This window comes from Triturus cristatus, chromosome 4_1, assembly GCF_964204655.1.
Source record: "Triturus cristatus chromosome 4_1, aTriCri1.1, whole genome shotgun sequence".
Taxonomy (NCBI): domain Eukaryota; kingdom Metazoa; phylum Chordata; class Amphibia; order Caudata; family Salamandridae; genus Triturus; species Triturus cristatus.
The window spans coordinates 436,861,360-436,933,448 of NC_140585.1; the positions used below are offsets into that span (position 1 = coordinate 436,861,360).

Genomic DNA, 72,089 nt, shown 5'->3' on the forward strand with positions numbered 1-72,089 from the left:
AGGAACACCATTGAAGCTTTGCAGGAACATCAACAAGACCTCGAAATCTGATCTCATGTAAAGAGATACTCTGACCCTGTGATGCGGTAATGACACAGCAGCCATGGCAAAACCCAACTTCATGCAAGAAGATCTCCTGGCCTTTACTACTCTGCAGGCAAAGTTCAGATGCCCTACTAGGGGTTGCATCTCAAATAGAGTCTGTTTTTGTGACACCTTAGCATGATCCAGCAACTGTACAATTTCCTGCACTTTTACAATCGGTAACCTGGCTTCCATTTTAACTGTATCTATTTCTATACCTAGAAATATTAGACATGTCTCTGGCTCCTCTGCCTTCTCTGTTGCCAACGGCATGCCTAATTCTTGCATCACTGTTTGGAAAAATTGGAGTGCCTTGCTGCACTGCTGTGAGCCCTTTTTACAGACAAAAAAAAAATCGTCCAAATAATGAGACACTTGCATGTAACTGACCTGAATGAGAAAAGCCATTGTAAGAAACAGCTAAAATCTTCAAACAGTTGACAGGAGACTGCACACCACATAGGTAACACTTTGTCAAGAAATGCCCTTGGAAATGTATACCCAGTAACTCAAAGTCTTGGGGATGGACTGGGAGCAACCTAAAAGCTGATTTTATATCGCACTTGTCTAACGCTGCTCCTGAGCCGGCCTTTTTAACCAGATCCAGAGCTACGTCCACTGAAGCGAATTGCACTACAGTGTCTTCTTTGGCTATGAAATCGTTTACAGACAATCCTTGAGGCCAGGACAGGTGTTGAATCATAGAGAATTCTCCCTGCATCTTCTTGAGAACCACTCCTAAAGAAAAAAACAATAAGATTGGGAAGGGGCCAAGAAAAGAAAGGGCCGGCTATCCTACCTTCGGCAATTTCAGAGTTGAACTTGTTAGCAATTACTTGTGGGAATTGCTTGGCAGATTTTAAATTTTGCGCAAACCTGCGTTGCCTAGGACCTTGATAACCTAGTTTGGAACCCTCCTTAAACCCCCACTCCAATCTTAAAGCTTTCTCCCTGAGAGGGTAAAACCTGAGCCAATGACATAGGTTGGGAATATCAATTGGTGTAACCGTCTTTGAAAGGAGGCTGGAAAAGGGCGCCTCTTCCTTTGCCTTGACCGGTAGGAAAGCTGGAGGTTTGTTCGCTAAAACATTGCAACACTGCGTGTTTGCCACCACATTTTGAACATTCGTGCCTGTATTTGCATGCACAGATTTGACATAAACCCCTGTTAAAATTCCAACAGGCTCCTGTGGCAAAAGCTGCGGGTTTAGCCAATGAGCCCACCCCTCCCAGAGTGTGTTGGTTAAGAAAGGGCCAAGGGGTATCAGCCAGCCCTCTGGTGGTATGTAATGTAGGAGGTGGCCTCTGGGGATACATCCACTGTATCTATTACTTGTTGTTCACTTCACCCAAGGTTTTTTTGCAACTAACACCAGATGAGCTCTGAACTCCTTGTCGTAATGTAGCCATGCAAAACCTCCAAATTCTGCCTGAGCCTTTCTAATTGTAACCAAGTATTTGAAAATTGAGACCGAATGGTCCAGAAACGTTTCACAGTAAACGCTTGCAAAAATCAGAAAGGCTGAGGTCCAGGAATCAATGTTAGTGGGAACCCTGGGTCTTTTCGCTAGCTCCCATGCTTCCTCCCTGGAACCTTCCTTGGATTGGAGCTCTCTATGTAGCAACTTAAAAACATCTACAAATTCCCTGTTCCAAATCTTATCTTTAGTTTGCTTATTGAGATGTGAACCTAATTGCATGGACATCCCCGTACAGGTCAACCTTTTTAAACTTGTGGTTTTGTCCTTGATGTCATTTTCCCCCTGAGAAATTGAGCCAGGTGCCTTGTCTGGAACTGTATCTGTCTTAGGGGATACCCACTCCTGCAACCTTGTAGATGACACAATGACAACAAACCTTAGCATCCGTGGCTTTTCCAGGAACTGTGACCGCTTTACGTTTTCTAACATTGGATTGAGAATGAGTGTCAGTGACTTGCTCACCTGCTTGAAGGGGCTTGTCCAGTGCTGCACGTCTTCCTGTATTTACTCCGTCAGGTGCCTTGGAAAACCGCTCTAGCTGCTTCCAACTTCTCTCAGATTCTTGCATCTGCAAAACATTAGCTCGAGAAATCTGATTCACAAGCCCCACCTGTTTGGAAAGAAAACGGTTGTTAGAAAGGTTCTCTTGACTAGCAATCTCACCCTCCTTTAATTTGGATAAGTCATCTTCATTCTTATCATGCAACCCCTGTGCCGCCCCACTAGATGAAGGCTGAGCCCCATCCCCCACACCACCATCAAAACGCCTCCAGTTTACTGCTTTTTTGAACTGAGGTAGCCTATAATCAGGTAATGGAGTTGGGAAAATTGCTTCAGCAATTTTTACTTGAGTGTGAAAAGGTGAGCAAGCTGCTGGAAACCTGCTCAATGGCAGTGCGCTGCACCTGATGCCCTTCTGCAGCTTTGACATAGCGCTGGCCTGCAAGTTGCCACTACTTGCAGACATGTGGGGTTATTGAAATTTGCCAGGTACTGCAAGACTGCCTTTATCCTTCCCTTCAGTTCAAACCCACCTACCCGCTCCAGGAGGCTCACTAGCTGCCCTAACAGAGCTAACATCTGTGCCACCAACATCAGAGGTTGAACCACTAGCCCTATTCATCTCACTAACAGGGAAGTTCAAGGATCCTAAACCAGAAAAAACAACAGGAACGCTACTTGTACCAACCTTTGAAGGGACAACTTTTGGTAAACATTAACCATTCGCCGATGAAATTACCAGTATCAGAAGAGATGACAGGGGAAAGCAGCCTCTCGCAAGAAGCGGAGACCCCAACCTTAGATAATAACAGTATTGTCCCAAAGATAGGAATGTCACGACTAGTAGACACTTCTTCAGAAAATTAATTCATAACATCACCAGAATTGCTTAACTGAATTTCGCCATTAGATGGCGTCAACGCCTCACTGTTAGCGAAGTCAACACCTTCAGAAATCTTGGATATCCCTTTAAGAGAGGTTGGCTTCGTAGCTCCTCTGCCTCTGACTGAGCGTGTGCGAGCCCTCGCTCTACATTTCACCACAACAGGAGGAGCTGGCTGCTGTATAGAATAAGCAAGGGAGTCTCTCTAGACATTTTACTTAGTGAATTATTAATCCTCTCAGGCACCACCTCAGGGGAACTGTCTGACAATTTTCAGACAATCACTGCAGCAGACACCCCTTCCGAGGAAGCCCTCTTTTTAAGAGGTAAACAGGTCCAAGCTTGACTTAAAACACCAGGGGCCAATAAACCTTCCCTCCCTGCCTGGCACAACACTCTCAGTACCTCCCTCACTTTATCAGCAGCTTCTGACATGCTTAACCCCTTCGCTGCGGCGGGAATTCCGCCGCAGCGCTGGGGGGTGCGGGGGGGCAGCGCGGTGGCGCTGTGCTCATGACGGAGCCACTCCGTCATGAGCCACGGTTGAGCTGTGCTCATGACGGAGCGGTTCCGTCATGACTCCGCCCAGTTGCGTTGTCCCCCCGCACAGGCGGGGAAAAACAGCGCCGCGTAGGCGGAGCGGCCGCCAACGGCCGCGGCATGATGGAACCGCTCCGTCATGAGCACACGGCAACCGTGGCTCATGACGGAGCGGCTCCGTCATGAGCGGGGAAGGGGTTAATTAAACAAGAAAACCTCCCAAAGCAAAATAAATACCACAGGAGGGGCAAAAAATGAGCGTGCTGTCTACCTACCTCACTTCAGGACCCCCAACTGGCATCAATTAGAACGCGGCATTTGAAAACGCCCCCTACTAAAGCAGGCGCCTTGCCTGCACGTGCCTGCTCTGGGCACAACCAAATGCCCGAAGCTGCCCGGTGGCGGACATTTTTTGAATGCCACCCCCAAGCCCCCCATTGCGGCTCTTCCGCTTTGATGGACGCACTGATGGCAGCCGCCCAGCCTTTTTTGCTTTGGGTGAGTCTGCGGGTGCCTGTCTGTGTGGCTGAATGACATTTCAGGTGCTTCTTGGTCTTGTAAGGGATGTTACCTCCAAAGTTTCCGGGTCACTGTGATTTCTGCAGGCCTGTGCTCACCTAGCTGGGCACGGCCCGCGGAATGGATTTCCAACTCGGAAGAATGACTGACGTTCTTTTCGGGAGAGCTGTGTTTTCGCCGGTGTTTAACTGAACAGAGTCCTGTCTGACATTCTCATCTCTTAAGTAACGCCCTCTCCAAGCCTGCAGAGATATAAACTCTACCCCGGTGGTGCTGCCCTTTTAACTTGAACTGTCGTTAGATATTTATGCTACCAGAATAGTGTATCACGGTCCATCGAAGTGTGTGCCAGCTTTCCGGGAAAAAACCACGACAAACCTATGAAATAAGGATTAAAACCCACATCAAGGAGCATAGATTGGAGGGTGAATAATAAAATCGATTCCATTTTGCAAGAGCATTTCAGATTGTAAATGCTTTTTTTAGAACAATATACGGCGGTGTTACTGTATCGACGCCATCCCAAAAGCGTCGGCCGTGGAAAGCACCGACAACTTCCTGAAACACAGACGGCTTTTAGAAAAGTTTTTTTTTTTTTCACTGTCACCTGTTCACAGAGAACCCCAAAAATAATCTCATGCGGAAATGTATAATTTAGAACATTTTCGATATACAGTGCGGAAATCTAGATCTATATTGTAGGTGAGGCAATGGACATTTCGTTAAAAAAGACAGCCCTAACACTAATGTTATTTTTTTCCATTATTTCGGAACTTTCTAAATATGTCCGAATTCTTCTACTATCATGGAATGGTCTAAAAAAACACAATTTCCAAAATGCACTATTTTAAATCTGTTTATTTGCGGCGTTTCGAAGCATAAACGGTGATACCTTTGTAAGCTCCGCCACTGCCTCCGAATTGATGAATTATATATTTTGCTATTGTTTCGAGTGTTGGGGGGAACACACTGCTTCTCGTCCCGGTCACTTTGGTATTTCATCCAAATGCACGTTTGTCTGGGGCCTTAGCCAGTTAATGGGTGTATCATTAAAAAAATAAAAATAAACGACGGTGACCACGACATCAAAAATCCAAAGCACCAAGAAAATATTCAATAGCACAATTCAGATATATTTCAATAAAAATGTATTGAAACTCAGCGACGTTGACGAAAAAAATATATATACATGAAAATGAGATTTTTCAACATTTTTTAAAACATAACATATACCTTCATGTTGCATTTATTTTTTGCCAGCTCAAACCTCCTGCCTCACCCGGTTATGATCCTCTGCAACAACTCAAAACAGAAAACAACACAAAGAACAACACCAGAAAGACTCATTTCCCAAAAAGGGAGCAGCCCACTTTTCTTCCTGTCCCTTGTCTCGTTGCTGTTTCATAATTCCAGATGGACGGGGGCCCTGTTGACTTAGCCAGACAGCCACGGGTGGCGCTGGTCGGCAGGGTTTTCTTTCTGCAGTGACTTAACTGTTGGGTTGTGGGGACTGAACACACACTAGAATCAGCCCCGCCCCCGACAAGCAAGTGGTGGCCTCCCTTCCCTGCAGCGGTCTACGATGAATGCGTTGGAAATGAAAATGACTGAGGGGAAAGAAACAGCAGGAACCTCATTTACAGATATTTACAAGATCAATAAATGAAAGTGTATGTCCAAGTGTTAATAATTCACGTATTTACAGTAGACATCAAATAATTACAATAAATACGTTGTTTTTATTAGAACCGCTGTTTTCGTGCGTGTTTTAAAATCTTGTTCTTGCAATACACTAAGAGAAATGTGGAAAAAATGAAAAGCTTCTGCAAATATACCAGGGTGCCGCCCCAAAAAGACTCTTCACTTTTTGTTTTCAACATTTCTAATGTCACTTGTTGGGTGAAGCTGGAAACTGAGAAAAAGTTGATGAGAAGAGAGTAGAAACGGGACAGGGAGTATGTTCCCAGGGCCTGAGACAAGTACTGAGAAAAGAAATCAGCCACCCTGCAACATGCATAGGCCACACAGAGGCTCTCAGAACATCACCATGCTATAGAAAGACAAAGCGTCTCTTAAACTAGGCTCAAGAGTGGGGTTCGTAGCGCGCCCAAATTAATTATATGCACCGTTTCTCTTCTAGGAGCTATATGGGCTGTTTCAGCGCCTTCATACGTCGAACACCAGTAAATGGTGAATAAATTGCCTGCTATTTGTATTTTATTTTCATGCAGGTGTCCCATGACTTAACATATTCTGCACATATGCGTAGGCATAAATTAGGTTTGTTGAAAGAGAATGGAGTTAGCAGCTTTGAAAAGAAAAGTGTTTCTCGAAGTCACCCGTGTCTGTTGTATACCTTGCTGAAGGTGTGGCTTTAAAGGTGTACAGGCGCACACCCATTAATTTATGCTCAAATCGATGACCACTAAGATGAATATTTTATAATATCCGGTCAGTGGCGTGACACATGCCTCGTTGCACCAGGCCCCATGCGCCAGCAGTGCAACACGGGTGTTTACATGGTCTACTGCGGCCTCCGCCATGTCTGTGGCAGTAATTGTACACGTACTGTGTGCTTCAAGAACTCCAGCAGACACATCGGAGTGAACAGAAGGGACCTCACAAAGGGGCACGGGAAGGCTGTGTAATACCATCCTGGGTCAGAGGCGTGTATTCTTCACAACATGGAAGGTGTGTGTGTGTTTCATGAGGTATGTGGTTTAAGCTGCCTGGCAGGTAGAAAAGTGGTACGTCAATTTGAAGTGATCAGTGGAAACTGAACACCACAGAGTGTATCTTTACATCCTTTTCTGGCCTCAGAAGGGCACCCAGGTAGCCTGCTATATTTTAGTGGCCCCCCCTTGGTGAGTAGTTGAAGTGTGTGTGCGTGCGTGAGCGTGTGTGTGTGTTCACATGTTGCCAAGGCACCTATCTGCACCACACGGTTAATATGACCCAGACCTACTCCACAGCACAGGCCGCTCCACATCCCCAGCATCACGGCCCTTGTGGCCTCTCATGTGGGAGGGCGGGGATGGCTTCCTTTCCACTCAGGGACTACTGACATTAGCTCTGTGGCATCAGCATACCTCTAAACAGACACAGACACATTTTTGGGGTAAGAGAAGTGAGCCAAGCTCTTAATACAGGGGAAACAAAGTGCTTCTGGAAAGAGGGCTCGCTGCTCGTGTCCACTTATTTGAACTCTGGGCTTCAATTGGTCCGGGGTGACCTGTTCTTAGTGTGAGGTTGACAGTGAGGCCCGTACGCAGCTCTGCCAGGGTGAGAGGTTGGAATTAAGCGGTAGAGTCGACAACAGTTTTCCAGGTGTCTCTCCCTGTGCGAGAGCTTGGCACGGAGGAGTAATGCAAGCACACTTGCCCAGGTGCCCACCTTCCAGGATGATAGATTGGCATGGAGGAGTAATGCAAACACAGTTGCCCATGTGCCCCTCTTCCTGGGTGAAGGAGCTTGGTTGGGAGTTAGAATTGGGCGACACTGTTCCCATTACATCTCCTCTTTGTAGGTAATACCTCTTCCTGGATGAGTGGTTGGCACGGAGGGCTGATGCGAGCACAGTTGCCCAGGAGGCCCGTCGTCCTGGGTGGATGGTGGGCATGGAGGGGTGACACAGCAGAGTTTCCCGCGAGCCTCTCTTCCCGGGTGAGAGGTTGGCACAGACTGGCTGCTCAGAGGGAGCTGCTGTGGGCTCTGTCCTTGGGCTCCAGCACGCTCACCAGGCGCTGGATGCTCTGGAGCTCGATGTTCACATCCTTGCCGGGCCCCAGTTTGGGCGACAAGGACACCGAGCCCGAGGACAGCATGGATGACCTGCTGGTCAGTTCAGAGCCCGAGTCCAGAGTGCCCGAGTGTTATATCCTGACTTTAGTAAATGCAATGCTATTTACCACCAATGGAATGTTACTTTGATAATGCTGTTTAGAATGTTATGATTCAGTCTGAGAAGACACAGTTGAGTGGGCTGAGCAGCTTGATGTCTGCTCCTGGTGGGGTCTCTTTATCATCTTGTAACAATCCTGAATAAAACTTCTCTGAACTACAACTACCTGCGTGACTTGATCACTACCATTTTTGGCGACGATCTTCATAAGAACCTGCGTATGTCACCCTTTAAAACTTCAAGCAACTTCATGTACGGACTCTTCAGTTCCTCAAACTAAGCTTCTACCTTCAACTGGCATCCTTGAGCCCACCAGTGACCTCCCATTGGTCACCCACAGCGGTCTACCAGTTGTTTGTGTTCCTGGGGAAGTCCTACTTAAAGAGCTATTCATCTACTTAAGGCTGTCTACTCTCCTGAGTCCATCTCTAAGTTTCGGAGAAAGCCTACTTCTATTTGTGCTGTGCCTTCAGTGAGGGTAAGCCTACTGACGTCTGGGGAAGTGCTGTGCCTTCAGTGAGGGTAAGCCTGATGATTTTCAAGCCTCCCAATGCTGTGTCCTGTGCTGTTCCGCTCTTTAAGCCTGCTTACTAACGTCTACGATTTGTACTGTAAGCCTGGCATTCACCAACGTCAGCACTCTTCTAGTCCTGTCTTGTGCCTTCAGCTTCTGTTCACCTGCTACATATCTACGTAGGCACATTGTCTGGGGAAGAAGTGCGCTACTATATGTGCTTCAGACAAGACAGTTTCTACTATCTGGATGTCTGTTCTCTTAAGGAGCCTTGTGTACTGCCTGCCTCAGTTGTTTTGAGAGCCTCTGCCTGGAGAGTGCCTGGGTAGTCTCCAAGAAAGATTTCTGCTAATTGAACTGGTCTGCTGTCCCTACAGCATCTCAACTATTTCTACTAGAGCCCAAAGTATTGCGTGTTGCAACTGCAGCTCCACCAAGAAAAACTTCTGCTGTTTAACTGTTTACCCGCATCTAGTTTTTCTCAACTAATTGTGCATTTTCTGAAGCGTGAACAGCACCACCATTCTTGTTGTGCCAGTGTATACTCTTGGTGCTGCATCGACTAGACTCGTGGACTGACATCTGGGGTCATCTCACAACTTTCCGTGAGACCGTCACCCTGCTGCTGCTATGAAAAGGCATTATTGTTTTTCTATTGACAGCTGTCAACCCGCTTCTGTGAGGACAGTGCCTGTTCACACGTCAGGTATTTTTCTGTGCACATTTCAGAAAGTCAAGGTGAGACACATTTTTATTTTATTGTTGGGCTCCTGTCTGCAGCGTTTTCCAACCAACACTTCTCTGTTCAAATTTAAACACAACTCGTGACAATGTGTTCACGCTCTTACCTCTGTGCAGATTCCTGATCGCGTGCGGTTTCTCCAGTTCTGCCTCCCATGACGTCCTTCACAGAGTCATCAGTGTGACGCACAAGTTCCCTCATTCACGCTGATTCTCGCACTTTGTGCGTTCTGCCAGTCAGTGTTCCTGCAAGCACGGACGTGCTGTGAGCCATCCGGGGCGACGTGGGATACGTCCCGCCACCTTGCGGTTGGTAGCATGTTCTTCCGGCTTCTCTCTGTACTCCCGCTTTATTGACCAACAAAGTCAGGAACCAAGTCGCACCATCTTGAGGCACTCGTGATGCATGGTGTGAGTAAACCGTTACCGGTAATGAGGGTGCACCTCAGGTATTGTCATTGTCGAGGGATTCCCTGGTTCGTGGATCTAAGGTACTTTATCTGGCACTCTGCATTACAACCTGTACTTGAAGTCAACTGTATGCCAGCACCGAAGACAATCATGGTGTGTTTTCTTCTGGTTTTATTTTCCAGACTTCCGATACTCGGGTGACATATCGGTCACTACATGTCTCTTAGAAAAGTGTTTTTCCTGTAATATGTTTGAGAGTTTTGCACGTATATCGGACTCCTGTGTGCCTTCACTCATGTCTCATTGAAAAGTGTTTTTGCTGTAACATAATTGAGAGTTTTGCACGTATATCGGACTCTTTTATGCCTTTGCTTCTGCCAATTTCACAGTCTCCCGTGAGTGTTTCTGCATTTCTGGGGGTGGAGAATTTTAACATGCTATTTATTTTACCTAACTGTTTTAATGGCATTAGCGAATCCAAGCTCCGTTTACAATGTTCTATGTTTGGAGTTTCCCTTCACATTGCAGTGGAAAGTTTGCAATGGGTTTGTAGTCCCATTTGCCAGCAGTGGGTTTTAGTTGTAGTCCTTTTTGCCAGCAGTGGGTTTTAGTCCCATCTGCTCATTTTACAGCTACAGTTCTTTGTTTTACGTTGTGTTGCTACGCTCAAAGCAATCATGCATTAGGTTTTAGTCCTTTTGCATCTCTTTACACTCAGGGCAACTATGCAACGGTTTTAGTCCGTTTAGCATTTTTTTTAGCTTCTCTATCCATAGAGATTTGTCACAGGTTCCTGCCCACATTATGTCACAGGTTCCTACCCGTGTTTTCGGGTTCCTACCCGAAAAAGCTAACATTTATGTTGCTTTAGTGCACAGTGTGGAAGCTCCACACTAGTTGTCTATACACGGACACCTCTAGTCTTATTTGTTTACCCTACATAGGGTGTGTTCTAACTCCCTCCAGTGAGCTATGCTTGGGTGTTAGTCCCTTTGCATTAAATATATGGGTTCTCACCCATATCTGTTTGCTCACATTACTCAACCCCTTTTCGTTTTCCCTGTGTCTTCACCACTAGGGGTATTAACGCTATGTTTGTTCTGATTTTATTTCCCATCTCTTTACACTCAGAGCGACTATGCATAGGTTATTGTCCCTTTGCATCTTATGTATTTTACTGTCACTAGAGATATGTTTTGGGTATACAGCATACAGTCCAGTTTACTCCACACAGGTTGTACGTTATGGGCGTTAGTCCCATCTGATTATTTATGCATGAATCAATCAATCTGACACACTGTCTGGTGAAGAAGTATGTTTGCTCATGTGTGTACCAGTCAACTAGATTTCATCGTATGCAGAGGTTATTTCCTCATATCAAGCATTCTTGGCATTGTTTTTTTTATTGCCTGCTTGATTTTGTGTTCCTTGTCGAGTGAAGTGCTCGTCTACACTTAGAAGCCTGCTGGGTACTGTGTATTCAACAGAGTGTTGTGTGTTCAATTGTTACAAGGGAAATACATTTTCAATAACGTTTTAAGTAATTGATTTTCAGCGAGGCTACATGGCAGTTCAACTGCTGCTTTTTGAAAACTCCTCGTGCCTCTCTACCACGCACACTATCTCGCATTCAACCATACCGAGCTTCTCTTGCCTCCGTGGTGTCTCCTATGACGTGCACACGCTCAAGTTCTCTACTGCGAGATGTTTTAGCGCACGTTCTTGCCGCAAGCCAGTTCAGCTTCCACATTTCATTGTTTAAGTTTCCCTAATGTTGGGGATGTTTAGTTTTCCTTACAGTGGTTAGCTGAACTTCACATGGCTCCTACACACGAGGGGATCCCGTTCATGGGGTATCGTTTCCCTTGCATGAGGGTTGGCCCTACGTGGGGTTAGTTTTTGGGTTTTCTCTCATAAATACATTTTGTGCCTCTACCTGAGGTTTTACTCTAATTACACAGTTTACTGACACAGTGCACATCGTGTTTACCTCTTGGGGTATCGTCTCTTTTTCTGGTGCACAATATTTTTTTTGTGTTGTACGATGCACGATATTTTACTTTCAAACAGTGCACAATGTCTAGGTTTCAGTCTTGGGTGTTTCGCCATCGCTACATATGCAGCTTAACAGACCTTCACACAAGGTCCGTTGTTTCCCGTTTGGTTAATGTTTTGTCTCATAGTACACTAGGTGTACATCCACTATAATCAATCTCTTGACCTCTCCAGAGGTGAGTTTGTTGGGCTTTTCCCTATCATCCTGTATATAACATATGACCTCCAGTCGAGGTGCGTCCTTACACGGACATTACATTACATGACTTATACCTTCACTACAGTGCACGTTCTTACCTTACTTAAGGTGGTGTTTCTTTAAAGTTGATTGACAGTTTATATTTTGTATTTATTAATAAGCTAGGAAAAGTCACATGTACATGTCTTATTTAGTAAAACACACCAACCAGCTGGGTTACTAGGTGATTGAAAGACAGTACCCGAGTATTCCTTCTACTTGGTATTGTCTAAATATCAATATTAAGATGTGCATTGTGTGGGCTGGTATAGCGTTTGTATCATCTTCGCAAAGTCCTCATGCATATTTGTAATATTTTTGTACCGAACTATGTTCTCTACTGTTTTTGTACAAATGCTTATATGCGCCATATAGATACAGTGGCACGTTAGGTATGTTTACGTCTTGTCCCTTATGCTAGGGTGTCTTGTGCTTTCTAAAGCTCGGGTGAGTAGTCGCTCACCGGCGTGAATCACCGGTCTGCCTTCATCACTTTTGTCCATGAACCATAGGTATACGCCAAGTTGGTAAACGCCGTCTAGAGTCCTTTTCATTATTCTGTTTTCCCTCTCACAGAGGATCTATGCAAAGGTTCACCGTCAAGAGTCCCTTTTTGCACGCTTTTTGCTTCCCTACTCTGGGACTGCAATGGGTTTCAGTTGTACAATGATTTTCTTGGATTTACATTGTGCGTTCAAGGACCCGAAGTTCTCACTTTTGGAGTCCATTGTTTCATTTGTTAAATTCACATTACAGTCTGTTTTCTCCATTTTTTTTCCTTCATAGGATTGTACGATTAGTTCAGTTGTTCTGCATTGTACGTTTGCTATGGGTTTTAGTCTGTTTAGCACATTTATGCATAAATTAGAATATTTTAGCATTTGTTAACCATTTCTTTCCTAGGGTTTAGTCATGGGTTCACACCCATATTATCCGGTTAACGTTCTATAATCTCCACATGCTGTTCGAAGATTCTATGGGTCCTGACCCATATACTGTCTTGATATTGACTAACTTGCTTTTTGTTATAGTCACTTGTTCCCTTGTCCTTCCTTTTTCTTTGTAGAAAGGAGGATGGGTTGTTCCTATCAGTTATTTTTCCAGTTGTTTTTCCATCTTTCTTGTTCTCTTGAACTTCTAGCAGTTTTCTTTTCTTATCTTCTTGTTGTTTCTTCTCTTCATTCTTTTCTTTACTTTGGTATGTTCAATTCTCTCTTGATCTCCACTTCTCCTCTTTCTTTTCATTTTGCTTTTCCGTATAAGAAAGGAGGATATGTTATATCCTGACTTTAGTAAATGCAATGCTATTTACCACCAATGGAATGTTACTTTGATGGTGCTGTTTAGAATGTTATGATTCAGTCTGAGAAGACACAGTTGAGTGGGCTGAGCAGCTTGATGGCTGCTCCTGGTGGGGTCTCTTTATCATCTTGTAACAATCCTGAATAAAACTTCTCTGAACTACAACTACCTGCGTGACTTGATCACTACACCGAGGAGGGGCTGGGAGCGAGGTGGGCTGCCTTGGCCTCCAGGAATGTGCTGCTGCTGGCCACGCCGTGCAGGGCTGTGGAGAGAAGACTGCTGCTTCTGTCGAGGAGGTGCACAGGGACGGAGTAGGGGCTGTACCTCAGCCAGGGCCTCACGGTGTTGAGGAAGGGGTGTCTATGCACCGAGCTGGAGGCCGTTGCAGCATCTGCCGTCAGCGCTACTGCCGCTACCGCCATGTAGGTGTAAGGGTAGGAGAAGAGCCCCCTGAAGGGTGACATGGCCAGGCCCTGCAAGAGAAGCACACACATGTAAATAATCCTCTCACACACAACACCTATCTGCTATCGTCCCTACCAGGCAGTCCTGTAGAAAAGCAACAGGAAGGTCTGGGGTGGCGCAGGGCAGAACCAGTCACGAATCAGGCCCACTCTACTGGGAATGTGGAGCTCTCCCATGTACAGCAGTCCCAGAGGGAACAAGACAGTATCTACATGCCCCCCTCGTAAATCAGTAAAACATTATAAGTATGCAGTGATTTACCCTGCCAGAGGGCAGACTAACAGGTTGCAAAAAAGGTGATTGAGATTAAATAGAAAAGGGACTGGTTTGGTCGTGGGCGGTGGAAGGGCATATGCTGTCAGTTATTGTCGTGTGCCTTTTCAGGCAGTGTGACTGGCAGTACCTAGCGATGGACCTTGATTAGCTCTCTTTTGCTGGTGGCTCATACAGAGAAACAGTGTGCTGAGGACTGCAGGCCCTCCCCTAGATGTCCCCACTGTAAAGGCAGACTGCAGCAGTGAGTCCCGGAGTGGTGAGGAATGCAACCCTCCACCCCCAATCTCACCCCTCCCTTCTCCAGATCCCCCTTTGTAAAGGCAGACAGCAGCAGTGACTTCTAGAGTGGTGAGGAATGCAGACCCCTCCCCCTCTTCAGATCCCCCACTGTAAAGGCAGCCAGCAGAAGTGAGTACCAGAGTGGTGAGGAATGCAGACCCCCCCATTCGCCTGTAAAGGCAGACCGTAGCAGTGAGTTCCAGAGGGGTGAGGAATGCAGACCCCCACCCCCTTTCTCCAGACCTCACACTGTAAAGGCAGACAGCAGCAGTGAGTCCCAGAGTGGTGAGGAATGCAGACCACCCATTCTCCAGATCCCCCCACTCTGAAGCCAGACAACAGCATTGAGCCCCAGAATGGTGAGGAATGCAGGCCCCCCGGGCTGTGCTTGGAGTCCGGGGAGCTCTTGCCAGTCCTGCTACCGTGCTCCTGGCTCCAGCTGCTCCCTGAGTCCAAGAGATAGGGGTGGTGACCTTTGGCGGGGCTTGCCCTCTCCTGTGGCTCCTCCCTGGTGGTGGTGGAGATCTTGCTCGACTCTTTGGGTCTCCAGGATGCGGTCGTCTTTGCTCTCTGCGTCACTCTCCTCCTCACTGTGGCACAAGGCTGAAAGGAATTAACAAATGTAAGATTTTAGCAACTCGCTGTAGACGACACCCAGGCATATCTCGGCAAACTGACAAAAATAACAGCCTCCAGTCACACGGGCATCGTACCACTGACAGAGAGGGACCACCCGAATGCTTAAACCCTTGTGACACCCTGAGACCCCTCTCCCGTCACACAGACACCGTACCCCTAGCAGAGAGGGCTCACCTGAATAATGAAAACCCTCATGGAACACCCTGGGACCGGTCTACCGTCACGACGGCACGTACCCCTAACGGAGAGGGCTCACCCCCTCGCTCAAACCCTCATGACACACCCGAGAACCATCTCCCGTCACACGGGCACCAGATCCCTAACACCCTCGTGGCACCATGAGACGGGTGACGCGGATGCCGTGCCCCTAACAGAGAGGGTTCACCCTGATCGCTTAAACCTTCCTGAGACCCCACTCCCGTCACAGAGACACCATGCCACTAGCAGAGAGGCCTCAACCCAGAGCTTAAACCCTCGTGACACCCTCAGACCAGTCTACCGTCACACGGGCACCGTTCCCCTAGCAGAGGGGGCTCATCCCAGAGCTTAAACCCTCCCAAGACACCCTTAGAACCTTCTCCCATCCATCTTGGGTCCAGTAATAAGCACGAATGGGCATTTTATGTTCATTCGTGCGCGCAGACCGGCAAATAGGGCTTCCCAAAAGAGATCTAAACTGCAGTAAAGCAATGTTAAAATACCAAACACTCTATCTAAATACACGTATAATATTCTACATACATATTTGGGCAATCCAAATATTTCAAACAGGCTTTTCTTCTCGAATTTAAGCTATCCATTTGTCGAATTATTACACACACATGATGAAATCGTTCTTTGCAAACTTGTGGGTGTGGGCGCACGCACGCACACTTGCTCTTGTAGATGGACACACACAGTCGTCTTAGCAGATACTAATCGTCCCAACATTTACAATTGCTGTCCCGTCAAGCCTCATTATCAGCAGTGGACGACCACTAGTACCACATAAATAAACACAGGCACTAAAGGGAAATCAACCCCTTCTTTAGAAGATTCGCCCAGTATCTAAGAGTTTGCACGGCGTTTCACGACCCCGCTGAAAAATGTTTTATATATGAAATAAAGAAATAATAGCACACAATCGCCTGCCCGCACTACTTTTCTTCTAAAACATCTTACGGACATGACATGGTGCTGATACATGCTCCAAGGAGGGCTCTCGGTATACAGTTCTGTGCAGTGACCGAATAGGCAATATTTCTATGAAGATGGCTGAGTAAACAGGAAGTGGTCATTTTTCCAATGAATGGGAAGGGGTCACCTATTGGAGTGAATGGGAAGGGGTCACATATCAGTGAATTGGAAGAGGTGACCTATGGAAGTGAATGGGAAGGGGTCAACTATGCAGTGAATTGGAATGGGTCATCTATGGAGTGAATGGAAAGGGGTCACCCTATGGAGTGAATGAGTAGTGGTCACCTATCGGAATGAATGGGAAGGGGTCACCTATAGAGAGAATGGGAAGAGGTCACTTGTCTCAGTGAATGATAAGGGGTCACCTTTGGACAGTGAACCAGAAGAGGGTCATCTATTGGAGTGAGTGGGAAGGGGTTTACCTATTGGAGTGAACGGGAAGGGGGATCACCCATCGGAGTAAATGGGAAGGGGTCTGTGGAATGGAATATGCATGCCTTTCTGAGTGGCCTGGGGGCCATCTTCCAGACTGAATGGGAAGGGGTCGCCTATAGGAAATGACTGGGAGGGGGGTCACCTATTGGGGTGAATGTGAGCGGGTCACCTATCCGTGGGAATGGGAGGGGGGTCACCCATCGGTGGAATGGGAAGAGGACACTTTGCCAGGATGGACTGGCAGCACGCTCTACTTTTTGAGTGAACAGGAAGAGGATTCAAGGTTCCAATTTTTGGGGAGAAGGACTTACCTTAAAGAGTAATATGGTGAGCATTTTGGGACTCACCTTTTTGAGTGGAGGTGCCCACGGTGGAGATGGCGGGGATGAAGGCTGGGCGAAGCATTTTAAGGAGGGGTGCTCACTGGACGAGTCGTCAGAGGTTGCTGTGTCTTTTTTCTGATGGTCTTCGTACACCCTCATAGACTGCAGGGTCAGTTGCTTCCTATGAACACAACATGGGGGCATATCTACAAGGCGGCGATATAAAATTATCGCCGTTTTTGCAGCCGTTTTCGTCCGAAAAGCGGCGATAATTTTATCGCTATATTAGCAAGGTCACGCTATCGCGCGAAACCTTGCCTTAGCGCCTAAATTCCTAACGCCTATCTGTGCATCTCTAATGAGATGCAAAGTGGGCGTTCCTCCCCAGGATAACGGGAGAAATGTCGCTAAGCGACATTTCTCCTATTATCAAGCATCACGCAAAGCAGCATAGCGACAAGAAAACAGAGGTTATCGCTACTTTCCTTATGCCTGCTTTGAAACTGACTTAGCCATGATATCCTATGGAAGGTGGATATCATGACTAAGTATGTGAGGCCTTATCAGCAAGCTAATCCCAAACTTCGTGGGATTATCGCTGGGTTTCCAGCGATAATCTCACGTTTGGCAGTTAGCGCTAGGATTTTTATCGCTTTTGAGATGAGCGTTGCTAATAGCATGCTATCTCAGCGATAAAAATCCACGCTAGCCGGCGATAATTATCGTAGCGCTAAGTGCGCTTAGCGATAATTATCACTGGTTGTTGCTGATATGCCCCATGGTTTTTACATCATAGGCTGTGTGCCTACATCAGCTTCACGCTACCATCCCAATTACAATGCCAGTGTCAGGTTTGTAAACACTCTTACCTTAAAAGTGCTTGACGGTGTTTCCCAGAGACGCTATGAGCCAACTTCCAAGAATTCTACTAAATAAAGCTATGGGTTGTCTTACACTAGGCTACAGAATAGAACCCCAGGAGGAGGGCCGGATACTGGACGCACGGTGATGTCCTGTTGTTGACCTGCGAGGCAACAAGACATATGTATAAGAGTTGTATTCTATGTTGTCCTTTAAGTACAGTTTTAGCACTTTCTAACTTTCAGTTGTTCGTAAAGAGCAATTCCTAAATAACTCTTCCTACCTGCGATCTTTAGGATTCGTAAGTTACGTCCAGTGTTCTTGTGAAGGCGATGATGTGATGTTGTTGACGTGTTGTCAGTAGCGGTAGTCAGGGAATTAACTATGTTTATCTAAAACATTAAAACACACAAATCAGTTTCTAATTTCTATATTCAGTTATCCACATTCAACATTATTTCCTAAAACTCTCACTTACTTCCTTTTAAGTCTGCAACGTTCTTATGCCATCACTAAGCCATCACTAAATCTATAAGAAAATAAAGAATGTGCAACACAGGAAAAGACACAATATAACTCTGTGATTTTCTTTGTAAATTGTTCTTGATTTTCTGCCTACAGCTCCTAAGCAAAAAGGTCCAAAAAATTGTTCCTTAATATTTTTAAAGGTTGTTCTGTTTCAAGCTTTCTTGAGATGGGCGCCAGAAATTAAACATTGTCACTTAGCTTTCTTTCCTCGTGTTTCTCTTTCCTTAGGTCTTTCCGTGGTGCAGAGCTGCCCTCTTGTGGATCCAGAAGGAAGGAAAAGCATTGGCAAAAATCAGGTGAGTTCCTCAACGAAGTCGGGAGGCTAAGGGAAGGGCTGGAGCTGGGTGTGGCATTATATACTCATGCCACACCCAGATATGGCCGTCACGTTACTTGCATAACGTCATGCGAGCGGAGCGCTGAGTGAATCTTCCGATCCCGGTAGAAGACCGGGCTGGAACCTTTCTTCTACACGCTTCAAGTCCAGCGCTCCGTACTCTGCACTAGTGTACAAAACTTATGCAGAGCGAGCGCATTACAATCTCAACGAGAAACCGAAAGCAGGCCTTGCAATAGTAGTAAACAATACTCGAAAGTTAAACACCATGGAAACACCGAGCCCTAAAACAAAACAAGCATTGGTAAAAGCAACATTACATCGCAAAGTACAGTGATACATCGCAAAATACAGTGATACATCAAAACACAAATACACCCACACGAATGGAGTGCTGGTAGCACGGGACAGGGGAGGGTTTCAAACGGGGAATAAACCATTATGCAGTTGGGAATGCGTACGTATTTGTACAGAAAGGCATAAGGGCAGGATTACGATTCATGACAGCCAGCGCCGAAAAGAACAGATTTTTTCTGGGCTAAGGACTGACCAGGAAGGATTTCTTCCCTGAAAAAGTGAATAATATATCCATTTTATGCATTTGTACACTTTTTCAATTAGTCTGATTATTAAAGAACATACAACCTAGGCACCAAATTGGCAGTTTTCAATAATAGCTAGAAAGCTAGGTCCCAGGAAGTTTCTGTAACATTCCTGTTCTTAAACAAACTGAAGGAGTCGTTGACAGATAGAGTTGCAATCCATCTGTTTTTGTTTCTCTATTATTGTTTTTTTTTAAGAATCTCAAAAGGGTAAGCAGGGTCATACCTATTAATGGTACAGCAGGTGAAGTGGCACCAGGGTTCAAGAGTGGGAGCGCCATTTGCACCCGAGCTATGGTTGTGTTTCATACCTAACTTGGGGGTGAAGAGAGAATTTTTTTTAGCTTGTGTCAGGCAGCATGGCACCTGTGCTGTACCACTGTGTGTATTAACAATGGGTCCTTGCTAATTAAGTCACATGCGGGGGGCGTGTGTCGAAATGTGATTGTGAGGGGTGGGGGGTGAAGGAGGGTCTGAAAGCTAGAAACAGCTGGGGCTGAGTCCTGATCACACCAGGTGACTCTCGAGCCAACACCCATCCCCTGTAAGCCTCTTCCTGACAGGGCTCTGCAGACACAATGCGTTTTTAGGTCTCGCCTGACCCAGCGCATGCGCTGGTCTGGCGATACTTATTGAGAGGGCTCCAAAAAGTGCTACCAGGCCAGCCTAGAGCTACAGTGCATGTGCGCGGGCGCGCGTGCCGCACTTGCCGCGATTACTTTCACTTTCTCGGTCGCTTGTTCCTCTTTGTTTTGGCATTTGTGCAATATATCCCAGTTCCCACTGAACTGAGTATCACATTTGTTTCTCTGGTTCCAGGATCTCTAACCAACAGAGAAGTGTAGTAGCGATTTATGCTCTTTTAATGTTCTGAAGGGATGAATTGCCGTTTTTCTGTTAATGGCTACGCTGCTATTAAACATTTGAACAACTTGGAAGCCGAATAGGAGGTAATCAGTGATTTTTCGTTTGCAATACAGTTTTCCGGATTACTACACATAACCTAATTTAAAAATTCATCTGTCTAACGATTAGGTGTACAAAAAGCTGCACCCGATCCAATTTCCATTAATGAATTAGCAGTGAATGCATCGTAGGTTAAGTAGAGCCTTCTGCTCATACATTGAAATAACACAATATCTATGTTTTACTAGAGCAAATATATTGAACTTCCAGAGGCCAGCAGCAAATATATAATGAAAGTGTGACAACATTACCAAGCAACTACTTTTTAGGGCCGTTGACTTATGCTTTGTATTCTTAACTTGAAAAAACAACTGAATAGCAGAGACGATGCCAACATGTATCTTTCCTCATATGGCGCTGCCAGCCCCCAGCTCATTCATTCATCCAATGGTGAGCCACCTTCTAGAACGATGCAAATTAATTTCAAATGCATGCTACCACACAGAAAGCTATGTATCTTGACGCTTTAAAATTCACAATGGTGAAAAAGACGTATCATCCCCAGAATCCGTAAGACTAGATGGGGTGGTCACTTATTCTCTGTAGCAGCCGCCAACCTATGGGATGCCCTACCTTCCTATATTTCTGATGAGGACTCTTTGATGGCCTGTAAAAAAACATATGAAAACCTGGCTCTTCTCATCTTAGTACCCCTTTCCTGGCAGCTTGACTTCTGCTCTTTCCTTTGTTACGCGATAGCTCCTTGACACCCATTGGTATTAGTGCGCTCTACAGGTTTTATCCTATATATGGTAGGGCTAATGGTGTTGTTAATGTATTTCAGCCATGCTGCGCGGCAGCGAGGCTGCTGTGCAACATTGCTGAAGGTAAAGATAAAAAAAACACTATTATGACGTGGCCAGCACTGCCTGCGTCATAGCCCTTTTTTAGGTCTCGCCTGACCCAGCACATTCGCTGGTCTGCCGAGACTTTTTGTGAGGGCTCCAAAAAGTGCTACCATGGCCAGGCTAGAGCTACAGTGCATGTGCACGGGCACACGCGCTGTGCTTGATCGCGATTACTTTCACTTTCGCGGCCGCTTTGATGTTTGATCGCGATCACTTTCGCGGCCGCACGGCCGCTTTGATGTTCTCCGTGAGCCAATGCTTCAATAGATTGCAGCAGTTAAAATAAACCAACATAATGATTCCCCACACGTCCTTTAGAAGAGAAATTCTTCAGTAAATTGTCTGGAAAACTGACGACAAGTGCTTTAGCACCATTTCACACACATTAAGCATCTTAATAAGTAAGCTTGAAGTCCACTTTTTTAATGCATTTTATTTTGTTTTTATGACCCACGTACAAACATAAACAAGCATTGGCATAGCCAATAGGTCTCACCTTTGGGACCTTATACGTGTTTAGCCATGCAACAGTTGCAAAACTAAATACTTATAAGGTCCCAAAAGCTAAACCTATTGGCTATGCCAATGCTTGTTTTTCAAGTAGTTACTTCTTTAAACTAAGGGGAATTTTATCATGCTGAAATGAAGTAATACTGTAAAAAGTTTCCTTCTTTGTTAAAACAAATATTCACATCTGAGGTGGGGAGTCACCCCACAGTGCACAGTGGAATTATATGGCCTTTACTCTACAAACAGCCTATGTGGACATGGAACAAAGGGACATGGGGGGGCTTCCCGCAGCGTAGAGTGAAATTGTACGGCCTTTACTATGCACACATAAACACAGCCTATATGGACTTGGCAGGCGCTCAGTGGATTTGCCCGGCCTTTCCTTTCTACAGAGCCTCTCTGGACACGAGGACATACACACACAGGGGCAAGTGGACCGCCTTCCACACGAATACTGTCATGCTCTGCAATTTATGCCCCCTCCCGAGGTCTCCTAAGGTGGGGGCAGAGCTGAACAACGACCCCACATATCTTCTCGGGGGGTTTGTTTTCTGAAATGGGGGTTTGGGGGTGGCATTCGAAGAATGTCCACCCCCAGGCTGATTCAGGCATGGTATTGCCCAGAACGACTGCGTGCAGGCGAGGCACCTGCTTTAGAACACAGGAGTTTCAAACACCGCATTCTAATTAGTGCCAGTTGGGGGTCCTGAGGCAAGGTAGGCGGCAGCGTGGCCGTTTTTGTGCTCAGTACTTGCCTTTTATTATTATTTAGGTGATACTTTCGGTGTTTTTATTGGTTTTTTATTGAGCGTGAGTTCCTTTGCTTGAGCAAATGAAAGGTTTTGGAATTGTTAAGAACTGCGGCTCTGCCACCTAGTGGATATAGCGTATCTTACGCAGAGGATATTTAAAGTATTTTAAGCATTGTATTAAAATGCTTTTGAAACGCCTGTAAATGCACCATTCTTATGTTGCTGGTGTTCGTTTTTATGAGCTTTACATTTTTGGGCATCAGTGATACAAAGGCGATATGTTTTATGCTTATTTTGGGTTTCTGAAAAGCTTGTGAAGTAATAGCTGACTCTGATAATCTAAATTGGCTCTCCAACATTGAATTAAATAGTTTTTACTTTACATATGGGGTTTAGGGATGAGAGATACAGCTATTGTACAGTGTTGATGTTGACGGTAATGTAAATACGTATTATTGAAGAGCGCTTTATTTTTGGTGCTGTCTGTGGTGGTTTTTATACTTTTTGTATGCTTGTTTATTTAAATTATGGCTGAGTCATCTGCGAATGTTGGGAGGTGTTGGAAGGCGGACCCCGAGGAGTCGGTGAGACCACCAAGGGGGGCCCTCGCACTGCACGAAGTAGCCGAGCGCTGCCGAGAAGTCTCCTGAGAGATCCTTCTCCTATCACGTACTAGCACAGTAACACCACCACACCGGACTCAAGGAGGTTGTCTCAAGACAAGCAATTCTTTATCATCAATAAAAGGTTACGAGTTCAATATTTACACGAAGGGATCGAGGGATCCACCAAAAGTCTCAATGTCTCTTTGGAAGGGTAGGGGTAGCGGGACAGTCTTTGGCAGGAATGTGGTACGAGGGTACCTGGGGCCCAGTTCTTATCCTCAAGCTGGAGGACCTCCGATCTCGGAGGGGTCGAGCCGCGACGGCGTCAGCAGGGCTCTGGCGTACAGTTCGTGGAGAGCCGCGATTCAATCAGCAGGGCTCTCAAGATGGTTTCTGCTCAGCTCGAGCCGCGACGTCGTCAGCAGGGCTCCGAGGAAGGTCTCAGCGAGGTGGGGCCGCGACGGCGTCTGCAGGGCTCCGATGTTCCAGGTGGTTCAGGAAAGGTTCACAAGAGGGAGCCGCGACGCAGTCAGCAGGGCTCGTGATGGTTCCGACAAGAGTTCTTCTCCGTAGGGTCAGCCGCGATTCGATCAGCAGGGCTCTCGACTCCGGGATACAACTGCCGAGCTGTGGTGGGGTCGCCCCAGATATAGGTCTGGAGCCCTTTGATGTCCGGACCCTTGCGCCCAAGGGGGCGGAGTGGCCGGGTGGAGGTGGCCAGACGCCCAGCAGGAGAGGCGCCAGGCCCATGGGAGTTTGCAGGGCGATCACACCTCGAGAGGGGAGGACAGTTGGGGGTCCCAACGATACCGTCCTCCGCCGGGGGCGATGAATGGTTCCTGCGGCACCCCCTGGCCAGTCCGTGGTGCCTCGAGGTCGGGGCTTCGCTGGGGTCGAGGCCGGGTTGAGCGGGGTCGCGCCGGCTGGTGTACGGGGTGACGTAGATGCCAACACGATGGCGGAGCCATGAGGAGCATGCGACCACGTGCAGTTCCAGGTGAAGGGCCTTGGAGCAGTTCAGACGGGTGGCCCGTGAAGGCCGGGGCGGGGAACGGCCACAGTCCAGGGGGGTTAAGGACCACGCCACGAGGCCGGGTCCAACAGGCGTCCCCCCCAGCCGAAGGCATGGAGAGTCACCCATCTCCTTGGGGATTCTCCTCGTCAAGGCGGAAGAAGCGGGACAGGCCGTCGGCGTTGGCGTGGTCATTGCCGGGCCGGTGTTCGACGTCAAAGTCCATCCCTTGTAGCGAGATGGACCATCGCAGCAGTTTGGGGTTCTCGCCCCGCATTCGCATTAACCATTGCAAGGGCCGGTGGTCGGTCTGGACCCGGAAGTGGGCGCCAAAGAGGTAGGGCCGGAGCTTCTTGAGGGCCCACACCACAGCGAAGGCCTCGCGCTCAATAGTGCTCCAGCGTTGCTCCCGGGGCAGTAGTCGCCGGCTGATGAAGGCCACTGGTCGGTCGAGCCCCTTTTCGTCAGTTTGGGAGAGAACGGCCCCGATCCCATACTCGGAGGCGTCCGTCTGTACCACGAACTCCTTCTGGTAGTCCGGGGCCTGCAGCACCGGAGCAGTACACATGGCCGTTTTGAGGGTGTCGAAGGCTGTTTGGCAGCGGGGTGTCCAGTGTACCTTCTTGGGCTGCTTTTTGGACGTTAACTCTGTGAGGGGGCCGACAATGCTCCCATAGTCCCGGATAAACCGTCGGTAGTATCCGGTGAGGCCCAGGAAGGCCCGGACAGCGGTCTGGGTAGTGGGGGGTTCCCAGGTCTGGATGGCATCTATCTTTGCTTGGAGGGGGGCCACCTGCCCGCTCCCCACTTGATGGCCCAGGTAGGTCACGGATCCGTGGCCGATTTGGCATTTGCTGGCCTTGATTGTGAGCCCGGCCCGCTGGAGGGCGGCCAGGACGGCCTTTAGGTGGAGGAGGTGCTCGGCCCAGTGGTTGCTGTACACGGCAATGTCATCTAAGTAGGCCGCGCTGAAGGCCTCAAGCCCGGCCAAAACTTTGTTCACCAGTCGCTGGAAGGTGGCCGGGGCGTTCTTCATTCCGAAGGGCATCACCCGAAAGTGGTAATGCCCATCCGGAGTCGAAAAGGCGGATCTTTCTTGGGCGCCGGGGGTGAGCTGGATTTGCCAGTACCCGGTGGTGAGGTCCAGCGTGCTCAGGTAGCGAGCGGCCCCTAGGCGGTCGATGAGTTCGTCGGCCCGGGGTATCGGGTGTGCGTCCGTCTTGGTTACTACATTCAGGGCTCGGTAGTCCACGCAGAATCGCAACTCCGGGGGGTGGCCGGGAGCTGCGGCCTTGGGCACCAGGACGACAGGGCTGGCCCACGGGCTGTCGGAAGGCTCGATGACCCCCAGGGCCAGCATCTTCGCTACTTCGGCCTGGATGCAGGCCCGCACTCGGTCAGGCACCCGGTAGGCTCTGTGTCGTATGGGGGGGTTCTCCCCGGTGTCGACGTCGTGGACGCACCAGTGGGTCACCCCCGGGGTGAGAGAGAAGAGGGCTGCGTAGTCCCGCAGTACTCGCTGGCAGTCGCTGCGCTGTTCCGGGGTCAGGGACGAGGCGAGTTGGACCCCTTCGATCGATCCATCGTGAATGTCGGATTGCAAGAGGTCGGGCAGGGGCTCGGAGTCGTCCTCGCCCCCCTCGTCGGTCGCCAGCAGCAGGCTCAGTTCGGTCCGGGCGAAGTGGGGTTTTAGCCTGTTAGCATGTAGGACCCGGAGGGGGTTCCGGGGGGACTCCAGATCGACCAAGTAGGTGACGGGACTTTTCTTCTCCACCACCTTGAAGGGCCCGGTCCACTTGTCCTGGAGGGCGCCGGGTTCGACCGGGGCCATGACCCATACTTTCTGACCTGGCTCGAATTCTACAGTAGAAGTGTTGCGATCGTACCACCGCTTCATGTCCTCCTGGCTGGCCTCGAGGTTGGCTTCGGCGAGGGCTCGGAACTTGCGGGTCTGGTTTCGGAGGGTCAGGAGGTATCGGTAGACGTCAGGAGGGGCGCCTCGGGGCTTCATCTCCCAGCCCTCCTTGACCAGACTGAGCGGTCCGCGGACCGGGTGTCCATACAATAGTTCAAACGGGCTGAACCCCAGGGACTTCTGCGGGACCTCCCGATAGGCGAACAGGAGGCAGGGCAGCAGGACATCCCATTTCCGCCTGAGTGGTTCTTCCAGGCCCTGGATCATCCCTTTCAATGTTCGGTTGAATCGCTCAACCCGTCCGTTCCCCTGAGGGTGATATGGGGTCGTGAACTTGTATGTGACCCCGCACTGTTGCCACAGGGACCGCATGTACCTGGAGATAAAGTTCGTGCCGCGGTCGCTCACCACTTCGCTGGGGAATCCCACTCGGGAGAAGATCCCCATCAAGGCCCGGCCTACCACAGGGGCCGTTATGGTTCTGAGCGGGACCGCCTCCGGGTACCTGGTGGCGTGGTCCACGAGGACCAGGATGAAGCGGTGGCCCAGGGCGGTTTGGGGGTCCAGGGGTCCCACAATGTCGATTCCGACCCGTTCGAACGGGGTGCTGACGGCGGGAAAGGGCTGGAGGGGGGCCTTGACCCGACCCCCCGTCTTTCCGCTGGCTTGGCAGGTCTGGCAGGACCGGCAGTGGTTGTCCACATCTCTCCGCATCCGGGGCCAGTAGAAGTGGGTCACCAGACGACTGTACGTTTTGTCTTGCCCCAAGTGTCCGGCGAGGGGCACATCATGGGCCAGGTTGAGAAGAAACTCCCGGAAGCGGAGGGGGACCACCAACACGCGGCTGGCCCCGAGTTCTGCTACTTTCTGTTCACTGTACAACAGGCCCTCGGCCCAGTAGATCCAGTGGGTGCCGGTCTGGTCACCGTTGGCTTGCGCGGTCGCCTGCTGCCGGACCCCTTCGAGAGAGGGACAGGACTGTTGCTCTTGCTGGAACCGCTCTCGGGTGGGGCCCCCTTCGTGTTGCCATTGCGTCAGCTCTGGTAGGGCGCTCGGAGAAGTCATCTCTTCGGGGGAGGATTCGCTGGACCCAGGGTCGGTGTCCGCCTCCTCCTCGCTGCTGGCGGGAGGGGGTGTGAGCCCCTCGGGTCGGGCGGTCCCGGAGGTCGAGGATGAGCGGGGGGCCTGGGCGGTCATGGACCGGGTGATGGCGCAGGCCCAATCAGCCAGTCCCAACATTCGGAGGTGCTCTCGTCGTTCTACTTGAGCCCAGGGGGAACTCTCCAAGTCGTTCCCCAGGAGGCAGTCGACCGGGGCGTCGTCGCGCACTGTCACCTTCAGCAGGCCCGTCACCCCTCCCCACTCGAAGGGGACCAGGGCCATCTGGCATAGGCTTTCACTGTTGTCGGCCGTCCGGACAGGGCACAGCACATTCGGTAGAATCTGTTCAGGGGTCACCAGGTGGCAGCGGACAGCGGTGATACTGGCGCCGGTGTCGCGAAGGGCTTCGGCCCGTTGTCCGTTGACCGTGACCTGCTGCCGGTACTTCTGGGTGTTGGTTGGGATGGGGGTGCAGGGTACCATCTCCCGGCTACCCAGGCAGACCAGGGACATGGCTGCCGGCTCCCACTCAGTGTTTTCTCGGTCGAGGGCCTCTTCTTCCTCTTCTCCTCCCCCCAAGGCGGCGGCTGTCAGCTGCCGGGGCGGGGGCCCGCCGGCCCCGTTTCTTCGGTTCAGAGGGCAGGCCGGGTCGCTGGCAAAGTGTCCGGTTTGTTGGCAGCCATAGCAGGTCACTGGTGGCCGTGGTCCGGGTCGGGCCGGGCCCACCCTTCGTGCTAGGCTCGGGGAGAGATGTGGCTGCGGTGGCCCTCGAGGGGGGCTCCTGGGGGCCCCAGCGGGAGGGTCTCGGTTCCTGTTCGGCCCTCCCCCCCCACCGCGCTGGCGTGGGGGTCCGTTGGGGTTCCTCTGGTACTCCCCCATTGAGCTCCGGGAAACCCGGGAGTTGACCCATCGATCGGCCTCGACGGCCAGTTTCCGCGGGTCGGTCAATTTGCTGTCGAGGAGGTGCTGTCTCAGCTCCACGAAGCAATTGTTGGAAAGATGTTCCCACACGATGAGGTCGACCAGTTGCCCGTAGGTGGTTACTTTGCTGCCTTTGATCCACCCTTCTAGGGCCCGACTAAAAAAGTCCACATATTCCACCCATGTGGTACCCGGGATTTTCTTGCAGTCTCGGAACCGCTGGCGGTACATTTCCGCTGTTAGCCCGTAGCGGGTGAGCAGGGCCTCCTTCATGTGATCGTAGGAGGTCATCACTTCCTCCGGTAGCTGGAGCAGCGTGTCCCGCCCTTCACTCAGGAATCGCCCCCACAGGCCTGCGCCCCAGTCTTTTCGGGGCACTCGATGGGAGGTCATGGCCACCTCATAGGCCTTGAACCACTGTTGGATATCGTCATTCTTGTAATACTCCTTGACGACCTCCTTCGGGATATGTACTTTGGCCTCGGCAGGCGGTAGAGTGTCTCTCGTACTGGGGGTGTTGGTCCCTCCGTTCTTGGCCTTGATCTCGAGCTCCTTGAGGCTGCGCTCGTGCTCAAGGGTGAGCTTCTTTTCCTCCAACTCCCGGTGTCGTCTCTTCTCTTCTATCTCTTCTTGAAGGCGTAGCTGCTCGAGGGCCAGTTTCTTTTCTGCCAGCTGGAGTTCGCCGTCCAGTCGCAGTCGGGCGAGCTCTAGCTCGTGGCTCCGGACCTTTTCCCGCTCTCGTATTTCTTCTTCGGAGAGGCCGGTTTCTAGGCTCTTTCGTCCTCCGGTTGCCGGGGTCAGTGCGGTTGCTGTGGTCTCCGTCAGGGGCAAGGGCCCTTCTTCCTGGGAGGGGCCTGCCCCGGCCTCCAGCCATGTCCTCAGAGCTTTCTGCATCTCTTCCTTGGTACCGAGGCTGGTGGTTGCAATGCCTTTGTCTCTGCAGAACTGTTTTAATTCTTTGTGCGTATATTCTTCCAGCCGTTCGGGCTGGAACTCCATTGTCGCGTTGTTTTCCTGGCTGCTCATGATGCTATTCGTTTGGATGGGTAGCTAGTGGGTACTGGCTGGTACGTACTGCGTTCGGCTCGGATCCCGTCGCTGGCCACCAAATGTTGGAAGGCGGACCCCGAGGAGTCGGTGAGACCACCAAGGGGGGCCCTCGCACTGCACGAAGTAGCCGAGCGCTGCCGAGAAGTCTCCTGAGAGATCCTTCTCCTATCACGTACTAGCACAGTAACACCACCACACCGGACTCAAGGAGGTTGTCTCAAGACAAGCAATTCTTTATCATCAATAAAAGGTTACGAGTTCAATATTTACACGAAGGGATCGAGGGATCCACCAAAAGTCTCAATGTCTCTTTGGAAGGGTAGGGGTAGCGGGACAGTCTTTGGCAGGAATGTGGTACGAGGGTACCTGGGGCCCAGTTCTTATCCTCAAGCTGGAGGACCTCCGATCTCGGAGGGGTCGAGCCGCGACGGCGTCAGCAGGGCTCTGGCGTACAGTTCGTGGAGAGCCGCGATTCAATCAGCAGGGCTCTCAAGATGGTTTCTGCTCAGCTCGAGCCGCGACGTCGTCAGCAGGGCTCCGAGGAAGGTCTCAGCGAGGAGGGGCCGCGACGGCGTCTGCAGGGCTCCGATGTTCCAGGTGGTTCAGGAAAGGTTCACAAGAGGGAGCCGCGACGCAGTCAGCAGGGCTCGTGATGGTTCCGACAAGAGTTCTTCTCCGTAGGGTCAGCCGCGATTCGATCAGCAGGGCTCTCGACTCCGGGATACAACTGCCGAGCTGTGGTGGGGTCGCCCCAGATATAGGTCTGGAGCCCTTTGATGTCCGGACCCTTGCGCCCAAGGGGGCGGAGTGGCCGGGTGGAGGTGGCCAGACGCCCAGCAGGAGAGGCGCCAGGCCCATGGGAGTTTGCAGGGCGATCACACCTCGAGAGGGGAGGACAGTTTGGGGTCCCAACGATACCGTCCTCCGCCGGGGGCGATGAATGGTTCCTGCGGCACCCCCTGGCCAGTCCGTGGTGCCTCGAGGTCGGGGCTTCGCTGGGGTCGAGGCCGGGTTGAGCGGGGTCGCGCCGGCTGGTGTACGGGGTGACGTAGATGCCAACACGATGGCGGAGCCATGAGGAGCATGCGACCACGTGCAGTTCCAGGTGAAGGGCCTTGGAGCAGTTCAGACGGGTGGCCCGTGAAGGCCGGGGCGGGGAACGGCCACAGTCCAGGGGGGTTAAGGACCACGCCACGAGGCCGGGTCCAACAGGAGGCCTTGAGGCAGCTTGGTTAGGCAGGGAGCGAGGATTGATGGGTGCCAGGGGTGCCGGGTCAGGTTGTGACAGGATGGTGTTTTTGGATAGGAAAGGGGGTAATGGCGCCACCTGTGGGGAATTTAACATATGGCTAATGTTGATGTTACTCAGGTCACGGCTTCCTTAGGTTCAACTACTAAACATGATATTCCTATATTATTTTCTCTTTTTAGGCTTTGAGGTTGACATCGTCAGTGATTCTTTCAGTCAGGGATAATAGTGAGCACAAAGGGCAGGGACAATGGATGTGGGTTAGCGATGAGGGTAAAGAAAATTGCTGTTTCATCCGAGCTAATGTGAATCCACATGTCTGCGAGTTCTAGTGTCTGGCATGCCAATGATAAGACAAGTCTGCAAAAGGGCATCAGGTGCAGTAATACACCTTCGAACAGGTATCAAGCATCCTGTTTGTTTCCTCATCAGCAAAAGGAAGATCACGGAGCGGGTTTTCCTGATGCATTCGTCCAACCACAAAATTACACAGTTCAAAAAAGCTGTACACTGGAGACACTTTGATGGTGGTGTGGGCGATGGAGCCCAACCATCCTGCAGTGGGGCTCGTCACAAGGTTTTATGCTAATGGTGATGATGAATTATCTGATTTGAAAAAGGGCGAGCTTGCTAGAAATGATGACTTGTCTAATAGCCTTTTTTCTCTCCAAACAGGGCGGGGGGGGGGGTGGGGGTTACTAACACGATTTCCCAAGCTAATATTTTGCAGATAAAAGAATCTGAAAGGAGTTGGAAGAATGTGGAGAGATATTCCAAGGCAAAACCAAAGGGAATGATGGACGGAGTTTTGAACATTGCATGCAGTCACCCCCAGTCAACTGATCTGGGTTTAATCCATCATCATTCTTTAGCTCACTCCGCCACCCCAGTTCAGACATGGCCATATGCAAATCAGTCTGACCCTGTGCCTCATGGGAACAGTCCAGCCCGAACTGCCAAGCCATGTCTTCCCTGGACCGGAAACAAGCATCCTGGGACCGGTTTCTGGCTAATCAGCCATCATCAGCCAGGCTAGCTTGAATCCAGTGGCAAAGTGAGCAAGGGACCCACGTCTGGGCATACCCTGCCAACTTAGGGCGAACAAAGCAAAACCAAAGGGGATGATGGACGGAGTGTTGAACATTGCAAGCACTCACCCCTAGTCAACTGATCTGGGTTTAATCCATCATCATTCTTCAGCGATATTCCAAGGCATCTGAAGGCGCCACCAAGAAAAGCTTTCAACACTGGACAAGCGCCGTCAAGCAGGTGAGCTGCTGGTTAATATTCATTAGAAGACAAGTTTCTAGGAAACGTAAAGCAGATGGAGTTGTCGGTAAGGCAGCAGAGGCTAAGGTTGGTTGCCATTGTGAGTCGCCTTCATTGTTACCGAATGTAGTTTTACCTAAACTTGATATAGTTCAAGACAAATTGGGGTGTCTGACACAAATTTGCTAGGGGATAAGGATAGTAAGGACAAAGTCAAATGTCTTAAGAGGATTCCCCATATGGGGCTGTCGATGCCCTTGGGTTCACATCTTAACAAGCATACCAAAGACAAAAGTTTGGGATGGAGAGTTTGTGGTTGTGTTCAAGTTACTGCACAGGGAGGTTAAATCCAAAGAAGGATCTAGGGAGGAGTATTGGGAGATAGCTAAAAGACCCAGGGTTCCCACTGATATTGACTCTTGGACCTCGACTTTTCTGATTTTTGCAAGTGTTTACTGTATAAGATTTCCAGACCGTTCGGTCTCAATTTTCAAATACTTGGATACAATTAGAAAGAAGCAATCAGAATTTGGAGGTTTTGCCTGGCTACACTTTAACGAAGAGTTTAGAGCCTGTCTAGTCCTCGACTCCAGAGAAGCCTTGGGGTGTGGTGGGTAACAAATTATGGGTGCAATGGATGTATCCCCCAGAGACCTCGCCCTACGACGCATACTGCTAGTGGGCAGCTATTGCTCCCCGGACCTTTCTTAACAGCCCCACAGGGGTGGGCACTTGGGCAAAATCTCAAGCTTTCACAACAGGAGCTTGCTGGAATTTTAACACAGGTTTCTGTCAGAAGAATCCATGCAAATACAGGCATGAATGTTCAAAATGTGGTGGCAATCATGCCATTTTGCAATGTTTTAGCAAACAAAGATCCAGTTTCCCTACCAGTCTAGGTAGAGGGAGGGGTGCCCTATTACAGCCTCACTTCAAAAGCAGCTTCACCAATTGATATCCCCAAGCTCTGTTATTGGCTTCAACTTTTTTATCCTCACCGGGAAAAAGCCTTGAAGTTAGAGTGGGGGTTTAAAGATGGTTTTAAGCTCGGTTATCAGGTTCCTAGACACTGCAGGTTTGGCCAAAACTTGAATTCTGCAAAACAATTCCCACAGGTCATGACTCATATTTTACACTCCGAAAGTGCTGAGGGTAGAATGGCTGGCCCCCTCCTTTCTTGGCCTTTTCCGAATCTTATCATTTCTTCTTTGGGAGTGGTTCCTAAAAAGACTCAGAGAATTTCACATGATACAACATTTATCCTGGCCCCAGGGTTTGTCTGTGAATGATTTTATCGCCAAGGAAGACACTGTGGTTAAGTTGGCTTTAGTGGATGTAGCTCTTGATCTGGTAAAGAAGGCTGGCTCAGGAGCAGGGTTTATCCAAATGTGACATCAAATCTGCTTTTAGGTTACTTCCAGTTCATCCACAAGACTTTGAATTACTGGGCATACACTTTCAAAGACATTTCTTTGTTGACAAAGTTTTGCCTATGGGTTGTGCAGTCTCTTGTCAGCAGTTTGAAGATTTTAGCTCTTTTTTGCAATGGATTTTCTCATTCAGATCAGGTCATTCCCAAGTGTCCAATTATCTGGACAATTTTCTTTTTGTTGGATCACAAGGATCACAACAGTGTGACAAGGCACTCCATTTCTTTCAATCTTTAATGCAAGAGTTAGGCGTGCCTCTGGCTAAAGAGAAGACAGAGGGATCGGCTACATGCCTCATATTTTTGGGTATTGAGATTGATACAGTGAAAATGGAGGCCAGGTTGCCAGTTACTAAAGTGCAGGAAATTATGAATTTGTTGGAACATTCTAGGATGTCACCGAAACTCACTCTGTTTGACATGCAGCGGTTACTAGGGCACCTAAACTTTGCTTGCAGGGTAGTAAAGGCTGGGAGATCCTTCTGTCGGAGTTCGGGCTTTGCTATGGCTGGTGTTTCTTTACCTCATCACAGGATTAGAGTGTCTCTGTCCATGAGATCCAATTTCGAGGTTTGGATTATGCTTTTTAAAGGTTTCAATGGTGTTCCTATCAGGTCCTTGGACAAACGCTTTGTATGGTCAGTACAAAAACAAATTCTGATGCGTCAGGAGCTAACAGTTTTGGGCTTTTTTGGGACGGAAAATGGTGCGCGGAAACGTGGCCTCATAAGTGGATTAATGAGATTCGCAGTATTGCATTCTTTGAATTATTTCCCCTGATCGTAGCTTAGACAGTTTCAGGCTAGTTTTTTGGCAAACAAATCAGTGCTTTTCATGTCGACAACAAAGCTGTAGTAGATCTGGTGAATGGTCAAAAGGCAAAAGAGAGACATCTGTTTAAATTGTTGCAGAGATTCATGCTGTTTTGCTTAATGTTTAATATAACATTTGGAGTTAAGCATATACTTGGTCTGGACAATAATGTAGCAGATGCATTATCTCGTTCTCAATGGCAGAGATTTCGTGTTTTGGCACCCAAAGGAGACCAAGAAAAAACTCAGATTCCTCAGGAGGTATGGTTTCTAGCGGGCTGATGATAAGGATGTTGTTGGAACACTATCTTGATATCAGCACACGTTTAGCTCACAGAAGGACTTGGGTGGAGTTTTGGGGGTTATGACCCCTCTTTAGGTGATTTGGGAAGGAGAATTTTACTAGGTTGGTCTAAAATAAGGAGGCGTGGCACTGTGTTGCGCAAACCTATATATTTTTCCTTACTTGGGGGCATTGTACCAACACTGCCTATACTTTGTTGTTCCACATTGGAAGCTTCATTATTTAAAGTTTGCATGTTATGGTTATTCTTTGGAGCTTTTGGGATAATTGAGTTCTTAAGAAATCATTTCTTCAAGGACTAAAATAATCCAATGTGTCAACCACATCAAATCCGTTAAGTATTCTTTTAGAATCATCTAGAACAGACCAAAGAAGAAAAGGGGCTACTGTGGTATTGCGGAAGCTTGGCGGTCCGCTATGCCCATGGTCAGCTTGGTTACAATTTTAAAGAATTTGAAAGTTATCCAAATAATAATTTTATTTTTCAGCATCAGGATGGGTCTACCTTAATCGCTTCACAGCTTTTAGCGGTCTTGAGAAAATCTTTGCTTTTATTAGGTTTTAATCCTTTAGAATTTGGTGCCCATTCTTTTAGAATAGGAGCATCTTCAGATGCTGTCAGAAGGGTTTTTTTCTTTACAGCAGCTGCGTAGGTTGGGCCGTTGGACATCAAATTGCTGTTTAAGATATGTTAGAGATTTGAATGAATTTTAGACATCATTTTTTGGACTTGCTAACATCTGTTTCTTGCCAGGTCATTAAATCTCATCTCCGGTATACATTGAAAGCGTCTGGATTGTGGGACACTCCTTTCTAAAGTGGGCAGTCATGAAGGCCGTACGAAGTCGTTATAGATCTAACCTAAGTTTTTAGCTTTGAATTTATTAGGATTGATTGATGGGGAAACAGTGTCATGCTTTGGGGTCAATTGTTGCTTTTGTTACATGATTTACTTTCTTATAAAGCCATGCCCAAATGTCCTACTTGGTCATTTGGGGGAAAAGGACTTGGTACATCTTTCCGGCCTTTTGTTACGTGCTTTCAGATTTTTCAAACCTGATGGGGTTCACCTTTCGTTTATACCAAAAGAATTGTATTTGGTGTATATTAAAGAAAGTTACTTGATATATTGGGATTGCAACTTGGGGTTGAGGGCTGTATTAGCGACAGTCCCTTACTTGTGTCTTGACAACAAGATTTTATGTTCTGGTGTTTTCATCTAAATCAGCAGTTGATACTGAACTGGTTTGGGATTTTGATTTCATGTTTACTGAAAAGGGGAACATTTCACAATTCAAATCCATAGGAGTTCGGGGGAACAGGAAAAACGCCTTTGCAGGGTTTTTTCCTGGTGACAGATTTGGATGGGATTGAGGCAGGCAGGAAGGGTTGGGGCAGGCAGAATAGCTTAGGACAGAGAGAAAACAGAGGACAGAGGAATGAGGCAGGAGGTATGAAGAGGGACAAACTAAGGGGTTGGGGTTGAGGTTCAAGGTGGGGGAAAATTCATGGGGATCAATATAGGGAAAAATTCATGGGGGATCAATATGGGGAAAAAGTCATGGGGGATCGTTACGGGGGAAAATTCATGGGGGATCAATATGGGGAAAATTCATGGGGGATCAATATGGAGAAAAAGTTACGGGGGATTGATACGGGGGAAAAGTCATGGGGGATCAATATGGGGATATTTCATGGGGGATTAAGAAGGTGTGGTGGGGTGGGGTTACATGCGAATTCATTGATTGCATTATTGTATTGAATTGTCGTTGTTGAAATAAAAGCGAACTTTTAACCCCATCGGTCTGTGATGTGATTCATTGCCCGAGGTGAAATAGCTCAATACGTTGCTCTCCCCGAGCTCACCTCTTCTCTCGCCTGCCGTTGCCTGTGTCACAAAAGCCCTTGGCGAATGGATTGTTACCAATTTTTAACTGGGTTATCTGAAAGAAAGAGTAGGGGAGATGGGTCAGATCCGCCTTTCACCTTATGGTTAAAAAAAAGTAATTTATCTCTGAGCAGTTTCTCAGAGCAGGAACACAACCCAGGAATTTAAGAACACAAAACCAGAATGCACGGATAATTCCACAAAAAAACACGGAATACATAGATTCATTTAAAAAGGCACCTGTCTTGGCATATATCATCTTTGCACTCTAGCTCACTCTCTCTCCTATTAATCTCAACTATGTCAGGAGATCTCACAGCCGAGGCAATTAATGGCAGTGATTTACCTGCCCGCAGTTAATCTGCTTACACTGAGTAATGGGCATTACATGGAACGACGCAATTAGGATTCCCCATCTCTTTAATTTAAGCTTTAATCTAAACATTTCATAACGCCACAATTATGGATAAATGCATTATAGCCACCATAAACTTTCGTTGGTAACAAAATTGCCTGTCAGAGAAAGGGCAAATTGATTTTATTAGAAAAAGTGTTTTACTGGACAAACATTTTTTGAATTATGAATGGAGACCGCGTCTAACATTTGTTTCCATTTATACGATTTATACGGCAGCTGGAGTCATGGAAAGTGGCGCCTCGAAGCAGCGTCCCTAAAGCACGGGTCAGTATCAACCCGTAGGTACGTGCCCCTGTAGGGGCAACGAGGGGTCATCTGGCGCACCTGCTCCGACAACGGTCGCCAGGCCAAAAGTGGCGTTACAACTCTTTCGTTGGAAGTTTATGATAGAAAAAGAGTGTTTTACCCCCCACTCCAAAAAAGAAAAAAAGAGGCAATTTTTTTAGCACAATGAAAACAAGCTCAGTCAATTTGTTAACGACTCAGCTATGCTTGTTTTCTTGAGTTGGAATTCTCCTAAATATGGCCGCGGTGACAGCCTTCCCTTCTCTCTCAAGCACAGCTCACATCACCGAGGCAGCACCTGCAGGAAACCCCCAGAAAAGTACAGACATTTTAATAAAAAATGAAGCTGCGCGGCTCCGAACTCCTAAATTGGATCGCTTTTCTTGTGTGCAGGAACCAGGAAATAAAGCCGTGCGTTTGTTGCGCGTGGGATTTCAGATCTGGAATTGCAGTCTGGCTGCGTGCTCTGTTTTTCCACCCCCTAAAAAGTTACATAATGTTATCCCTCCCAAACTTCCTCCCAAACTTGATTGTTGAGAATAGCGAAGTGCATTTGCAGGTTTTCTGTTAAACTGGGAGCTAAATATCTTTTTTTTCCCTTTTTATTTCTCCCTCTGTCCGAGACACAAGATGTCTGCCAACACTTCCTGGTTTGAAGTGTTGGCAGCCAATTAGAGCCAAGCTCATGCTCGAGGGGTTAGGCTCCGCCTATATATATATATATATATATATATATATATTACCTACTGGCGGTCGCCAGTAGGTAGTTATAGTTAGGACCCTCTTTCCATAGGAAAACCGTAACATTCTATTTGGAATAACTTTGGCGCCGGTCGACGAATCCTCGCGAAATTTTCAAAACTAATGGGGCGCTACGCTCCGCTCCTACCCTGAAAGTCTCGGGGGGATTCGTCAAGCGGGGGCTGAGATAAAAGGGGGGTCCCAAAACGCGTTTTCCCATGCATTTTTCCATAGGACCTTTAGTCCGAGCTACAGCCCGAACGGCTGAACTGAATTACTTGAAATTTGGCAGAGAGGTAGTCCTCAGGTCAAGGAAGGGCCTTTTGTAGGTTTGGTGTAAATCTGTTCAGTACATTCTGAGAAAATAGCCTTTAAATCAATATATATATCTGAGCCAGCGTACGGTGCGCTTACGGTGCGCTTACCGTACGCGTACGGTGGCGTGCGCGAGCGCGATTCTGATTGGCCCTTAGATCTTAGTAAACATTCGAATCGGTCGAAACCAGGAAGCGGCGGCCGCCATTTTCTCTCTCGCACTCTGACAGGGTTTGAAAAACAAAGTGCAAATCATGTAAAGGGGCTGTTTACACAGCTCCCAAGCACCTAGCCATGTTGAGGGAGTCCCCAACGATCCCCCAAGTGAAAAAAGGCAATTTTAATCTTTTCAAAAATTTCGCCGATTATGCTTACCGTACGCGTACGGTAAGAAATAATAATAAAAAAAAAAAAAATATCCACATTCTCCCCACCCCGTGTGCAAAAGGTGCCCAAAGGGCACCTTTTGTGCATGGCTCATCAGAGATAAACAAAACATATATTTTACCTGTCACAACGATGCTCATCATATGTCCGCGAAGCGCATCGTGCGTCCATGGCCCATCTAGCGTAACGTGGGCACGCGGTGCGCGAAGCGCACCGCGTGCTCACTGTGCGCGCACGGTGCGCGAAGCGCACCGTGCGCGCACGGAACGAACTGCGTTAAGTGGGCGCGCACGCCACAAATGGCGTAAAGTAACTTAGCATTTAAAAAACCGTACAAATTCACTGAAAAAACCATAGGTTTCACACACGTTATAGTTAGAAATTAGCATTTAAAAAACCTTGCAAATTCACTGAAAAAACCATAGGTTTCACACATGTTATAGTTAGCTGTACATTTCACTCGTAAAAAACCAATGAAATTCCCCCGTTATAGTTAGTGCAGGCAACTATAACTCACGCGACCGCAATCCTCTGCTGATGCTAATACTGTATTTAGACACTTATTTGCCCATGTCTTCTTCCATTAAATTTTAGCTATACATATATTACAAATATTTTTTTTTCATAAAGACACATATGTCATCAGCAGAGGATTGCGGTCGCGTGAGTTATAGTTGCCTGCACAAACTATAATGGGGGAATTTCATTGGTTTTTTACGAGTGAAATGTACAGCTAACTATAACATGTGTGAAACCTATGGTTTTTTCAGTGAATATATATATATATATATATGTGTGTATATATATATATATATATATATATATATGTCGAAAACTTCGCCACCACAGTTCCAGGAATCCTCAAGAATATTCGAAGACCGGAACAGACGATAACAGACCACGTAATAAGTGCAGGTGAGAAATTTATTAGAAGTTCAGCATGCCTGCCATGACGCGTTTCAGCCTACTAGAGGCCTTGTTCACATAGCGCCTTGTAAGTACTATGCTTGTATTTAAAGTGCATAGTAACAGCTGACATGATTGGTTGCCTACCATGGACATAGAAAAAATACAAATACAAATTTCTCCATATCAAAAGTAAAAACCTGAATGACAACGAGTACCTTTTTAAATACCTAAAAAATACATTTCATTAAAAGACATTTGTTATGTACAATTAATTTGTATTTTTAAAGTATAAGCAGTTTTTTTAAAAAAGGGCATTTAAATATAAATATCTAATTCAAACGCATAGTAGAGATATTCGTGCAAAATATGCAAAAAATGTAACCCTAGTGGGTTGAAATTGAACATGCAGCTTTGGCTTAATTGAGTTGAAATATGTGACCAATCCCTCAACAATAGGACCACAAATACTTATCTTAAATTTGTAGTGCACAAGAGAGGGGACATGTCCCTAAATGTTACAGGTTCACAGTATAGCCATTCGATCAACAAATATATCTTTGCCAGATGCAATATCTCCTAAAATGTTGATGAATATATCTAAAAAAACTGCTAGAACATATATAGGTGCTAAAGTCGTGTGGAACCAATACGTGCCCTAATGGACAATAATTGACCTATGCCCAGATAGCCAATGTCAGTGCCTAATAAAGTGCAAAAAGTGCTAAGAAAAATGTTACAGTATCAGCAATATTAAAATAACATGAATTTAGAGGGCTAGGCCAAAATTAAAGGGCATGTAATATTGGTGCAGTTGTTTAACAGAACGAGCCCAGTTACAGACATGCGTAGAAATCTTCACTCAAGTTTAAACCGCATGGTGTCTTGGTGTCTAGTTCAAGGATGTATTTTGTCTCAAGAGCACGTAAAAGGGCCTCTCGATTGCCTCCACGTCTGAGGGGCAAAACTGAGTCTATGACAAAATATTTGAGAAGTTCACTTTTGTTCTCATGGCATTCCTTGAAATGACGAGCAACTGGGTAGGATGCGTCGTTGCCATTGATTGCCCTAATGTGCTGGAGTATCCGTTTAGGACCTGCAACTTGGTACTCCCAACATATTGCAGGCCACACGGACACTCCAGCTCATAGATGGCAAAATCAGTTTTACATGTAAACATCCTGTAAATGGGTTTAGGAATCTCACAGAAAGGGGTCTTATATTCTGTTTTATTAACACCATGTCTGCAAGCTTTGCAGCTAGTGCATCTTCTAAAACCCTTAACTGGAATGGAGCCATGATTTGTTATTGAGTAACTCTGGACGAGTTTTCACCAGAGCATTGCTCATAGAGTGTGCTTTCCTGAATGTAATTTCAGGACTGACTGCCATTATATATATATATATATATATATATGTATATATATGTATATCTATTATCTACTGGCGGTCGCCAGTAGATAGTTATAGTTAGGACCGAGTTCCCATAGGAAATCTGAAAATTCTATTTTGAATAACTTTGGCGCCGGTTGACTTATCTTCGTGAAATTTTCAAAACTAATGGGGCGCTCCGCTCAGCTCCTACCCTGAAAGTCTCGGGGTGATTCGTCAAGCAGGGGCTGAGAAAAAAGGGGGGTCCCAAAACACATTTTCCCATAGGACGTTTAGTCGAAGGTACAGCCCGAACGGCTGAACAGAATTACTTGAAATTTGGCAAAGAGGTAGTCCTCAGGTCAGGCATGTGCCTTTTGCATATATGGTGTCAATCTGTTCAGTAGTTCCTGAGAAAATCAAAAGTAAAATCATATATATATCTGGGCGGAGCCTAACCACACATCTCATCGTGAGATCTGGTTGGCTGTCAGTACTTCATCCAAGAAGTGTTGGCAGCCATCTTGGGACCAATATACATGATAGTGCTGGAGCAGGGTTTTCTATTTACACTCAAACTTCAGTTTATATTTTATATGTCATAATTAAAATTACTAATAATTAATTATTAAGTATTAATTTTTGTCGAGTGTTCTAATTAATCAACCTTACTAATGAAAGAACTACACATGGGAATGCAATTGCATGGCTTAATAATAAGTGAACTAAGTTGTTGAGCAAATTAATTAAATATGTGTGGTTAAAGTGCTATTTGTTATGTGTTTGCGCTTTGAAATAATATGCTTTAACGCAAATGGCTAGATAAATACATACACATAAGGGTATTAGTGGGAATTAACACTGTATAATCAATACGATGTAGTAACGTTGTTTTGTGTTTCTTTTTAATTAAGTTGTCCATTTTGGCCTGTTGAGAAATGGCCGACATCTACAGCCTGCATTTGAGTAGATGAAATAAGAAGAGAGGCCTTGCTGAAAATGGTTGAACATGACCTCGGCCTCTGTCTGAGCTAAAAATTATGAAACTGAGGAAATATGAATTTTGTGATCAGTTATGTCCCCTATCGTAGACCCCAACGGCTCCATGTACATGCTATAAGTACATGTATGTTCCCTCCTGCTCCAGTTCTGAAGACGCAAATATATGTGCGTCCACCGTCAACATGTCCTCTTTCAGATCCGCCATGAATGGGTCAGATATTCCTTTCCTAAGTATGAAAGGGCACCGACTTTATGTGGTTCACTTTCCACATTTCTACAGATTCAGGCGAGTAGGCCCGAATTCTGTCATCAAGCCTTTTCTGCCTTCTGCCTCTGAAAGCTCCAGCCTGAGCCCGCATCTGTGACCATGAACTTTGTCTTACTCCTTGCGCAGCTAACGGAGCCTGATCCAGCCTGTCGCCTGCCAAAAACTGTATTTCACCTTCGAGATTATCTCCTTCGTTCCTCATCCGATGCATTCCTGTCTAGCAGTTTAGGTAAACATTCCTCCAGCTACCGTGCAAAGGGCCAGGCCTTGCTGCCCTCATGCCAATAATTCATAGCCCCGTTACCATGGAATATTCCTACTCCCTCGCATCTAGTGTAGACACTTAGACGCTTGTACACGCACTAACAGTCAGTATAGTCAGTATAGAATAAGATTCTATCCTAAGAGACCTCTCTTTTTGGATAACACAGTTCTTTAAACATAGGATATTAGATATGATTTGGGATTAGGTTGACATAACCCCAGACTTCTGTCTCCACATGTAGAGCTAAATGTCAAGTCCCCTTCACCCTCTAGTTGCACGTCAATCACACGTCATGCGGCTGCGCGCGCATCTCTGCCAACTATTTCTGCTGACATTGCAGGATTCTCTTATGGATCCACCCACATATTACATCATGTATGATGACGTTTATTAAATTACGCCCTCTATTAGCTACGTATGCACCTCTTATCAGCTGTTACGCCTCTTACATCTGTTTCACTGTAATGTATTTTCTATAAAACTGCCTATCTGTCAATAATATATGTTCCTTCCTTCCTGAACTTTCGTGGTGATGGAATAGAAGGCCCATAATTCGAATTATGTTCCTTTGTATAGGAATAAAGCCTTTTTAAACCCTCTAATACCACGGATTCTGCCTCTCATTTTACTGAGTTATTCTCGATAGATTTTACCGCATAAAAAAATAGTACCGGTAACGAAATATTTACCACATAAATTGGCGCCCGAATAGGGACACTTTCTCATCTCACGCGCCGGCGGTGCGTTGCAGGCCCGGTCTCCTGCCACAGCTGAACGGACAACAAAAACGCGTATCTGCAGGATTTCCTGTGTCTCCTTCCGGCCAAGCGGGGACGACTGAGGCTGCGATCAACACCCAGACGAGGCGGTGAGAAGTGCGAAGTATCCCGACCAGAGCCTAGCTGAGAGAGCAAGATCCGAGGTATACAGAGACCCGCCAGGTTCCGAAGTTCCGAGTCCGGTCGAGTCGAGTCCAGTCCCATCCAGTTTCAAGTTCCGCTCCGAGGCCTTCCGTTCCGAGCTACCCGGTGAGTACCATTACCGGGGAGGCATTTTACGTGCACATAGTTTGTGCCGGTCAAGACGGGTTTGGGTACACAAATCCGGTCTGCACTGTTTTAGCAGTGTATCTGTACTGTTTAGCAGTATATATAGTATGTTTTGCATATAAATTAATATAAATAAGTGTTATCTAGTGTCAGTATTATGTCAGTAACTAGTTTTTTATTAGTTATTATTGTTCGTAAACCTGTTAAGCGTTAAATGTTTTAAATACGTTCTATATACTGTGGTGTGAATGACTGTTCATTATTGTGTTTTTTGTATAAAGTATGTTCTAGTAATAAGGTCTAAAAATGCCGCTCTTTTCGAAACTAAGACAGATCAAAACTAGAAAAGGGGTACTCGAAGAAGCCGTTCCCATCCCACCGAGGGACACTCCAGGGTACTTTATGTATCATAAGCATGGCCTAGATGCCGTATTATTTCTTGATTTATGGGTGGATTACACCAAAGAATTACCAGAGAGTCAGAGATGGCCCGCAGCGGGGACCTGGGATGCAGATTGCATCATGAGAGTAGAAGAAGAATTATGGAAAAAGAAAGCCAGACAGTCACAGAAAGATGCCATTGAATTATGGCGTAAAGAATCCTATAGACGTACAGAAAAAGCACTTAGACAGGAAGATAAGAGTAAGGAGAATTCAAATAAAGTCCGAGAAAATCTATTACTTGAGGAAGGTACCCGAGTAAAATCAGAACAAGTAGATAGACAAAGAAACGCTATTATGAATGGTATGTATCCACTTCTGGCCGAAGGGTTACCTAAGGCTACTCCGGAAATACCAAAAGACTTGCCACCTCCATTGTTTCCGATAAAAGCACATCCCAAGGGACATCCCAGAACCGCAGAAGATGTTTTCCTTTCCCGCTATTTAGATGACGCAGCTCCCGAGTATGCCAATACCGCACCACATAGACCGCTTGCCGATGATGCTCATCGCCAAGAACATTCGTCTGTACCTCCGCAACAACCCGCTTCGACACACATTCCAACAAACACATCTGTTTCTACAGCTTTTCCAGCAACGACGGTTGCTGTCTCACCCTCAACAAATCCTTTCACGTCCAGCACCCCAGATGGTGCTATAGGAGGTACGACAGACATTTTCTCTACGCCACCCAGAGGAGATACATTTTCCCTTAGAGAATTAGCACACCAACGTACGCCCAAACTAGCAACCCCCGATATGCTCAAGGAACTTCTAGTAGATTGTAGATATGATCCTGTACCCGGTAAACGGGACGAAATGCTGCTGTCGTCATTACGTATCAGACGAGCTGCAATATATTTAACAAAGCTACCAGGAATGGCTACACATTTAGAAAATATATATCACTTTGTCCAGTCAGGACGAGGTCCTGAAAGTATTAGCAGAGCCATGGAGTACCAGAAAGTGGAGGTACAGGGACAACTGTTACGTTTCCTCATAAACTGTGTAATCAGAAATCAAGACCGGCCTGGGGTAAATCCGGAAGAAATGCAAAATCTTGTCACTTGGGGTAAGAATATATCAGAAGGGAGACATGATAGACTGTTATGTATAGTAGCTATGTACCGAAAAATCCGCAAAGAAGTAGAACGAATACACGAAGAAAGATTAGAGGTAGACACCGCTGACCTAAACAGAGGGGAGGAGGAGCAAGAATCAGACCAAGTAGATACAATAGCTTATGTAGGTAGAGGAAGATCCCATAATAATACCAGAGGTTTTAACAACCCAATACGTCCAATACGTCCAGAATGTAATAGACATCTTCCAAACCCTATGCTAAATGCAAAATCCCCTGAACACCTATTCCAAGCCGCTGTTAAATTACTCCGAGATCGAAGGGGGTACCACGTGCTCGATTCCATGGACGAACAAGAATTAGCCAGATCAGCAGTACAATGGGCAGACAGTCCCGGCGAATACAATGACGATGTACTTGCACACACGTTTCTGAATCTAGACCCCTATGAACAACGTTTAGCTAGTATATACATGATTCAACACCTCCTTATATTATATAAAAGCCAACACTCCGATCCAGGACCCTTACCTGACATATTGACAGAACTGCTCACGAATATATGGAGAGGGTCAGGTACTGATTTGATTAAGGAAATTCTAGAATCTCGAAATCAATATTTAAATTTCGTATGCCCAGAACACGTTCCAGTTCCCATCATGGGGAGAAAAATGTATCACATAGATAGACAGAATCCGTTACGCGAAGTGCACCCAATTAGAGGTGCCGATGATAATTTTACACGCGTGTTTGTATACACGCCTATAACTAAACTGGAATTATTAGAAATGAAGAAAGTAGTACCCAGTCATGACAAAGATCCAGCAGGTTTCCACCGTGAGATAAAAGATATGTTACTCATGGGAGAGTATACCTACCCCGATATTATGAAAATATTAAAAGTCCTGTTACCAGCAGGTGTTTATGAAAAACTCAAAGAAAAAGAATGGGAGGTGGGAGACCAAAAGATAGATTGGACAGCATTAGAAAACGAAGAAAAGGCCCGAGCTGCAGGAGCAGGGCTTGGGGATAAGACTACAGCACTAGCAGGATTACTAATACAGGTACTGCCACGTTTATTAACTACGAAAAAGGAAGACTGGGGTGCAATTTCAGCATGTAAACAAAAACCAGATGAAGACACTAGTGATTTCTATTCCCGATTTGAAAAATGTTTTAGTATAAATAGTGGCATAAAAGCCAGTAGTGAGTCATATCCACATCTGTTTGTGACAAAATTAGTTGAAAATTCTCTGCTACAAGTCAAGAATAGAGTATTGAAATTCGAAAGTACCTGGCAAGGTAATACCCCATCACAGATGCTACAGATGTTACAATACCATCACAATAGAATTAGAGAAGAACAAGAACACGAACAACGACGTATGAAAGATACGAAAATGAAAATGCTTGTTGCACAGTCAGTTCCAGCTGATAGTCATCAAAAGGGTGATTCCACAGGTCCTGCAAAAGGGACATGCAACTATTGTAAACAACCAGGTCATTATATACACGATTGTCCAGTCCTGAAACATAATATTGCTACAGGTAGAACACATGAGAGACCACGTCCACCTAGACAGGATCAGAATCAACAACAAATGCCTCAGAATGCACAACCTAGGTTAGCTCCGCAACAATTAGCTCCGCAACAGGCAGCTCCACAACAGATCGTAGCACCACCACAAGCGCAGCCTGTCGCTGCAACTCAAGCAACAACACAACAAATGTATCAGTATGCAAACAGATTATCCCGATTATCAGCGATACTCATGAGATAGCCTAGAGAGGGAAGTTGGCTTACCCCTTATAGAGGTTCCTGTAGACCAAGAGGGACCTTATGTACATAGTGAACTATTAGGGGAAGACAGAAAGTTTTTACTTGATACAGGGGCAAGCAGAACAACTATAAGAAGTAGTGAAGTTCCAGGGGCACCCCTCTCAGGCTCACAAAATATTTCCCTTGGATTCTCAGGAAAACCTATAATAAATGACGTAACACAACCTCTTCCACTTACAGTAGGTCCATTAACACGTACAACAGATTTATTGCTTACTAAATCATGTCCAGAAAACTTGTTAGGTATAAAAACATTGAAAGCTCTAGGAGCCATAATATGTTGTTCTCCGGAAGGAGTACGACTATTTTTACGTGACTTTAAAGGTCACTACGTATCCAGAGACATGGATCACCGACTGCAGAATTTACCTACACATTTATGGGCACAAGGCCCCACTGATGTTGGTTGCATGAACATTACACCATATCGAGTTACACTGAAATCAGGAATAGTACTACCACGAATACGACAATACAAGTTACCACCAGATGCTGTAGTGGCTTTACTGCAAATCATTGACGAACTCATTACACAAGGAGTGGTTGTGGAAACTGACTCCAATGTATGTAATTCCCCGATAATTCCGATTCTTAAAAGAACGGATCCAAAAGCTCCACCAGTATATCGATTAGTTATTGATCTGCGCGAATTAAATAAATGCATTGTACCACAATACCCTGTGGTCCCAGATATCTCTTCATTACTCACAGCTATTGACTCAGAAGCAACGTTCTTCACTGTAATTGATCTCAAAAATGCTTTCTTTAGTGTCCCAATCGATCCGGAAAGTCAATATTTATTCGGTTTTAGTTTAAATGGACGAAGTTTTAAATTCACACGCGCACCTCAAGGATTTACAGAAAGCCCCAGCATCTATAGCCAAGCACTGAAACGAGAACTTGACAGTATCCACATGCCAGTTAACACTGCCTTGCTTCAATATGTCGATGATCTGCTGATCACCGCCCGAAGCGAACCTGAATGTGAAACAGCATCACTGACGGTTTTGAAATTTCTGGCTGACAAGGGGCACAAGGTGTCCCCTTCTAAGCTGCAATTCTGTGTCCAGCGAGTTGTTTACCTTGGGCACTCGCTGTCCAAGGAGGGAAGGCAGCTTACACCTGACTGCATACAGTTAATTGCTAACATGCCACCACCCAAGACACAAAAGGAGGTACGAGCTTTTATAGGCCTCACTTCATACTGTAGGCAGTGGATCCCTCAATATGCATTTCTAGCAAAACCACTCATCCAGTTGACAACACAGGAGGCAGCCACATCGACTGTCCTCCCTTGGACTCCAGAACATACACACGCCTTTGAAAGCTTAAAGAAAGCTTTATGCCAAGCACCTGTCCTAGCAACACCATGTTACAGTAAACAGTTTACACTCTTTGTTACAGAACGTGAAGGTACTGCTTTGTCAGTACTCACTCAGGAACAAGCAGGATCGCACAAACCATGTGCTTATTTCTCTAGTACATTAGATCCAGTAGCTCAGGCACTTCCAGCGTGCCTGAAATCAGTGGCAGCAACAGCTTTAGCAATCAGACAAAGCGATGCCATAGTGTTAGGACACCAACTGACAGTACAAGTACCACACGCAGTAGAGGTTCTCTTGAACCGCACACAAACACAACACTTGACTATAGCAAGACTCACTGGTTACGAATTAACACTGTTTCAGCCACATATAGAAATCAGACGTTGTAATACGTTAAATCCTGCCACACTGTTACCAGTGGGCGGAACAGATCCATTGGCACATGATTGTGTCGAAGTCATTACTATCACGACGAAACCCAGACAAGACTTGACAGATATCCCTTTGACAGATCCAGACTTGACATTGTATGTAGATGGGTCATGTATGAGAACAAGTACAGGAGAGTTAGTGGCCGCTTACGCAGTCACAACAGGCACTGAAGTCATTGAAACAAATTGTATCAACACTTTGTCAGCTCAAGCAGCAGAGCTCACCGCTCTGACACAAGCCTGTATTCAAGCCACAAATAAAAAAGTCAACATATACACAGATTCACGTTATGCATTCGGAGTCGTCCATGACTTCGGCGTGCTGTGGCGAGAGAGAGGTTATTTAACTTCTCACGGTGCCCACATCCAACACGGACTCCTCATTCAAGCCCTATTAGACGCGATTCATCTACCTACTGCAATATCGATTATGAAATGCAAAGCCCACACAAAAGTTATCGATATCATTTCTCAGGGTAATGACCTAGCTGACAGAACAGCTAAACAGACTGCTCAGAATCAGACTCACACAACTGACATGACAAAGACAATAGTTCCGACACCAACACATTGCATGACAGTTAAGGATCCCGCCCTTGATGTAATTGATATACAGACACACGCTACACCAGAAGAAATAAAGAAATGGACTGAATTAGGAGGGATCCAAACAGATCAAGGATGGATGACGAAGGAAAAATCTATATGGTTTCTTCCCGACTCAATGGTCCAAGTCATCATTAACATCATACATAGTCCAGCGCACCTAGGAGAAAAAGCTATGCTAGACAGCATTCAACACATTTGGTTCAACAAACATTTACGAGCCGCAGCTAAACAAAAAGTTCGTACCTGTATGATATGTTGTCAGTTTAATCCAGGTAAAAGCATCCCCGTAGAACAGGGTGGATTCCAAACTCCCGATCATGCTTTTGAAGTCCTCCAGATGGATTATATCCAGATGGAACGATGTCGAGGATTCAAATATGTTCTCGTAGTTGTCTGTGCTCTTTCCCGTTGGACAGAAGCATACCCGGTTTCAGATTACACTGCCCCGACTACTGCCAAACAGTTAGTTCGAGAATTCTTCCCACGGTACGGGTTACCACGTGTTGTCTACTCAGATAACGGCCAGCCGTTCTCATCCGAACTAATGAAACACGTTTCCCTTCTATTAGGATATCAATGGAAATTTCACTGTGTCCGACATCCCGAGGCAGCAGGTCTCGTAGAACGCCATAATCAAACTCTGAAAATTAGATTGTCCAAAATATGTAGAGAAAAAGGAGTCGATTGGATAGTAGCCTTACCAGTTGCGCTCTTTTACATGAGAATGGTAGCACATTCTCGAACAGGGCTATCCCCGTATGAGGTGATCTTCGGTAGACCACCAAATATGTGGGGGACGCCTATACCTCGTAAAATCACTGATGTTGACTGTAATATGCTGACAGATTACCTGGCTTCCTTGATGTCTGCACTACAATCTTGTCGTTCACAGGTATCCGCAGCTTTTCCCGACAATACTGAGGTGAAACCCCATGACGTGGTTCCTGGGGACTTGGTGTTGGTCAGGAATTTTGACCGGAAGACCCAACTGGATCCTAGGTGGAAGTCACCGAAGTTAGTTTTGCTCACAAGGACAGCCGTGAAAATCGAGGGAAGAAAAGGATGGTTGCACTCGAGTCATATCAAGAAATTTTATGGACTACCACCCAGTATAGAGACTCAACCCTGTAATCCTTCACAGACAGACTCAAAGCTCCCTTTGGTTGAGCAATCGAACTCAGAACTATATAAATTAAAATTGAGGTCCAGTAAGTCAGACGATTTGATTGTTTAAGTCCTCTCCAAGGTGAATCGGTCGAATTTGTCTCTGACATGTATCCTCTGGACCGGAATAGAGAAAGAAATAATCAAATGCTGCTCAAGAAGCAAGCGTATTGTAAATCATTTCGTAGTCATTGTACAGTAACATTATTAATTTTGTTTTTTCTAAGTCTTTTGATCATCATTGTCAGCATCCTATTGCACATGTATTACCCTATTCCTAAACATGCTTATAATATAACTGCAGAACATTCTTTTAGTGAATTACCTCCACATGAATTGTCTTATAGATTTGCGCTGCGCAATAACACTTTCATTAGTATGTTACATCATTCCCATCAAACCAGCAATGCCACAAATTGTTGGATATGTGGCCGACTCCCTCCCTATCAGAACTATAAGGGAGTTTTGCCCCTCTTTCCCTATCCGTTCACACACAATGGCTCCTGTGGAGCATGGTTTAGTTTGATTAATTCCCTAAATTCAAATTCCGCAGTTTATCAAGACAACTGGGTATGGGGAAACCTGAACTTAGTTTTGCTTAAAGTCTGCTACCCTAACAAGGAGGGACTTCCCAAAAGAACAGGAACTGATCTAGAAAATGAAGTATATGGATTAGGTAATTTTACACTTAACCTTATGATCTTGAACGTTGAATCTGAAGCTACACCAATCTTGCCCGCCATGTCAGTATTCCCAGTAAAGGGGGAATTATGTATAAGAAAGAATGGCTCCATACACATGGGCCATAGTAAATGCACCACTGTAATAAAATTCAGTGATCAAGGCAAGTCTACCTTTAGAGCTTCTCGTCATTCCTACTTTATATGTGGCCAGACCGCATATATACGCCTACCTTTAGATTGGGATGGTACCTGTTACATAGCATTCCTTCTACCACCTGTTTTCCTAGCCCCTCCTGATTATCATAGAAATACCCATTTAGTACACAATAGACAGCAGAGAGATCTCCCAATTGTCGATTACACTGAAACGGCATGGGAAAAATACACAGATTTCAACAAAGGTTTCTTTCCCTATATAGGTACAGTCACTAATAGTAAGCTGATACGTAGATTAACCAGAACCCTCGAAGCAGTAGTGAACGAAACTATTTCCGCCTTAGGCAATTTAACAGAAGAGCAGTCTGCTATGCGGATTGTTGTGCTTCAAAATCGTCTTGTCCTTGACGTCATCCTGGCCGATAGGGGCAGAGCTTGTAGGGTCATCGGATCAAGTTGTTGCATTTTCATCCCAGAAAATTCGCCATCAGTATATAAAGCCATAACTCGCCTTCATAAAATTGTAAGCCAGATACACCAGAGTCCAGGCACCTGGACTTGGTCCGGTTGGTTCTGGGGCGTGTTGTCAGCCTGGGGATGGAGAACACTATCCTTCCTAGGTATTGGCTTTCTCATACTATTCAGTTGCTGCTTATGTCTACAATGTGGGCCAGCGATTTGTGGTCTGTGTGCCACCTCGTGTATCCCACATCCAAGTTTTCGTTCGAGATCCCGGAAGAAGAAAGAAGAACAAATGATGCTATATGAACAGATCGATGGATTGATGAAGATTGATATCTCCTAAGGGTCCGAAGGGGACAAGGAGGGAATGAGGAAATATGAATTTTGTGATCAGTTATGTCCCCTATCGTAGACCCCAACGGCTCCATGTACATACTATAAGTACATGTATGTTCCCTCCTGCTCCAGTTCTGAAGACGCAAATATATGTGCGTCCACCGTCAACATGTCCTCTTTCAGATCCGCCATGAATGGGTCAGATATTCCTTTCCTAAGTATGAAAGGCCACCGACTTTATGTGGTTCACTTTCCACATTTCTACAGATTCAGGCGAGTAGGCCCGAATTCTGTCATCAAGCCTTTTCTGCCTTCTGCCTCTGAAAGCTCCAGCCTGAGCCCGCATCTGTGACCATGAACTTTGTCTTACTCCTTGCGCGGCTAACGGAGCCTGATCCAGCCTGTCGCCTGCCAAAAACTGTATTTCACCTTCGAGATTATCTCCTTCGTTCCTCATCCGATGCATTCCTGTCTAGCAGTTTAGGTAAACATTCCTCCAGCTACCGTGCAAAGGGCCAGGCCTTGCTGCCCTCATGCCAATAATTCATAGCCCCGTTACCATGGAATATTCCTACTCCCTCACATCTAGTGTAGACACTTAGACGCTTGTACACGCACTAACAGTCAGTATAGTCAGTATAGAATAAGATTCTATCCTAAGAGACCTCTCTTTTTGGATAACACAGTTCTTTAAACATAGGATATTAGATATGATTTGGGATTAGGTTGACATAACCCCAGACTTCTGTCTCCACATGTAGAGCTAAATGTCAAGTCCCCTTCACCCTCTAGTTGCACGTCAATCACACGTCATGCGGCTGCGCGCGCATCTCTGCCAACTATTTCTGCTGACATTGCAGGATTCTCTTATGGATCCACCCACATATTACATCATGTATGATGACGTTTATTAAATTACGCCCTCTATTAGCTACGTATGCACCTCTTATCAGCTGTTACGCCTCTTACATCTGTTTCACTGTAATGTATTTTCTATAAAACTGCCTATCTGTCAATAATATATGTTCCTTCCTTCCTGAACTTTCGTGGTGATGGAATAGAAGGCCCATAATTCGAATTATGTTCCTTTGTATAGGAATAAAGCCTTTTTAAACCCTCTAATACCACGGATTCTGCCTCTCATTTTACTGAGTTATTCTCGATAGATTTTACCGCATAAAAAAATAGTACCGGTAACGAAATATTTACCACAAAACGACGACAACTCTGGGATGGTCGCCAGATATCCTTGGAGGAGAACATTTGTCACAAATGAACATTTTTTGATAAACTTGCGGTGACTTCGTTGCAAGTGATATAATTTCGGAGAAGAGCATCCATGGATGTTGCATATTTAGTTTGACTTCCTTTTTCTGTGTTTTTATTTTTGAGATATCCGAGAGTGAAGATTTTTTCTCAATGTTGCGAGCCAACATCCTTTCCTGCTCGCTCTGCTCAACGGACGTTTAGAATTTGTTTGTAACTTTTAGTGTGTAAGTTTTGGTATAAATATTGTTAGACTAGAGAGGGTCTAAGGCCACTTCTTCCAGAACTTATGCTCAAGAGGATCGATGCTGACTGAGAGGACGGCGACTCGAGAGACTTTGATTCATTACAGAGAGACCTGTCCTGACCTAGAATACGACATTTAGCTAGAATAGGTAAATATGAGAATAATGATTTTGCAATTGAATGACTTTTCATTTGAACTAATTTAGATAAAATAATTTCTGTTTGAATTTCAGTGTCGGGTGGTTATTTCTTTGTCATTTTATTGAGATCTCAAATGTGTTTAAACTGTTTAAATCATGACTCTAGACAATTCTATTTGGTTGCATTGACCTCAAATTAGATGCAGATTGATCAAGGAGTTCTCTCATATATTCAGTGTGGATAAGGTACGGAAAAGGTACATGATGCAGAATTGAGAAGGTATGAATATGAGGATGAAGTCTTGGATGACATGATTTACAAGAGACCACCTCCATATAGACCAGAACCAGAAGTGAGAACACCAGTTGCTACACCAATAAGAGATACTTTGCAAATCATTAAAACAGAAGTTGTGACACCTGATTTGACAAGTGGTAGCTCTTTCGCGGAAAGGGAAAGAGAGCGAGAGAGAGAGAGTGCAATCGGGAATGAGAAAACAAGAGAGTTAGCAGAACAACAGCTGAGTTGACAGAGAAAATTAGAGAATTGAACAAGAATCTAGAAGCTGTTACAGTGCCTGTAACCATAGGTCCAGTTATGCCTATTTTTGATAAACAAAGAATGGGAGAAAATGGTTTGACAGTTCCATATGTAGGTAATGGACTAGTTAGTTCTCCAGGAGAGTCAGGAATGAGGACGGGAGAAAATCATTTGAGACAGTTGATACATTATTATTATTATTATTATTATTAATGAGTTTTATAACGCGCCTGGTTACCCTTGGGCATCCCCGCGCTCATCCAGAAAGAGACGTCATAACATGAGGCACTAGGAGTTAGGCAGGAAACAAGTAAGTTTTTAACAACTTGCGGAAACGCAGGAAACTTGATTCCAAGCGTAAATAAAGTGGAAGGGAGTTCCACAGAGTGGCCACATTGAAGGAGAATCTTCTGCCCCCAGATCTTGCCTTCCTTACTCTCGTGACCTGCAGCAGATGTTGATGGTCCGATCGAAGGGAACGAGAGGCTTTGTAGGGTTGCACCATATCCCGTAGGATGGGAGGGCCTTTCCCCTGCAAGATTTTATAGGCCATGCAGAGTGCCTTAAATTTCACCCTCTCCCTAACGGGAAGCCAGTGCAACGCCTTCAGCGTTGACACATGACACATGTAGTGGAGGGTCCAATGTACAGCCTAATTCAGGATTGAATGCTGGTTATGTAGAAAGAAATGTTATGATGGAAGGATCAATTTTGGAACCACAGAGGATGGCAGAACAAGTGAATACAGGGAAAAAGTCTACAGAAATAACGGCTGAGGATTTGAGTGATTGGTTGAAAGTTCTCCAAAAGAAGGAGAAAGATTCTCAGGCAATTGATGTAGCCAGGTTGCGCATAGAACTGGAGGAACTTATAGCGGGGACAATTCCTACAGAAATGTTGAAAAATCATCATGATGGAGAGTTGTTATTCATGTGCAAGAGTATCACATGGAGGGCTAAGAGTACACATGACAGGTTAAAAGGAATAGCGAGTGAAATGGGAGTTGACATGGACAAGGTGAAAGCTTTGCAGAAGCCTTACCGAGTGGATTTTTCTGACAAGGATATTGAAAATCTAAATGATGTTGGCAGAACAGGGCAGATTAAGGAAATGATTTCCTTATTGCGAAAATGGGGTGATGTGGAAAAATGGAAGGATAGGTAGTATAAGAAAAGAGAAGATTCAGTGGACAGGACTTACTCAGCATTTCCCATGAGAGAAAAGGAAAACACAGTGGAAGCTTATCCTATGAGAGAGATTCCTGGAGGAGGATATGTACATGTCCCATGGACTAGGCAGGATATTTTGTCATTTACCAATGATTTCCCTCGACTGAGAGAAAAGCCTGTTGAGTGGTATAGGCAGGTAGATAGGTTTGTGAAATTATCAAAAGTGCTGTGGATTGACCTGAATAGTCTGTTTGATATAATTGTTCCAGCAGATTTGTGGGCAGAATGTAAAATAGTTGTAGATTGGCCTGCTAAGGAATACCCGAGAGATCAGAGAACAGGAGCTCCAGACCCGGAGGTAATGAAGAAATACGAGCAGGTTATCGTGTTCCTGAAGAATAAGGTACCCCCTAAAGAGACAGATTGGGTTAAAATAGATCGAACACATCAGGAAGCAAAATAATCAGTTCATGCTTTTTATGAGAGGTTGATACTGGCTTTTAAACAGTTCAGTGGAGATGAACATCTGGGTGATAAGGATTTGAGTCATTTTGTATACAGATTTGTATATGGCTTGAGACCTGAAATCAGTGAAATGATTCGTGAGCACACAGTTGATTGGCAGAGTAAGAAAATTGATGAGATCTTGAGACATGCGAAATACTTCAGTGATGAAATTGAGGCAAAACAAAGAAAGCTGAAGGAAAAAGCAATGTGGGCACAGGTGAAGGTTGCAGAAAGACAAGAAGCACAGCTGGTTGAACAAGCGAATAATCCAGGAAATAGGCCCAGATATGGTACAGGAAAAGGAAAGGGGAATATTGAAGAGGCGAAGAAACAATTTCCGTGCCACAACTGCGGAAAATTAGGGCATTGGAGATCCGAGTGTACGAATCCACCATTAGTGAGTAATGAAAATCAATCCTTGAATCAACAGGTGCAGAACGAGGGGTGTAATCATCAGCAGCAACAGCAGAAGGTTATCAAGCAGCAGAGTCAAGAGCCGAAACCGCCCTTACCGCAGAACAGAGGGTCTCAGAAATACGATAAAGACTGAGGATTCTACAATGATGAACAGGTAAACAAATCGAGACGTACAAACCCGGTACAACAGTACTGGTTAAAGAATGAGGGGAGTGAGTATGAAGGGGACTACTGACTGTGCCGAAGAGAGGAGGAAGAGTGCATACTTGGAGCAACTCTAGAAATAGACCAGGCAGGACCATTTGTAGATGGGAAAATAAATGGGGAAAGTGTTACTTTTTTAGTAGACACAGGAGCGACAAGATCAACTGTCAGGTCAGCGGATATAAGAAATCTTCCTCTCTCGGACGAAGCAATCCAAGTGGTTGGTGTGTCTAATACACAGATTAAGACTCGTCTTACTGAACCAGTAAGGGTAAGGATAGGGAAATTTTCAGATATGCACAGGTTTGTGGTGTGCGACACTAGTCCAGTGAACTTGTTAGGTAGGGACTTATTGTGTAAGATGAATTGCACAATTTTCTGTACTCCGGATGGAATAGCTTTTGAGACACCGGATGAGGATGTTTTATACAGGATGACTCTAGATAATAGAGAAAGTGAGATTGTTGGAACATATGCTGTATTTAATCCAGATGACTTACCTCAAGAGTTGAGAAACACAGTAAAAGCAGCAGTTTGGGATTTTACTGGAGAGGATGTGGGATTGATGAATAATGTAGATCCAGTAAAGATTACAGTGAAAGAGGGAATCACTTACCCTAATATCCCACAATACAGATTGACACCAGAGATAATTGAAGGAATAACACCTATAATTGACAAAATGATTAAGCAAGGTGTTTTGAGAGAGTTACTGAGTAGCCCATGTAATTCACCTATAATGGTGCTGAAGAAACCTAATGGGAAGTTCAGAATAGTGCAAGATTTGAGAAAAGTTAACAAAATTGTGGTGTCATGCTGTCCCATTGTGCTAAATCCATCAGTGATTTTGTATCAGATTCCTCATGATGCTGAATGGTACACAGTAATTGATTTGTGCCATGCTTTCTTTTCAATTCCATTGCATCATGACAGCCAGCCGATTTTTGCATTTCGGTTTGGACAGCGTATTTTGGCATGGTGCCGAATCCCACAGGGGTATACAGAGAGTCCTTCAATATTCAATCAGTTGCTGAAGAAATCTTTGGAGAGTCTGACAATGCCTGAAAGCTCAGTACTAGTACAGTATATTGATGACCTACTTGTGGCATCAAAGACACGTGAAGCTTGTGAAGTAGATACCATAGCTTTACTGAATCATCAGGCAGATGGAGGATTAAAGGTATCTCCAGCCAAATTGCAGTTTTGCAAGAAAGAAGTACATTATCTTGGTCACAATATTGAGAAAGGTCTAAGAAAAGTGACCATTGACAGGATCAAAATTATCAGAGGAATGAGAGCCCCAATGACCCAGAGAGAAGTAAGAATGTTTCTGGGAATGGTGGGTTATTGTCGTCAGTGGATAAGTAACTTTTCCCTGATAGCAAAGCCATTGATTAAATTGACTAAAAGTGAAGTAAAGGACCCATTGGAATTGAATGCAGAACAAATGGCAGCATTCGAAGAATTAAAGAGCAGATTATGTGAAGACTATGAGAAGGAGTTTGAACTGTACTGTAGTGAGAGGAATGGATGTGCACTTTCAGTGTTAATCCAGAAACATGGACGTCTGAGAAGGCCAATTGCATACTTCTCATCAACACTTGACCCAGTAGCTGTGGGTTTGCCAGGTTGCCTGAAAGCAGTAGCTGCCACATGCAGAAGCTTGGAACAGAGTGAGGGTATAATAATGGGATATCCTGTACGGGTGTTCGTACCTCATGATGTGGCAATTCTTTTGACAAGAAGCAGAACTCAATATATGTCACATAGTCGGCTGACTAAATATGAGAAAATAATTCTGGGAGCATCAAATGTGACTCTTGAAAGATGTGTGAATGTGAATCCAGCAACACTGTTGCCAGATGCTGAAAATGTGAGTGTGAGAGATGATGTTGATCATGATTGCTTGGATGTGCTTGATTACTGTACAAAACCGAGACCAGACATAAGAGATCTGCCACTGCCTGAGAGTGATCATGTGCTGTTTGTGGATGGATCATGTCTGAGAACAGAAGAAGGTGTGCTGAGTGCAGCATATGCGGTGTGTAAAGTTTCAGAAGTTATGGAAGCTTCACCGTTGAAAGGAGTGAAGTCTGCTCAAGCAGGGGAATTGGTGGCACTGACAAAAGCTTGCAAGATTGGGAAAAATGTGAGAGTGACTGTAATGACTGATAGTCAGTACGGATTTGGAGTGGTTCATGATTTTGGCCAGCTTTGGCTACAGAGAGGTTTCTTGACTTCGAGTGGAACTCCTATAAAGAATGCTGAAGTGATTGGGAAATTGCTTGAGGCGATACAGCTGCCTAAAGAACTAGCAGTTGTAAAATGTGCTGCTCATGGACAGGGAAATGATTTTGTTACTCTTGGTAATCGGTTCGCAAATGACATAGCACAGTATTGTGCAAAGAACAATCATTCTATTAACAGGGGAAAGGAGAAGGAGATATCTTTTATATTTTGTGATGTTTACTAATGTACTGGAAACATGGGATGAGGTGAGGCAGTTGCAAGATAAAGCAGGAGATGAGGAAATGAGAGATTGGATTAAAGCAGGTTGTGCACCAAGAGAAAAAGATCATGTTTGGATCTATAGGGATAGAAGACCAGTCATGCCAAATTCTATGTTGTCAACAATGGCACAAATGTATCACGGCCAGGGACACCTGGGGAGGGATGCTATGATTAGGTCCTTTAAACAGACCTGGTACAATGCAAAGTTCAGGCTGATTGCAGAGAGCATCTGTCAAAGATGTTTGATTTGTCAGCAATTCAATACTGGGAAGAAAACAGTGGTGAGCCTAGGAACAATAGGCAGAGAAGGAGGTCCTTTTACCAGAATGCAAATAGATTTCATTGAAATGCCCCAAGTCAATAGATTGAGGTATGTTCTAGTGGTAGTCTGTTTGTTCTCAAGGTGGGTGGAAGCATATCCGACTAGGAGAAATAATGGAATAACAGTGGCCAAGTTGCTGTTAAGAGAGTTGATTCCTAGGTACGGATCCCAGTGACAATTGAGTCAGATAGAGGAGGACACTTCTACAATGAGCTTATGAGTTTAATTTGTGAACCATTGAGCATACAGCAGAAGCTACATTGTGCATACAGGCCAGAGGCTTCTGGCGTTGTTGAGCAGATGAATGGCACAATAAAAAACAGAATTGGCAAGATGTGCTTAGCCACTGGATTGAAATGGCCTGATGTCTTGCCTCTAGTACTGATGACTATTAGATCTACTCCAGATAGAACTGCAGGGTTGAGTCCACATGAAATATTAATGGGACGTGCAATGAGACATGCATTCGTGCCTGTCAACAAGCTGATGACTATTACTGGTGCCGCTTTTTACTGCCACACCGCGTTGAGCCTTACCTGTGCCTGGGAGACGCTGAACTGCTGCTGATTGAGCGGGGTGCCCACGCTGTGTGTCTCCCCCGCCGCCTCAACGACATCGCAGGCCGCCGTTGGGGGAGACTACAGCTCCCGTGAATCACCGCTGCCCCGCCCACTTCCTGCTGATAGCGCGCCCGGAGGCGCTTCAAAAGCCGCGGCCCCCTCGGTGGAGAGGGGGGTGCCGCTTTTTACTGCCACACCGCGTTGAGCCTTACCTGTGCCTGGGAGACGCTGAACTGCTGCTGATTGAGCGGGGTGCCCACGCTGTGTGTCTCCCCCGCCGCCTCCACGACATCGCAGGCCGCCGTTGGGGGAGACTACAGCTCCCGTGAATCACCGCTGCCCCGCCCACTTCCTGCTGATAGCGCGCCCGGAGGCGCTTCAAAAGCCGCGGCCCCCTCGGTGGAGCGGGGGGTGCCGCTTTTTACTGCCACACCGCGTTGAGCCTTACCTGTGCCTGGGAGACGCTGAACTGCTGCTGATTGAGCGGGGTGCCCACGCTGTGTGTCTCCCCCGCTGCCTCCACGACATCGCAGGCCGCCGTTGGGGGAGACTACAGCTCCCGTGAATCACCGCTGCCCCGCCCACTTCCTGCTGATAGCGCGCCCGGAGGCGCTTCAAAAGCCGCGGCCCCCTCGGTGGAGCGGGGGGTGCCGCTTTTTACTGCCACACCGCGTTGAGCCTTACCTGTGCCTGGGAGACGCTGAACTGCTGCTGATTGAGCGGGGTGCCCACGCTGTGTGTCTCCCCCGCCGCCTCCACGACATCGCAGGCCGCCGTTGGGGGAGACTACAGCTCCCGTGAATCACCGCTGCCCCGCCCACTTCCTGCTGATAGCGCGCCCGGAGGCGCTTCAAAAGCCGCGGCCCCCTCCGCGTCGCGGGACGCGCGCGGGCGGCGCCGGGCGGGCCGTCTGTGGCCGTCAGGGGCCGAAGGAGGCCGGGCCGGGCCACCCCCCTTGACCTGTACTACAGGTATTTAGCTGCATGCATAAATCTAAGTGGTGAAGTGTATATTCTGAGCGCACGTTGAGAATAATGGGGAAAACTACACGGATGGCCACTCGCTCATCTGCTAAAACTAAAGTCCCTGCCAAGACTCCTCTTCCAAGCCTAACAGCAATAGACAGGATGTTACAAAAAACAATTGGAGTAGTCGCCAATGCTATTGAGAGCACTGAGAGGCGGCTATCATTACCTCCTAGTCTTTGTTTGTTAGCGCAACAGCAACAGGATACAGAGGATCGCTCCAATGCTATGCTGAGTATGCAATTGTCACAAGAATCTATATTAATGGCCTCTTATGCGGACTTCCCGGTCAAGGACCCGAACTGTGTTGTAATTTCACAAAGTACACCTCCTGATGAGTTTATGAACCGAGATAATAGGTTGTCTCTAACTCCTAGATTAGGACCAAGTGAGGGACAATCTAATACAAATAATGTCTCTGATCATAGGGAGGAGATAATTATCTGTGAGAATGAAGATATAAACACTATGGGTTCGAAAATTGGTGTAACCTCCCTGCAGGAGGTACAGGACAGTAGACCGAAAATAAAAGTGGCGCAGATTGTGCGCAAGAAAGGGAAATCAAAAGGGAAAAATAGGAAATCTGTTTTACCCCCTCGCCAAGAGAATGGAGTTAAAAGAAAGCCACTAAATAGTATTGAAGATAACTCCACCTTTCAAGAAGCCATTACACTGAGTGATTTGGTAGATTTTATGATGAAAATAGAGCAGGTAATGAAGTCCCTGATATTGCCAGTGGTAGGAAGATTAAAGACCCTCTTTGATAAAATTGAGGGCTTAGAAAAGCAAGGGGTAGGTACTGTAGAAACATTGGCAAATCTTGGCGCACTGATTAAATCTCAAACTGCAGTAAGCACTACCAGTGCAGATGATGTTGCTATTAATGTACCACACACATCAGCAATAGCGACTCTATCTGAAAGGAGTAAGAAGGATGATGCACCCCTTATAATATCTATGGGGAAAACCATGTTGAATAAAATAGATACTGGTGAAAAAAGAATTGAAAAAGAGAAAGATAAGGGATATGGAGAGAAGGAGGGAATGGCAGACCAAAACATTTATAAACAGAATGATAAGGACAAGAAAATACATATTGACCTCCCTCCACAGTCATTACCCTATACAGTAGTGTTGACCGGGGTACCAGAGTTGAGTGACGGAAAGATAGAAAATTATCAGGAACTCAAGAATAAGGTAATTTACTGGCTAAATCACAATAGGCCATTGCCTGGACAAACTCGTGTAGAAATTCTAAATGTTAGGAGGGTACACTGGATTGGACAGAGGCATAAAGATATTCAAGGAGATTGTATTATCATAAACTTGAGGGACAGAAGAGCTGTGAGTTACATTTGTCAATGGGAACCAAACTATAATACTGGCAGAATTCACACTCTAGATTTAACCTATTTGTACCCGTTATTGGATCTAAGGAGAGATAACACCTGGTACTCTGGGAATTATGGGTTCAGACATAGAGGTAATGTTAGTCCAAATTTTAAAATCCCTTTAGCAAATAGATTTCAGATCCTGCAGGGGTTAGAAGATATCGACTGACTCAAGGGAGACAACAGACCCACTGATTTGAATATCCCCAAAAGTTATAAGACAAGGGACCAAGGGCTTCGGAATACCTCCACCGAAACAGAGATAGCCAAGGCGGTCCCTATTAGTGATAGTTCACAAATTGAGGTACTTCGTGGTGAGGAAATACCTCTTGATAGTAGTAACGATTTAGATGATGATCAATCTAGCGGGGAAGTTTGGTCCCTTATGAGTTGGAACATTGCAGGACTGAGGTCTAAAGTGGGCAATGAAAATTGGGAAAAAATGGTAGGCGATTTTGATGTAATTAGCCTCCAGGAAACCTGGACAACTGAACTGTTATAACCTGTTGTGTTGTGTGCATCTTCCTCATTGCTACTCTGTCCCTTGCTGCTCAGCCATGTGTGATGTCACTTAGAATGTTGGGTGTGAGGGTCTGGAGGAGTTGGCAGTTGGAAGAGATGGGCTGAGCAGCAGGTAGGCTGCTCCTGGTGGGGCTTTACAGGGGCCTAGCTGAGGCCTTACAAGAGATCTACATGGACTTTATGACTAACCAATAAACCTATAACTTGTTCTACGTAACCTGTCTACGAGACATCCTTAATTATTACACTGGCGACGACTAGAAAGAACTTACGTGTGCTACTTCATTGGACTATGGTTTCTGTTACTTCAATGGATTTTCAAGAGAAAAGGAAAAATTTCTAGAGAACTTTCAAGCTGGTTTTTGAGAAACCTGTTGCTGTTGGAACGGAGAGTAAAGAAAAGTAACTTGCGGTGTATTTTGAGAAAGCTGACACTCAAGCCCCACCAGTGACCAATCCATCGGTCGCCCTAATAAGTGAGTGCCAGTTTGTTTTGGAACTTCATGTTTGAGAATATCTTTAAGAGAACCTACATGTTGGGGAGGATGGCTGTGAACACCTTCTCATGCCCTGCTTTAAGAGTTCGCAGTAGTAACGAGTGTTTGGTAATTGGCACCAGCGATGTATGATGATGAAAACCGGCAACTCTGTGATCGGTGACATTTAAAAACAGCAGAGGCTATTATTTCTTTTAAGCTGGTGAAGCTGCTGACCTGAATGCTGGCAATGTGAGCTGTGGCGCTCCAGAGTGATGGGAGCGGCGTATTCTGAATAAAATTGGCACCATACACAAACTTTTGGTACAAGTCCTGTGCATTGGAGTGGTTTGTCAGCTGTGAACTTATTCTGCTTTTGGGACCACGTTGGGACCACGTTACTAGTTCTGTTTGGTACAATTTAATTTTGACCCCAGCGAGCATCTTTGACTGTTCAACCGTGTTTAAAATAAGGGCACGAGCTCTACTTAGCGCGCGCAACCTTACCTTCATGGTTCTTCGGTGGCGCTTCTCCGTGGACTCTGACTAGGAACATCGTTGTGTGTAGTTTGCCTGCACACTTATGTTGCCCGTGTGTCTGCCTGCATTCACGGACGCGCCGTGAGCCATCCAACCCTGCGTCGTGGGATCTTTGTCTGTGGCCAACCATGGTGGCAGTGTACTTTCCTACGTTCCGGATTAGGACATGCACGTTGTGTGCAAAACCTTTTCTCTGCTTATTCACTTCGTCATGTGGGGCTGAAGTGGATGTCTGCTCGTGGAGTTGCTGAGTTGCATTTTTGGATCAACTAAGTTGCTGGAGAGCAGTTGTTTCAAGTACTTTCTTCAGTTTATGCTTTGTGTGGGGTGGTACATTGTGCACACTTGAGGTGCAGTTCTTGATACTGGGTTAAACTTGCTGCACACCAGTGTTTTGGAGGGCGGCGGTTGCATGTAAACGTTCGTTATTTTTATTCCTGCAATATGGTTTTGTGGGGGTGTGAGTGAGTACTTCTATCCTGTGGGGGTGGTGTGTGTGTTCTGATTTTGTTTCATAGTGAGGTGTGTCTCTCTATGTTGAGGCTGTGGGGTAGTGTGTGCCTCAGTCCTAGTTTAAAGGTGTTGTGTACAATTTTATGGTGAGGTTACTAGTGTGTGATCCTCCATTTCTGGTTTTCATGGAGTTGTGGAGCTGTGTGTTCTAGTTCAATTTGAGACGTTTTGGGAGCTATGTGCCCTAATTTAGTTCACAGGGACTTGTGTTCCTTTTCGATAGGGAGGTGTTCCCCTATTACTGGATTTTGAATTTTGGTGAATCATAGGGAAAGGTTTTTCCCTATTACAGTATTTGGAGTTTCATAGGGAGGTGCGTTTCCCTATTTCAATGTTCTATGTGTCTAAGGGAGGTGTTTTCCCCTATAGGGAGGTGTTTTCCCCTATTACAGTATTTGGAGTTTCATAGGGAGGTGCGTTCCCCTATTACAGTGTTCTGTGTGTCTAAGGGAGGTGCATTCCTCTTTGGGGTGGTGTGTTTACCCTATTATTGTAATTTGTTGGTGGTGTCTATCCAACTAATTAGTTTCCCTAGGGAGGGGGATGGGGTTCATTATTCTTTTTGCTATTGTGATTTTCTTGCATGTATTTTCTGATTTACTTGCATAATGTGTTTTCTTTATGTTGCGATGCTATTTTGGTGATATCTTGTTTTGATGTATCTTTATTCTTTTTACTTTGCTTTCGTAAGGAAGGGAGATGTGTTATAACCTGTTGTGTTGTGTGCATCTTCCTCATTGCTACTCTGTCCCTTGCTGCTCAGCCATGTGTGATGTCACTTAGAATGTTGGGTGTGAGGGTCTGGAGGAGTTGGCAGTTGGAAGAGATGGGCTGAACAGCAGGGAGGCTGCTCCTGGTGGGGCTTTACAGGGGCCTAGCTGAGGCCATACAAGAGATCTACATGGACTTTATGACTAACCAATAAACCTATAACTTGTTCTACGTAACCTGTCTACGAGACATCCTTAATTATTACATGAACCCATACACATTAATGGATTTAAAACATTCTTTTCCCCAGCGGTTAGTTCAGCTTATGGTAGGGCTAAAGGAGGTTTGTGTACGTATGTTTCGAACCTCCTAGTAGGAGTTAAAACTGAGTTAGTTTTTAATAATGTATATTATCATATTATAAGGATCAGAGTTAACAAGGGGTTTTCCATAATCTTGATTAATTTTTATGATAACATCCAAGGAGAAGACCCAAGGGATGTTTTTAGACTATTAGGTAGTAACATCACTTCGGCAATTGGGCGGAGGACAGAGGATTACTGTATTATTTGGGCAGGAGACTTTAATTGCCAAATATGCAGGAGTGGTGAGAATGGGCTGTGTGGGATAAAACTGGATAGAGACACTGGCGCTAGCCATTTTGAGCATTCTGTACGAGGGGATTGTCTAAATGAATTAATATTTGAAAATGATTTGGACTTTGTAAATAAGTTGATTAGTCCGGAAATCCCCTTTTTACCAACGTTCAATGGCAGAGGGGCAAATACAACTATTGATTATGCCCTAATGACCTCTAGACATAGGGACATGATCTGGAAATATGGAATTTTGGATTGCCCACTTAGTGATCATTTTCCACTAAGCTTTAAAATAAACATGGGATGTAAGAAATATCGTGGTAGGACCAAATCTAAAGTGATAATAGACGACATCGCTATGGTCCGTAAAAATGGCTATGCTCTGAAGTGGACAAAAATTTGCCCCATAGAATTCCAGGAGAAATTAATTAAAAGCATGTTGCCAGAATTTTACGTATGTACAGATGTAAATGCCAAAGATATAGATTTTATCAGTAATTTTACATCAATCATTGCTCAAACGAGAAAGTTATTGTGGGTTGATAAAAAAGGAGGGAACACAAGGAAGAAGAGGTGGTTTGATACTGAATGTACGAAGGCGTATAGAAGTTTAAAGCATGCTATACATGCTACTGAGAAGGATGCTGACCTAATCAGGAAGTGTAGGAGTGTCTATAAGCAGACCCTTAAAAACAGGAAAAATGCACTAAAATTAGAAGCATGGGATGCTTTATGTGACGCCTCGCTAAGTAAAGATTCCGCCTCATTCTGGAGAGTTGTCAATGCCCCCTTTTTAAATTTTAGTGATACGGACCCACTAGATGTAGCAATCACTGAGAGTGAGTGGGCCGAATATTTTACTACGTTGTATACCATTGTACAGGATCATATGGTTAGTACCCATGATGATAATCAACTGAGAGACCATGTACAGAGGAGTATTCAACTTGAACCTGAAATAACAATAACAGAGGTGCAGAAATGTATTGATGCAAGTTTGGCAGGGAAAGCACCAGGCCCTGATGGAGTTCCTGTTGACTTATTTAAAAACAACAAGGAACTCTGGGCACCAATCCTTACACGTATGTTTAATGCCACTCTGAAAAAAGGCCTCCTCCCATCGTGGTGTGAATCCCTGATAGTCCCAATTTTTAAAAAGGGCGATCGTGAAAACTGCAAGTGTTACCGCCCAATATCACTCCTGGATTCTACTATTAAAATTCTAGGAAGGGTAATCTTAGACAGGTTACATATATGGGCTAATGAAGCAAATATTTTAAGTGACCTGCAGTATGGCTTTAGGAAAGGTCTTCGTACTATTGAACAGTGTTTGAATTTGCATATTTTAATTGAAAAATATACCAAAGTGAAAGAGGGACGAATGTTTTTAACTTTTGTGGATCTTACCTCAGCATTCGACTCAGTAACACATTGTAAACTTTGGTTAGTGATGGATAAACTGGGTGTGGATAAGCAGATTATTGACTTCCTGAGAGACCTTTATGCAGGAGCATCGGCCCGAGTAAGATATGGGAAAAATGGTGAATGCACTAGATCATTTGCAATCAGAAGGGGTGTAAGACAGGGCTGTGTCCTAGCGCCGTTTCTTTTTACACTTTATATCAATAACGTGGAAAAGACTCTGATAACAGAGTGTAGGGATGTACCAATGGTAGGAAATAGATCAATCCCAATTCTGTTATATGCAGATGACGCGGTACTAATGGCTAGAACACCGCAGGCCATGCAAAGAGTAGTCACTTCCTTTTCTGATTTTATGAACCAGCTAGATTTAAGCATAAATTGTTCTAAGACATTCACCATGCACTGTGGGACGGGTGCACAGAGGAAGAAAAAAGTAATCTATATTGGAACGACCCCAGTAGAGGACACTTTAACATTTCCCTATTTAGGAGTCTTAATTGATAGCTCCGGGCTATGGAATAATACTATTAAGACAAGGAAATTGTTGTACTGTAAATCTATCATGGCTTTAAAAAATTTTAGTCGGAAAATAGGGAGGAAACCAATTAAGGAAATATTGACTGTTTACAAAGCAACTTGTGTAGCGATTGCCACTTATGGAGCAGGCCTATGGGGATATGCAAATGTCAGCATATTACAAGTTGTCGAAAACAACTTTATGAAATATCTCCTGGCCGTCCCACAGAGTGTCTCAACATATTCTTGCCATACTGAACTAGGGGAACCATATTTAGAAGATTTAATAAAAACTGCACCAGTTCTTTTATGGCATAGAATATGGACCGCAGATGAATCTGGTTTAAATCGAATGATTATGGGAAATGCAATGGGTCTAGAGAAGTGTGGGAAAATTAGATGGTTGTATTATATCAATAATTTTCTCACGCTATTGGGACTAGGGGATTATTATACTGATCCGCTTTCTCTTTGCAATATTTCGAGGAAATGTTTAAAAGATAAATGTATGACCTATTTGCAAGACACCAGAGCGAAAAAAGAATTTAAGAAATCTACGGTAGTAGCTCATGAGCAAATTGTAATCTGCTATAGTTTACAGCCATACCTAAAGCTACAAATGAGTGATTATGAAAGGTTTTTATTGATACGCTTTAGATTTAATCTACTATTTAGAGCACTCAGCTTCCCAACTATGAATAATTGGTCAAAAATTATGAGTAAATGTCCCTGCGATGATTTATCAGTGCAATCAGATATGCATATACTTTTCTTTTGTAAATTTTATACTAGACCAAGACAAATGTTTGTTGTACCTTTGCTAAAAATGATGGAAATTAATCGCTGTCGCCCTGCTTTTTTAGCTGTACAGAAACTGGACAATATTTTAACTGTCGTATTTATTTCCTCTTTCCTCAAAAATGTTTTTAAATTGCGGAAAACAATTGGGATCTGAACTTACTCGGTTTTTATCCTATGTGGCCTTATAACTGTAATTTTATATAAATGTAATTTTGTCTTTGTACTTTTATGGTTATTTTGTATTAATAACCGAATAAAGAATAACTTGACTTGACTTGACTATTACTGATGACATGATTTTGGATTACTGTAAAGGCCTGGCTGACACAGTTCATTCTGTGTTTCACCAGGTTGGAGAAGACGCCACTACACTTGAAAAGAAGCAAGCCCATGATCTGAGCCCAGGGGACTGGGTAAGAATAAAAGTGCACAGAAGAAGAAATTGCTTGGTTCCGAGGTGGGGAAGGCCAAGACAAGTCATTCTGACTACGACGACTGCTGTGAAGTGTGCTGGAGTGAAGAACTGGATTCATGCAAGTTATACTCTGAGAGTTCCAAATCCAAACGATGGGACTGGGAAAGAGTACTTTGAGGAGTCAGATTCCAGTGATGATGCAGACACTGAAACAGTGAGAAGAAAAAAGAATCCTGAAAGGGGGGAAAGAGAGTCAGAAAGAGAGTTAGGTGATTCTTTTTTCTTACCAGAAGAAGTTTCAAGAGTTTCAAGAGGAACATTGCGAACCTCAGAAGAGAGTTCAGATTCTGGAAAAGTGCCTGAAGTTCTAACGAGCAGTGGAGAAAATAAAGGGAAGGAAAGAAAAGAAAAGAGTGATTCCACAGAGACTATACCTGAGACAAATGAAGAGATTGAGAGGAATCCACCTGAGATTATTTCTGAGGAAGTAGGGTCAGAAGAAGATAGAGAGGGACAGATTGCGGAAGACCCCCGAGGAGGTGTAGGGAACATTCCTGATAAGCTAGGTGAAGGGACAAGTAGACAGCAAGAAGATTGCGTGTCGGAGACCCGAGGAGGGACAGTAGTAGGGAAATCTCAATCGGTGGGAAAGAAGACTGTGGAAAAAGAGAAAATTGTTGATGAACAAGAGGCAAATGAGACAGAATCTGATGAGAGTGAGAATGAGATACCAGAGGGTCGAGTTCTGAGAAAGAGAACTTGGATTGGAGAAAGAAACACTAGAGAAGTGAAACAGAAAAGAAGTGTAAAAGGAGATCTTTGGCCTAACAAGATAAAGAGGCTGAGATATCGGCTGCCACAAGTGAATTCATCGAAGGCTGAACAGGTGAACGAGTTGTCAAGTCAAAATCAAGCGAAAGAAGAAGAACAAAAAGAATCAAAAGAACCAGAGGAGATCAAGAGAATTAGAAAACCCAACCAGAAGTATAGGTCACCGGAATGGACGTATGTGGCACTGTCTGAAGAGGAAGAAGAGACAGAGAGTCAAGGAAATCCAGAGGGGACCTTACGGAGAGTGGTTGAGGAGGAGAAAACTGTTGGAATCCTGAAAGTTATCTTGACTGACATTGGAGAAGAGACAGATGTTCAGGATATTCAGGATCTGATACAATTTGATGTTGCTGAAGAAGAAGTGAAAAGTGATGAAAATCCAAATTGAGTGAACTAAAAAAGTCACTTGGAGAAGAGTGAAGAAGAAGAAATCTAAAAATTAACAGATTGAAATAATCTAGTGTTCTAGAGATTCAGTAGTGGAGTAGTAGAGGCTAAGTCAAAAGACACAGTCAAAGTAGTAAAATGGCTAACCCAGAAAATAATCAAAGTAGATGTACCTTTTTGAAAAGATGGTGCAGAATGTGCTGCTGCTGTACAGGACTATTAATGCTACTATGGAGTGTACTTGCTTTATTAGTTACTTTTAGAGTTACAATAGACACTTTTGGAATACATACTGAGAATATGACTAACATAGGGAAGAGTTCACAGAAAGTAGTACCAACTAGAATTAGTAATATATACATACATAAGGATAGATCAATTAATGATTTTTCTAGCAATGTTTTTTCGAAATTGTTGTATGAATATGTAAAGACAATGGAGGTAAGGGATTGCTACGTCTGTATGCAATTACCTGCGTCCGTTTCAGAGGGAGTTACTTATCATCATCTTCCAGCTACGTATGGGATTTCATGTAGTGTGTTAAGTAGTATTTTTTATTTGTTAGGGAAAATAGATTATGAGATGCCTAATAAAGATAACATTTTTGGGCAATTGCCTATGAATAAAAAACTGAATCCTGCTAAAGAAGTTAACATTTTAGGTGAGATTTTTATTGAAACAGAAGAATTAACATTAGATTACATTTTTAGAAACAATTTAACTTGTAGTTTGAAGGAAGAAGAGAAAGCTTTCCTAGACATGGTAGAGAAAAGAAGAATGAGCATGCATGAAAAGGCAGGAGGATATAAAGTGAGTGAGACAGTGTGGGACATTGAGATGGGAAAAGAGTTGAAGAATGGGGCCAGTCCAACTTTGGCTTTAGATGCACCACAGAAGGGTAAACTATGCATTACCAGAAGGAAATCCCAATATGATAATTATTTTGTTGGGACTAGTGAGTGTCATGATACATACTTTATTGCAATGGGATGGGGATTCAAAGGAGGAGAAGATCCAGTTTTCCCGGAAGTGTATTATATTTGTGGGAATAAGGCTTATTATAGGTTGCCTGACCATTGGTATGGCATATGTTATGTTGGCCTGGTCTTTCCAAAGATTTTTCATATGGATAGAATAGGAGATGCAGAACAAATTAATTTACTAACACGCTTTAAAAGAGAAACTTGGTCAGAAATTGTAGGAGATATTTTTGGAGCTTTAATACCAGCAGTGGGAATTTCATTGAATGCATATGGAATTCGGAAGCTGTCAACAGTGGTGGATCACTTATCGACAAGCACCGCTGGAGGGTTTCTGTTGGTAAATACAGAAATGGTTGCCTTACGCGCCATGTCTATGCAAAATCGACTTGCCCTTGATATTCTATTGGCAAAAGAGGGTGGAGTCTGTGGAATGCTGAAAGTTCAACATTGTTGCACTTACATTCCTGATGAAAGCAAAGATCTAAAGATCTATATAAAAAATATTACTGATTTGCATGAAGAATTAGTACCACTGGAAGCTGAAAGTATCTGGACTAAAATGGCTAATTAGATGATTGCTGTTAAGAATTTTATTGCTAAGATAGGTAGTACCATTTTTGGTAAGATATTATTTCCATTGACATGTGTGATTGTTGCTTTATTGATTCTTAGATTAGGGTGTTTATGTTGTAGATATAGGAGGAATAAAAAGAAAATAGTAAACGAAAACGTTGAAAAAAGACAAAAGAGGTCAAAAAGAGACCCACAAGAAATAGAATTGGAAGAATTTAGAGAGAGCATGTACTTAGAAACGAAAAGAGATGATGAAAGAGAAACTGGAGTTTAATGTGTTTGATGTAAAAGCAAAGAGACATTTGAATTTCTCCTAAGAAAAGGGGACTACATTTTTGGGTTGGATTTTTGTGGTGATGATATATCACCAAAGGGGGGATTGCTGGAGCAGGGTTTTCTATTTAAACTCAAACTTCAGTTTATATTTTATATGTCATAATTAAAATTACTAATAATTAATTATTAAGTATTAATTTTTGTCGAGTGTTCTAATTAATCAACCTTACTAATGAAAGAACTACACGTGGGAATGCAATTGCATGGCTTAATTAATAAGTGAACTAAGTTGGTGAGCAAATTAATTAAATATGTGTGGTTAAAGTGCTATTTGTTATGTGTTTGCGCTTTGAAATAATATGCTTTAATGCTTTTTTATGTCGCAAATGGCTAGATAAATACATACACATAAGGGTATCAGTGGGAATTAACACTGTATAATCAATACGATGTAGTAACGTGGTTGTTAGACCTGGCATCATTGGCATGAGTCTCTCCTCCATTTTTTTCTGTTTGCCTCCTCTGTTTACGATGTTTTTGCTGGATTATTGCTTTGGGCACTGTGCCACTGCTGATCAGTGCCACAGTGCAAGTGCTCCCTATGTTAAATTGTTACATTGATTGGTGTTACCATGATTGGCTTGGTTGACTTACTGTTCAGACCCTAGTCTAGTGCACTGCGTGTGCCAAGGGCGTGTAAGTTAACTGCTGCTGGTGGGCTTGCAGCACTGGTTGTGCCACCCACAGAAGCAGCGTGCAAAATGTGTCTCAGGCCTGCCACCGCAGCGCCTGCGTGCAGTCCCTGACTGCCATGTCGACTTGGCAAGGAAACCTACTTGCCAGTCTCTAAACCTTCACTTTGCCACATTTCAGACACCTCTATGGTAGGCCCTAGGGCAGGGTGCATTGTTGGTAAAAGGTAGGTCATGCCCTGATGTGTGTGGCATGACCTAATAGTGAATT

The 72,089-nt window shown here is 45.4% G+C and overlaps 1 pseudogene; it reads right to left on the bottom strand.

Moving 5' to 3' along the window:
* Positions 1-7,697: 7,697 nt before the first annotated feature.
* Positions 7,698-53,957, bottom strand: LOC146855086 (T-box transcription factor TBX3-like; annotated as a pseudogene).
* Positions 53,958-72,089: the final 18,132 nt, after the last annotated feature.